Here is a 72,089-nt window from a genome sequence, read left to right on the forward strand (position 1 = left end):
GATCTAGGAAACAAGGGACAAGACAGAGCGCCTCCATAGTGTAAAAGTGTAATTTATTTGTACAACACGCAAATAAAAATGTACTTACAGGAAAGTCGGTGGTTAAAAGCATACAAATGGTGATGAAGTATGAAATCTCTAGCAGCGGAAGTCTGAAGGAGTACAGCACATCAGCATCCTCTGCCCCCTTGAGTTCTAAAGGTCTTTTGTATGCTTTTAACCACCGACTTTCCTGTAAGTACATTTTTATTTGCGTGTTGTACAAATAAATTACACTTTTACACTATGGAGGCGCTCTGTCTTGTACCTTGTTTCCTAAATGTAAGTGTATCATAAACAATTGTCTGTTTTGTGAACTTCTGTTTCATAGTTTGTTTTAATTCCCCATCTTAGTACTGCTCCAGCTTCAGCCACTTTGCCCACTTCCTGTCTGCATGCACTTGCACCCGCACCCTCTGCACACCATTGCTCTGGACCAGGCAGGAAACCTGCCCAATGTGTTTCAGCACAGCTGCATGTAGCCTTCACCAGGGGTGTTGACAACACAAGGGCACAATTGGGGGGCAGTTGTCAACGCATACCAGGAAGAGCCTAAACAAGGACCTTTATCAAAGGTTCACCCACTATTCATTTAATGAAAGCTGCACATTTAAAAAGATTACAAAACAACTTTTCAAATTAGATTTACATGTTAAAGATTATAGGAAATGTTAGCGACTGAGTTTAGATCTAATTTAAAAAGCGAGACTTACCAGTGAGAAATGTACACAGTCATTGATGAAATATTCCAATTATGGAAAATGTATTTTAATTGTCTTCAGGTTTGATTTTGGTTGTTATTATTCTATAACTGTCACTGAAGAAAGATATCCCTTAGCCCAAGATATTTTCAAGATGTAATGCACTCCTTTTTAAGGAAGGAGAAATAAACAAAATGCCACTCTGGATAAATCCATTCTCAATCCTTTAGGCTTTAGCAAACAGTCGTTCATTTTTAATTTTGCCAATTTGAACACATTTAAATGGAAATATATGCCAATGTATGCATATACAATTGCAGTGTAATTTCATTTTTTTCTCAAGGTGGAATGTCTTACTTATATCAATGTATGCTTCTCATGATTCGCTTCTTCAACGTCAGACCTATTCCATTTTTCCCCCGGCATGTTTATCACTGCAAAAGTAACAGCTTGCACTTGGAGGTATATGATGAGACATAGACATGTAAGCCAGCAGAAAAATTGCTTTGTTTCGGATTTTTCGTTATTTCAGGATTCAGGAACCTAAAGGGTCTGATATGAATTGGGGAGGGGACTCCACTTTTTTTTTTCCTGTAACGTTTACCAACATGATTTCATTCCAAATTACATTCAGAAAAAAATTCAGTTGCATCCGAAATTTTCATTATCAAAAATTCAGATACATTTGGATTAGTTATTTTTTCATTCTGATGCATCCAAATGTCCGAATTTCCAAAAATCGTCCGAATTTCAATTCAGAATGAAACAAATCACACATCTGTTATGAGGATGCTGCTGTTGGCAAAGAAGAAGAAGAAAAGCATTGGATTTAGATTTTTACTAAACCTTTGCTGCATTGAGACCAGGTGTTTTTGCTCTATGTACAAAATATTTACATCATAGTGTGTACTGTGAATGGCCAAATGTCTATTTACTAGCTGCTTATCAGATTCAATTTACCCTGAAGCTATAACCATGAATTACATTGGTGCAATGTTTTGAATTTGATATAGCAAATTGCAATGCATTAGGTTGTGAGATGAGTGATTAAAACATAGCTCCATTTAGCATTCAAACTCACAAGACTTAATTCCACAGACTTAAAGAATTTAATTTTGGAGGTGGTACTTTTTTATTGAAGCACAATTATTTTTGGTTTGATGGGGTTTATTATCTTCAGAGATGTAGCACTCTAATAGGTGCTAAATTTGTGCCCACCTTTGCCAACCAATATATTAGCATGCCACATCTTTGGAGATAGGAACTCCTTTGGGGATTACATTGAGTTTTTTCATAATACATTGGTGATCATTTTTTCATCTTATGTTGTACAGTGGCATTTAGTTAAGGAAGATTTTTCAACATATTTAAATGACACCTATTATTATTATTATTATACAGGATTTATATAGCACCAACAATTTGAGCAGTGCTTTACAATGAATGCAATCCAAATTTCACAGGAGAAAGCCACTCATATTAACTATTAAGACCTCATTTTGCAATTTATAGCAAATAATATTTTCAGAAAAAAAAGTCAGTCTGCAGTTTGTTTTATTTTTTTACAAACAAGCACGTTTTTCTGTTCATACTCTTCACTGTTAATAAAGAAGCATTTTTGCAAGTCTGTGTAATAAATATAGAAGTATGCAGAGTTTTAGTTTTCATGACAGCAGACATCCAAACATGGTAAAATAAAATTAGTGCTTTGTATGCATTTTATATATTTAACTAATTTGGAAAAACTACTATGAAAAAAAAGTAATTTGCAATTTCATGTTTTCATCAAATGTGGTAATTTCAAATCCAGTAAAGAAGTGAACAACATTCCCTCTTGCTAATCTATTGGTTTAAAGGTCTACACACATGTCCCCTAGGAGGCCACAAGTGGTGCAACAACTGGGGGGCCAACAGTGTGGTTCCCCCGGGCACAGAGTTGGGGGGGCATTGGCAGAAAACACAGTTAATCCATGAAATCTGTGATGTACTTCAGCGCCAGCGAAGTGATAGTGCGTGGACCTTTTCCCTGTGCTCAGAACTATGTCCCTCTTTCTTGCAGTTCTCGCCTCTACTTTATTTGTGATATGCATGGCCATATGAAAAGCCTGCCTTTTCTGATGCCTGAAAGGCTTAAAGAGGTATTCCAGGCTGTAAAGTCTCTGTATTGGAGGGAGGTGAGTATAATTAAATAGGGGCCACAGAGCCGAACCAGCTGCCAGTACCCAGCAGGAAGGAGGAATCAGGATGGAGACCGCAACTTAAGGATGCCAAGCGGAGGATCAGCAAATATGTGAAATGTTTAATGATCCTTCCGTGTACTGAGCAAACACTGGGGTGTTTGTAAATAATTGAGGACATAGTAAGCTTACTATGTCCCCAGTTATGAATGAACAGGAAGTGCTACCAAACATCTGCTCATTCATGACTGGGGGACATAGTAATCATTTTCTCAGTTTATGAATAGACAGGGGAACTCAGTACAGAGGCTTTCTGTCCATTCATAACTGGGGAGAGTACGATGCCTCCTCAGTTTGTGAATGAACAGGAAGCCTCTGTACTTAGTGCTGGGGCTGAAGAAAAAGAGACTGGGGATTCTGTGTCCTCAATCTACTTTTCTATTTCAAAAGGGAAATGGCAAGGGTCTGTTTAGGGTCTGTTTAGACCCCTAATATTTCTCCAAGGAACAGTAAAGTAAAAAAAAAATTGAAAGAAAAAATAATACAAAAAAAATATTAATAAAAAATAGCTACCCCCCCCCCCGCACACACACACAACATGTAGAGTTGATGGGCACAATACTTGCCCCCGGCACTGATAACCCACGCTACACCACTGGCCTTGTAGGAGGCAAAGGTGCACGTAGGGAAATACTGGGAATGTGCTGAGAACTGGAAAATTCATAGAGGAGTGCCCTTTGGCATTTTTACCTTTCAATTCTATGCAACTTCTCTAGTACCAAAGCAGTGAGCAAACCAAGCAAATAAACTCCAGAAGTGTTCAACATGAAACTTCAAAAAAGCTTGACTATATCAACTGCATGCAACTAAATGGCACAAATCAATCTTTACCAATCTGTATTTTATAGAGTTGCCATTTAAAACAATAATGTAATTCTTTATTTTAATAAACACACGAAGAACTCCCTACCCAAATCTCTCTGGCTATCTTTTTCTCTATCTGACTTTAGGTGATCCCTAAATACTCATCTCTTTGGTGAAGCCTATCCTGCCTCTACCTAAAAACAGAACTTTTACTTTCTCCATCAACTCATCTGATAGCTATTAACTTTTAAATTGTAAGCTCTTACAAGAGGGGCTCTGCAAACCCTATAGTCTTGAGTTTAGTATGTAAAGCGCTGCACAAACTGTTTGCACTATACTGTATAAATCCTGTATAATAATAATAGTAGTAATAATAAAACTAATTATAATAATAACAACCATTTTGTTTATTTACATTCTAAAAATGTGACCTGCCCATGTTTTTAAGGTGGCTTTAAAGAGACCCCCCTACCTCAGTGTAAAGTGACAATGTTTCTTTACAGACGCCCCCCACCCTTACCCAGCAAAGTATATAATTGGCTGCTGCCCCAGCCTCAGGCTTTGATTGGTTGCTGCCACAACCAGGGACTGGTGCCCGCCCCTAGCAATGGGACTGGAGTATCCTAATTAGTTGGCATGCACCTGAAGGACTTGGGCATGCCCACTGAGGACAGGGAACTAAGGAAGAGTGTGGGAGAGCCTGGGGAGAAAGGGGAACTATCCCTCGTGCTACATGAACCGGGAGCCTGAGAACAGGCCGGAGGCCTCCTGGGAGTGAAATCAGCCTGCAAGTGTGTAATGTCTGGGTAGAGTTTACAGATCCCAGGGTCACACGCTGTGCTGCTGAGTACCCTACTGCAGGAATCAAACTGCTACTAAGACAGAGACTCCCAGAGCTGTTGCAGAGTAGTGAGCTGTACCAGAGACTAACTATAGAAATCTCCAGTGGCCAGGAAATACAGGGCAGAGCCACCAGAAGAGAATCACCAACCCAGAGCGGTGAGCTTTCTTTCATCTGACTATACTCAGTAGCCACAGCCTTGTTCCATTCTTTGTCTATCCTGAGTGTGAGAGTGGTCATTTTAGAAAGGAAAATGTTTTGGAGGACTTCACCGGGCTACTGAAGTGCTGAGAGGCCTATTGACCACTCTAATGTGTTCTATTGGCTGATTTTTGTTACCACTTTACTGCTGTGAGGAGTACTGCCAAGGAGGGGACTGGAATCCTTATTCTCCCAGAGGATTACAAATCTCCCCAATGTGTGTATAGTGCCCAAACTCTAGCAGGACTAAGTATTTCTTGCACTGCCCAGGGGTTTAGACATGGCCCCCTGATTAATAAATAGGACATTATTTACATGATCACTTGTGTATTATTCTCTCATTTACCCCCTTCAGAAGAATTGCTTGTGTTCACAATCACTATTGTTATAATGCAGATTTTTACTGTTTTGTCTAACCCAATTTCCTTTTCTGGGTGTTTTCTATTTAATAAAGCCCAATTTAACTGTTAATTGGTGTGTTAGTGTCTGTTGGGCCCAGGTATTGGGGTGGGTCATCACCTATAGAGGCTGAAAGACCCAACCTATACAGTGTCTCCTTAGGAGGTGTTGCTATATTAGGTTGATCAGTATCGTAGTGGCCCACAGTACTGTTTCGGGCTAGCATTAATTGACAAAACAGGTTTGCAGTTAACAGTGCCTACCATTCATGCCCTTGCTTACTTTGTTAAACAAAGAACCAATTTAGTAATAAAGACTAACATATATAAACAAAGAAAGATGGAAGACATGGCAAAAGAATGAGGGTAATAGAGGAGGAAGTGGGGACAGGCAAGTGCAGGAGTCCAAGTCACAGTTTGTCAAGACAACACTGATATTGTTAAAAGAAAAGCTTTCTGTCCTGGAAGAGATAATTGCAGAATAAGCTGATTGTTGTGCCTATCCATCTATAATAGAACAAGTCCTACTACCTACAGAACAACAAGTCATGATCATATGGGACATCATGTAGGCCCGCAACCTGTAAAGCAACAGAAGACATTTCTATTCATGCTATGTATCGTTTTGTGTTTACTTTTTTAAACACAAGTAACTAAACTGTTCTTGAAATATTTTTAAAGAAGAGAACACCAATTAAAATATTTTATTTATAATATCTACTTAAGTACAATTAAGGGAGAATACTGAGATATAGCTATTGGTGGAGAAACAAAAACAGTGAGCAATGTATACACAATAACTAGCTGAATTGTTTTACCATACCTTCCAAACATAGCGGCAGAGAGAACTGTGTGTTGCTGTTGGCTATAGTCAAGTAACATTTAATTAGAATTACGATATGTTACAGTTAATTAAATTTACACTTTGTTAATTAAAAAAGCCAGGCACCTCTCTTTCCCAAGGGTATATTAACTAAAACGTGATTCTTTTCCTCATAATCCTATTGCTGTCTTTCTGATAATTCACTAAGCTCCGGCAGGCAGGGATTGTCTTTTTCGGTCTGGCTGCATGTATTTGTACAGCAATTAGTACTAGCATACTTTATATTTATTGTTTGTATTATGGCATCGAGGCTATATCATAGAAACGTAAATTAATTCTGGTCTATTCTGATGCTTTTGTTTTGTAGCAGGAAAACAACTCTTTCACCATTTACTGACAAAGTCTATACCTGTTATTAGGGATGCACCGATACCGATACTAGTATTGCTATAAGTGCCGATACCAAATATTTGCGCGAGTACCCGTACTCGCCCAAATGCTCCAATACCGGAACTTCTGGTTGAAGGGAGATCTCCTCTGACTGGCAGTGGCACGGGGGAACATGAAGCCGGCTTCCCAGCCAATCAGGAAGCTGAGCCATGGGAAATGACTTGCGGCCCGGCCTTCTGATTGGCCGGGAAGCCAGCTTCATGCTGTTTGGCCAGCTCCATGCTGATTGGCCGGGAAGCATGGAGCCGGCCAAATAGCATGGAGCTGGCTTTACAGCCAATCAGGAAGCTGGACCATGGGTAATGACCCACCTCCCAGCTTCCTGATTGGCCAGTAAACCGGGTCCATGCTGATTGGCTGGGATGCTGGCTTCCTGGCCAATCAGCATGCAGCTGGCCAAACAGCATGAAGCCAGCTTCCCGGCCAATCAGCATGGAGCTGGCCAAACAGCATGGAGCTGGCCAAACAGCATGGAGCTGGCTCCCAGACCAATGAGAAAGCGGGGCAGCAAGTAATTTCCCGTGGCCCAGCTTCCTGATTTGTTGGTTATGGTTACTCGGTACCGGCGAGTACCGAAATATAAATATGTGTACTCATACTCGATAACGAAAAACTGATGTTGGTGCATCCCTACCTGTTATTCACCTTTTTTCTGTGCACCAAGGTGATATAATAATAAAAATGATGGTAACAATATAAGATCAATAATAGTAGGGCTGCAACTAAAGATATTTTTCATAATCGATTAGTTGTCCCATTATTTATTCAGTTAATCGATTAATCACATAAATTTTTTTTTTTTAAAAATGTAAAACTTGCTCTCGTGATGGACAACAATCTCAATACAGACTAGAAGTCCATCACAGGAGGAAGCTTGGAGCAGTGGCTACTTTACAACACACACAGGGACCATGGGGAACAAAAGTAGCCACCATCCAGAAGAAAGGACAGTGTCAGCACCAATTCAGAGATGATTCTACAGCTGAGTGATACACAAATAAGAGATACTTTTGTTAATACCGTAGTTGGGGGACTTGAATGCATTTTTAACATTTAACTCCTGAGTTCAGTGTTGCTTTAATGAACACACCGAGTATTACAAACTGTAGAATAAAAAAAACTTAAACTTTTTACATTGTACTACACAACTGTACACATTTTGAAAAAGCAGAACAAAAAAAACCCCAAAAAACAATACACATAGTGAAAAGAGGTGGACTGTCACTATTACAGAAACTTTGCATTGGAATGTGAAAATGTTAGCATGACCTCATGCTCAGGGCTAAGGCTTGGTCTCTATTTACGTTTTGCATAAGTTATGTTGCCTGCAGCAGAGAAGAAGCATTCTGATGGTGAGGAGGTGCCTGAAATACACAAGTAGGATTTTGATAGTTTTGCCCAGGTATGATATTTCTCTTGGTTACCCTTCCACCAATTCAAAGGTTTTCCTTCCTTGGCAATGGGTCTCTGTGCAAAATAAGTCTTAACTTAATTTCTAATTTGAGTACCAATATCCTCCTCTTGCCCCTCTTTAGTCTCCCCTTCACTGCTGCCCCCAGACTCAAGGAGTGATTCTGAAGATGTTGAGGGCTCAGCAACTCTTGCAGATGAAGTGGTTGTTTGCTGACGCACCATCTCCCTTCTTTTAGCAAGCGCCTCTGTCTGCAATATTATCTGTACACTTATAATTTGCTCTGGTGTTTTAACAATGTCAGTCTTCTAAATTTTGGGTCCGGGGCAGAAGCAAGAATTAGTGTTTGGGACCTGTTCAGAAATGATTCCCTTCCATCTGGTTTAAAGCTGGTCTGTTGCAGTGGCTTGGAAGCTCTTCAGCGCATGTGATTCGAAAGAAGCACCCTCATTGGACCGCAACAGCCCCTTCACTGGTGCAGGCAGGAAGACAAAGTAATATAATCTTGGCCACTCATGAATACAGTAGTGCACTCAAAGGGCTTAAGAGCAGTTGAGAGTTCTTCATGAATACTCCACTGGTGTGGTTTTAAGTCCAGATAGTGTTTGCCCATTTTGGTAACTGATGGATCAGACAAAGTTGCTGTTACTGGTCACCTTTGTTCAATGAGTCTCTCCACCAAATAGTTAGTACTATTCCACCTTGTGCATACATCTTGAAGTAGCTTGTGCTCAGGTGTGGCCATTTGCTTTTGCTTCTCCTTCCACTTGCTGCTAGCTAGTTCACTTTTTTTTTAAATGTTCAGCTAGTCCTCTTGCAGCACTAACAGCTCTTAATTCCGTATTTCTTTAATGTGTCACCGATCACCAGCTGCAAGTTGTGGCCAGTGCACGGATGTCACGGCTCTTCAAGGAAACATGTTTTCTGGATCGCAGCTACGGAACTGGTTCCTGTTTCTCTTGTAAAGGGGGTGGTCAGTGGACTGTTCCCAAGTACACTAGGGAAGCGGTACACATCATATACCACGGCCTAATTAGTGTATATTTGGGCAGATGCTAGGTAGGATGGCAGTATTTTTATAATGTGACAGTGTGATGGGATTTGTAGTTTCCCAAGTGGGTTCACTACAACAGGGCAGTCTTTAGTGCTCCCGGGACTCCCTGTATCATACACACTAATGTTAGAGTACAGAGAGTAAGGATTCCCTCAACCTGTGTGTCAGGACAAGCACTTACATGCGGTTGCAGTCTGCAGAGGAATGATTTGGATCTTAGATACAGTCTCTTGTTCCCCAGTGACAGTAACTTATATTTATAGCAAGCATGAAAAGTTCTTCCTACAATAGTGATAACAACGAATAGTCCTAGTAGCAGGCACAGTTCTTTTTGATACAGAGAGACTCAACTTAGATAAAGTAGCAACTAAGGTATGAGAAGATTCCCCAGTGTACTTGCGGTTCTGGTGTTGGGTCCCAAGCAGGCTAGCTCCAGTAGGTGGGAGAGGGTTTGAGCCAGCTGCAGCGGTAACCAATGCTGCCGTGTCCCTGGATGTCAGTCTGCGGTCAGGAGATCCTTAGACAGGCTGTTTGAGGTCAGTAGCGCACACATGGTCCTCGCTCGACGTTCCACAACGATAGAACGCCGAGTGAGTTACTCACATGTGAATTTGAGGAGGAGTCGTGGTCAGTGGGAGGAGCCCGGTGTGACATCACGGAGGGGACGGCGTGCTGCTGGACTGAAGGGACGCGCTGGGTGAGTCTGTGACAGTGTCTACTGGTCTACCCATGCTTGTCTTTCAGAATGTTCGCAGCAGCCACAATATTTGTACCATTGTCATGCACAGGGCCACCATCAGAAATCATGGGGCTCATACAGCCTATATGGCTAGGGCTCCCCCCCCAAGCTGCCAATGTCATGCTGGTACTTATGGTCCCCCCCAGTCTCACACTATTATTATACATTTATATAGTTCTGACATGTACCACAGGGCTGTACAGAGAACACTGAACCAGTCACATTAGTGTCTGTACAGAGGAGTTTACACTCTGATGCAGAATGGCACCGGCTGTAAGGGGACTACAAATCCCAGCAATACATTATATAGCAATGCAGAACAGTATATGAATTGGACTCTGGACTTAGTAACGCACCGGACTCTGGACTTAGAAACGCACTGGACTCTGGACTTAGAAATGCACTGGACTCAGGACTTAATAACACATAGTCCCTTTCCCTGCATATGCTCCTTACCTGCTGCTGCTGGGGCACGGCCTCTCGCGTTGCCAGACCAACGCTGCTGGGGCCCTGCCTCTCCCACCACCGGACCAGCGCTGCTGGAGCCCAGCCTCCTCCAATTCCTCCCCTCTTACCTCTGCCATGCTGACCCTGGCAGCTTTGGGGGCCCGGGCCCCTACCGGGGTTGGCATGGCAGAGCATATTGGCCCCGGCCCCCTGATGGTGGCCCTGATCATGCACAATGGCAATTATCTTTTGAGCTGGAATTTCAAATTTTGCAGCCACCTCCTTCAACCATTCTAGCATATTTGTTGCTGTATGTCTGTCTTCCAGAGGCATGTAGTGAGGCAAATAGAAATCATCTTCCAGTCATCTGCTATGTAGTGGCATGTAATGCCAAGGTAAGCCTCTGTTGCTATACTTGTCCATATGTCCACAGTACATGCAATTCTGCTTTCATTAGCACTGATGGCATCCTTTACTTTTTGAAATGCCTCCTGGGTTTTTTTCCACTCTCTCCACTAGATTGGTGAAATTAGTTCTTGAGGGAAGCGTATATCCAGGGTTTATTACACTGTTAATGTTTTTAAATTCATGTACTTCAACCATGGAAAGTGGCCACATGTCGGTGACTATAATTTTTGGAATAGAATCTGTTATCACTGTTGCTTGTTGTGCACACAGGACTTCGCAGCACAAACTCTGTCATGGTGCTCTGCTTCTTTCTGAAATGAAAAAGATAATATGTAGTATGCAGAAAAAGCTACTTCTGTGTAACTCTGTGTATCATTTGGTTTAACTTACTGTCCTTATGTTTCGCCTTCCTCCGCAAAGCCAACGTGTTTCCTTTTCATGTGCTCATGTTTCACTGTGATGCTTCCTTGCCAACAAAGTAGAAGGAGTGCCTCCATAGTGCCTTCATAGTGTAAAATTGATTTATTGTAGATAAAACACACAGCTGAAAAGGTACTTACAAACCAGCTTGTATAAACAAGCATGAAACAATACAGTCCCGGGCCATCCTCCCCTCCTCGTGTTCGCTCCGCTCCAGACTCAAATGACCATCTCCCTGCACACAGTAAGAAACAGTAACCTAATCCCCAGCCCCAGCCAGTAAACCCCCGTTCATCGACATCTCACCCGATGAGCTGAGCAGTATCCACCATAACTTTCTTCCCTCGGACGATTGTGCTGTGGGCCTATGTGTTGGCGGCTGCCATATTCCCCCCGCCCTCTCCTCTCGTGTTCACTTCGGTCCGGACTGACAGACTCCGTCATGACTCAATCATGACACATCTCCCTGTGCCTCCCTGCACACAGTAACCACATCCCGAGCCCCGCCCGGTGAGCCCCCGGTTTCCCCACCATCTCACCTGATGCAATAAGCTAAGCAGTATCCAACTTTATTTCCTGGGACAATCATAGGGTGGGTCGGTCTGGCAGCCGCGTACCGCCCCCTTGAACACGATCATTGAGAGCTGGGTGAGGCGCGGATAAGAAGCTTGGGTGGAGCCGCAACTAATCGACTGACCAACTAATTGAAAATGAATATTGTTGTCGATTAGTTGCTTTAGCCCTTAATAATAGTAATAATCATAGGCGTGCGCAGCCTATTGCATTAGGGTGTGCACACAAAAGTACAGCACACACGCAGCCATGCTCCCTTACAGGTTCCTAGGCACCGAGGACTGCGGCTGTTATGTGAAGAATGTAAGTGGCAAGTGCTGCTGTGCTCTGTATCACTGAACCAGTCACAGAGAGATTTTTATGATCTCTCCACCAGCTCAGTGACTAAAAACATTGCATCTGCTGTTGCGGTTTTGTTGTTGTGCTCGGAGTGATTAGGGTTTGCCCAGGCACACTCGACACACCCTGTGCGCATGACTATGGCAATAATACAAATAATACTTTATAGACAAACAGTAAGGGACAAAATATATAATTTTTTTTAAACTCGGCAAGAGGGCATAGCTGAGAAGACCATGTAATCAGACACTTGCTTTGTCTCTTCCGCCGGGTATCTGCTCACACTAATCCTGTCAGTACATTAAACCTCACTTGGCAGTACTCTTGTAGCATCGATCTGTGGGTTTTCCATCCATCTCAGGCCATGACCAAGCGCAATTAGCATGATCCTGGCCCAGCAAGCCACCCTTCCCAAGATGGCACACAGCCCCAGAGACCTTCCAAGAAGAAGTACATGGAGGCAGTGCAGAGGCTGGAGAGATTTACCTGTATACTTTTAAAGGGCACTGCTGAGAAAACGGGACTAGACCAACAGACCCTGAGCCCCACTCAGCCACAGTTGTAACTGTGAATGGGGATACTGCATTTGATTACTGGGACACAGTGAATACTCCTGATACTGACTTTGAAAGCACTATCCCACTTGCAGGCATGGAGCAGGACACAGAACTCACATTGAGCGATAAATCTACAGTAGTAAGCACATGTTATGCCTTACTGTCTGGTCTCAATACTGAATTAAAATGTATAAAAGAAGAGATCTCCATGGCCAGACAACATATGCATAAAATCAGGAAGCTCCTCTCCAGAGAGATGTTCGTCACACTAAATCTATCAAATGAGGACATTATGCATGGCTAAAAGACATGGAGAAAACAGCAGAAAAACATGTCAGGCATTGCATAACAGAGAGCATGGAGGGAAAAAGTAAAAAAAAAGCAATATGGCATGGCCTTTGCCTGGGCATCCACCAAGACCTTTGCTGTATAAATGTCTGATCTATAAAGACTGAGATTCTGTATAGTGCTCAGTAAGGCCAAGCTCAAGGGAAATCTGGAGATTGATGGCTCCAAAATATTGTTTCCTGACTTTTCAGCTAAATTAGGTCAGAGACTTAAATACATTTATGTTAAAAAGTACCTGAAACTCCCTAATCTTTCCTACACATTGCTCTACCATGCCAAATTAAAGGACCTGGTCGAAGGAGAAACGCATTTCTCATGGTCCAGCTGCATTGTGGCTGGACCACAATGAGCATCACCTCAAAACCCATATTGTGACCTAGGGCTCAGGTTACCACTGCTTTTGTATGCCATAGTATCTGCTTATCCCGCTGACACTACTACAAGGTGTTTACTGAACTTTTTGTTTATCTCCTGCTCTTTAAACCTTCTTAATCATCCTTAAAAGACAACTATGGGGTAAGTGTTTTCCCCATAGTTCTCTTTAGGGTCACGTGAGGACATATACTAACCTCCTCCCATGACCCAAAGCTCCGTATATAGCGAGCCATCGCCCGCAATATACTGAGGACGCCGTAGCCAGGACGGATCCTGACAATACTGTCTGTATCCACCGAGCTGCGTGATTGACAGTTGGCTCTGCCTATCTAGAGGCAGAGCCAGCTGTGCCCGCCCCCTCCCCGTTCCTTCCTCCACTCTGCGCTGAAGGGTCGGAGAGGGGAGGAGGGAATCCCTGCAGGGAGCGGTGACTCACAGTCACCACTCTCTGCAGGGAGGTGATTGTAAAGTGAGCGAGCGATGGTATGTGTTCGTTCACTTCCCGAACAATAGAGCCAACCTGTGACAGCTTTTTTGTCACAGATCAAATCTAACTATGAGGATGAGTGGAAATCACTCACCTCATGGTTCTCCTTTAAGTACAATGCAAGGAGTCAAGCTACCCGCTGTTAAATTGTCCTGCATGGACTTTTGTAGGATTAACTGTTTGCACTGTTAGGGCCCTGTTTCCCTCATTTATAATCTGGTTGGCACTCAGACTCATAGCACTGTCATTAATCGTTTCAACCTCACTAATGTTACTCAGTGGATTTTGAAACTGTCACTGGAACCAGCATACCCTTTATCCCTGCTGGCTCTATTGGCTAAAACTGTCTTCCTTTTGGGAACACTTGGTCCAGGACTCATTGCACATTTTTTTTTCATTCCTCACTCTTTTACACCCAAATGGTTAACCAACACACTATACTCTACTGGATCATCAGCAGACTAGGATGTCCTAATAACATACAAGCAATGTTTACAACCATGCAACGATATGCACCATCCACAGTTTGCCTGCAGGAAATAAACTATTGTATAAAACAGAGCACTCAACTCAGACAATCTAAATTCAATACTGAATGCCACTTGGTCTACTCCTCCATCTCCAGTGCAGTTAGCATTTTAATCTCATCCCAGGTGACTTTTTACTGCAGCAAATTAAAGATAAATGAGCATGACATACAGTATATATTTTCTGTGCTTTAAATACACATTTTGATGGTTACTTGTGATGTTTTAGAGGGCTGCTTTGCAAGCAATTATCACCCCAATGCAATTATTTTTGCCAAAACATATGACAAAATCAAGTGTGTTTTCATCAAGGTGTACTGGGCCTGCTACTGTCCTTTTTTTTTTGTCAGAAGAAAAATATTGTTTTCTTGTCATTTGACCAGAGATGAGTGTATGATACATGATCTATATTTTCTGTCATATATGTACTGCTCCTTATATGTTTTTTTTTCCAATAAAAATCTACCATGCTTAAAAAAAACATAGTAGGTGAGTTTGAATAATGACCAAGGTCCATCCAGTTCAACATATGTGTGTGTGTGTGTCTGTATATACATGTATTTAACACTTCCCATGTCCTTGTATATTTAGTGGCTGAAGAAACGTATCTAGAAGTTTCTTGAACTTTTCTATGTTATCAGCGGATACCACTGCCTGTGGAAGAGAATTCCATATTTTTACTACTCGCAAAGTAAAAAAACCCTTGTGCATTCTAAGATTGAGCCCCTCTCTACTAACCTCTTGTTGTGTCTGTGTGTTCTCAATACTGTTCTTGGTGAAAACCACCAAGAACAGTAGCCCCTCTCTACTAACCTATTGTTGTGTCTGTGTGTTCTCAATACTATTCTTGGTGAAAACAACTTTTTCCAAATATTGTGGTCCCCATTGATGACTTTGAAGACAGCAATATGGTCCCCTCTTAATCGCCTTCTTTCTAAGAAGAATAGGTGTAATTGCTGGAGGCCTTCTATCCCTTTAATTAATTTTTTAGCCCTTCTTTGAACTCTCTCAAGCTTGAGGACATCCTTCCTGAGAGTTGGCGACCAAAATTTCACTGCATACTCAAGATGAGGCCAAACTAGTGATTTATAAAGTGGAAGCATTATTGTCTTATTCTTTCCTACAATCCCTCTTTTAATGGAGGACAGGATTTTTGTACTTTCCGTAAAGTCTTTTTCTTGAAGTCTATTGAAGGACACAGGAATGCAGTAATACTTGGATATATGGGACATTCAACAGCAATCCAGCTGAGGGGTGGGAAACAGCCACTGAAAAATCCTATGGATGTTAACATTTTACTAGAGGAATATTTGAGGGAATCAGTGTATGAACAAAGCAAGGTGAAAAACGGGAAACAAATAAGAAAATTGCTACTAACAAGGAAAGGTACCAACAAATAATCTGGTGTTCCAGAGCAGGACAGGTAGCACCACTAAAGGGAGACTGTTATCTGACAGAATGGGGGACCTCAACAAGAATGTGGAGGACAGCCAAGCAACAGCCATTAGGAAACACAAGTGGGAAAAAAAACAACAGTTAAAGTGGTCAACAAAAGAAGCATATTTGCAAGTCAAAGGCTGAAGTCTAGCATACCTAACCCTTGACAAAAGGGAAAGGAATGTCAGACAAATAAAGTAGTCAAAAGTAAGGATCACCAGCACTCAGAAGATGATGTTAAAATCTTAATATTCATTTATTCAAGCAAATGGTCACATATATCACATAGCCAATGTTTTGGGGCCACGCAAGGTCTCTTCATCTGATGAAGGGACCCTGCGTGGCCCAGAAACATTCTAGACACTGCAAGGAGTGCAGGGGGACACTTCGGTATACTAGGCAAATAAAGTATGACTTGATCAAAAACCAACCAGTGATAAGCTGGGGGTTGAAGTAGAATAATTAAAACACTTGACTTCAGGGAAAGGGAGATATATGTTTAACACAATAGACATATGGGGACCTTAAAACAAAAAGTATGAGGAGGAGACCTTTCAACTCACAATAATAGATGATACAGAAGTCTGATAGCCACATTACAACCTGTCTTATTATACTGTATATATGAATAAATATTTTGGTACAGAGAAGAAAAGGGGATCTTTCTTTAAATAAGTAGGTGTTAAAGGGTTTCTTGACTGATTGCCTTTAGTAAATCAACCCCATGGCTTCCCATCTAGGGGGATCTCTGCAGTCAGGTAACCGAGTCCTGTGTCTGTTCGTCTTTCAGGGAAGAGCAGAAGTAATAAGATGTATATTTCTTTGTGAGGAAGGAAACAAATTTGCATTCATTATCAGAACCCTCACTGTATAAGGAGAGAAAAATTCAGATGCAGAGATCTGGAAACAAGACTTTGAGTCCTGCATGAAAATAATGTGGACACTATAAAACTGCCAATGCTGTCCAGCATAAGAAGTCAGATATCAGTCAGTGGAAGATAGAGTATTCTTTCCTTCAGTTTAAGCTATTGTGCACTTTATTGAAATGCTCTGGGAGTCAGTTTAAATGTTTGATTCATACAGAGACCCTAGAGTAGATTTAGGGGTTTTTTCACTTAGCCGCCGAAGGCAGCTGAGTGAATAACCGAACCGAAGTGAACAGGGCTGAATGACGTTCAGCTATTCACTCCAGCTCAGTACGGCTGATTTCAGGCGTACATCGGCTGAAATCAGCTCTACATAAGCTGCCTTCGGTCAGCCGAACATGCTCTGCATAAAAAAAAAGTGAACTGAAAAAAAAAAGTTGAAAAATTATTTTTAAAATGTAAAAAATAGGAACATTAAAAAAAATCTATTTTAAAGAAAAAAAGAAAAACAATTGGGCGGAGCTAGCAGTGACAGCTAGCTCCGCCCAATTGTTTCCTATTGGCCGACACCTGCCACGGTCGACGTCACGGCTGGCTTCACCCAGTTGTTATTGTTTAATGACAGATCAGCGTCCCCAGGTCATTTGAGGATGCTGATCTGTCATTACAACTGGTGGAGCCAGCCGTGAGATCATCGCTTGCTCCGCCCAGCTGTCATTTGCGTGAAGAACGGTCGGCCCTATGGCCAACCTTTCTCCATGCTTCAGCTGTCACTACGGCTTAACTGAGCCGAAGCATATGGGTTCAGCTCAGTTGAGCCGCTCGGCTGCTGTACGGGCTATTGTGAATAGCCCGTACAGCAGCCCTTTGGTTCGACTGAACCAAAGGGCAAAGGCGGCCGAAGAGAGATGAAAAGGATCAGCCAAAGCTATGGCTGGATCCTTTGGCTCTTTCTGAATAACCCCCTTAGAAAATATTTCCAAGGAAAAAAAAAGGGGGTAATTGCCGCCCTCTTGAGAACCAGCAATACAAAGTAGGACCATTTTTTGTGCATTGCCCAAAATCTATATTCTGCAAATTAAGATGAGAGGCAAATCACTACTAAGAGACCATACAAAAAGGAAATATGTTAATGTAATTTCCATTAATCCCACAATCCCAAATAGGGAGAAAATGAAAAAGTACCTGCTATTTTTAAAGAGTAAAGAGGAGAGAGCACTTGGTATAACAGGGACTGGTAGAATCTAGGACACTAACTGTTTTTGGTAAGGCTCATATAAGCATTCCACAATGGAGAATCTAGGAAAACAAGTTGCACTACTGTGGAGTTGACAGTGTTGTAGCAAAGTCCCTAGATCTTTGGGAAGTTGAATATAACCAATTTCATATTCAAGGAAACATAGCAGAAAACTGATGTTTGTTAACCTGGTAAGTCAATAAGCTCCTCTTGAAAGAGACCCGTATTTAGAGAATACAGTTATCGTAATAACAATAAACTCTATCATTAAAAACAGAGTAGGAGTAAGAAAAAGTGTTAGTGTACACCAAGATAGACTTTAGGCAACATACGTGGACATAATTCTTAGTCCTAAATAATTCAAAGTTATGTACATTGGGGTACTGAAAATGAATGAAAATAAGAAAAGCAAATGAACTAGATACCTGGTTATAGGGTCTAAAGTAGAAGCTACAAGTTGAAGCCTGGGCATTTAAAGCGGACCTTAAACGCCTTTGACTAAAAATCACATGCTGATATGTAATCATCTTAAATTAATTAGTTAAACAAACATATTTTCATTCCACTTGTTTTTTTACAATTTCTTGTTTTCTACTTCCTGGTTCTCTTTGGCAAAAGTGATGCAATGTGCATTGCATCCTGGGAAGGTTACATCAACAGAGCACTGCTGGGAAATCTCATCTGTACTCTCATGGGATCCCAGGGAAAGGCATTTTCCTCCTCTGAGATGATGTGCATGTTCACATGTCCTAGTCACATGTCCTAGTCACATGTGCCAGAGTTTCAGGAAGTAAACGGAGATGGATTCACCCGCCCTAGTAAAAATGGCCACTGTAAGAGAAATGAGAGGAAAAGAAAAGTATGTGTTCTGCTGCCGACCACATAATCTAGCCACTGGCTGGCAGCAAGATGTAAACAAAGAATTTCGCTACCAACTAAATACATGTTCTCGACTTTCTTTGCCAGTTGCTTGAGAGTGCTGATTTCTTAAATGCCAGATACTGCGGAGTTTACTGTACGATTATTATTATAATACAGAATTTATTGATTTATATAGTGCCAACAGTTTGTGCAAAACTTCACACTTAACATGTGCATGGTCCTACGTACAACAATGTATAAACAGAAGTATTAAGCTATTTATTTCGAGAGGAATTCTGAGGATTTCTGCATGCAGATATAGCATAGGAGAACTAGAAAAAATGGTACATGCATGAATCTATAACCAGCCTTTATAGCAGGGTGCACATTGGTTGCAGGCTGGCTGGCAGGTTGAGGCTAGATATAGCATAGGACCTGCTACCTGCTTTTGCCAAAGTCCTACTGTGCCCCAACTGGTCTTATAATAACCACATTAACAAGAGTCATATTTGTCTTATGACAGGTGCCCAGCTGCTTCTTAATATAAACAGTCTTAATATTGTTTGTCATTGTAAATCATTTAGCCTTCCATATTAAAGACAAGCATTTTAGTCAAACCTTTGGAACTACTTTCTGCTTCGTTAAACATTTGACATAATTACCTACAACAGTGCTGTGCTAGTAATTACTGTTTGTTACGAGGCCAGGATTTGAAACAATATCAATTCTACAACAGAATAGTGTAGAAAAATGAAGATGTATAACATTTTCTTTGAAGGCTATCTGCTAAGCTCAAGGTTGCAAAACATCTGTGGGGGCAGCTTGGCCAAGAATGTTGTGGTGGTCAAATCTTTTATGCCCTGTGTGTACTTCGTGTGTGTATTCTCCTAGGCACATCCTTACTAATACAAATCTGTAGCTTTCTCTATTCTTCAGTTGTATGACAATGTTGTACACAAATATGTAGGGCCTGCACTTGGGAGAACTGGTTATAGCATCAGTGGCTTCAGATGCCACTATTTTTATCATAGTTCAACATTCTCAAACTATTCTTTTAACCCTGATGTCAAAGAGTTCACTGTGTGTACAACAAATTATCTAGCCACCCCATTTTGATGCAAGTTTAGATAGTCCTTACAGTGAATCACCATTTTCATTAACAGGGTTATTCACTCAGCTGCCTTCGGCTATTCACTCCGGCTCAGTATGGCTGATTTAGAAGTGCAGAGGGACTTCGACTCAGCCGATCCAACATCTGGATTAGCTGAGCTGAAGCTCCGGCAGCTCATAATTAAAAAAATAAAAACGATTGGACGTAGCTAGCAACTGTTTCCTATTGGCCGGCACCTGCTAGAGTCTTCTAGCAGGTGCCGGCCAATGAATAACAACTAGGCGGAGCCGGTTGTGACGTCATGGCCGGCTCCGCCCGGTTGTTATTGTTTAATGACAGATCAGCGTCTCCAGGTCATTTGGGGATGCTGATCTGTCAGTTCAACTGGGCATAGCCAGCCATGAGATCACGGCTGGCTCTACCCAGCTGTCATTTACGGGGTGGACGGCCGGCCTTCAGCAGGCCGTTCGCCCGGCTTCGGCTTTCACTTTGGCTCAGTCGAGCCGAAGCATATGCCTTCGCCTCGGCTGAGCCGCTCAGCCGCCTTTGGCGGCTGTACGGGCTATGTGAGTAGCCCATGCAGCAGCCCTTCAGTTCGAATGAACCGAAGGGCTCCGGCGGACGAAGAGAGCCGAAGAATCAGCTGAAGCTATGGCTGTATCCTTCGGCACCATAACCTCCAAAATGTTTGCAGCAAAATATATACAAAATAAAAATCCTACACAACATTTTTGTAATTACCTTTACATTTTAATCTTACCAGCTTTGAACCTGACAAAAAATATGAACTTGATTAAATTACATTTATTGAATTTAATTAGTTCCACCATTCCCCGGGCTTGTGCCTGAATGCATGAGCTATATATAGTAATCAATTGCTCACTAACATACAGAGACATACTGTATTAGTTACCAATAAAGTCCCACTTCCTTCTTTTGGAAAAAATACATCATACAATGTGCAATGAAGCCAAAGTGTGAAGTATTTCTAGTGATGTCCTCCAGTGTGTGAAGAGGGAACAATGTACTCCATTACAAAATAGGCCCTAAGTGATTATTTTCAAACATTTGACTCATTACATATTACAACAGCAAAGAGAGAAAAGCAAAGCTGGAATAGGTAAAACTCTCTATCTAAATCTCTACTTAGAACATGTACTCAAAACATCTCGTACCCAGAACATGTGCGCAAAGCATAAAATTGCCACGGTTGTTATGCTGAAGATTATTCTTCATTAAAAATACTGTCATTTAGTGGGACTATCAATGTCACGCTATAAGTGACAAAAGGTAGCAGAGCTTTTAATGTCATCTTTGTAGATTCATCATAAGTGCAGATATTTTTAACAATTCTGATGGACAAGTCATGCACCAGTTAGATCCTATATGCTGATTGTAGAAGTGTTATCATTTCTGACGCCTACATTGATGGAATCAGGTTGTCATGGTGATATCTGTATGATATTGTTAGTTCTGAAACCTCATAATTTCTTCCGTTTAAACCCATTAAAGTCACATTAAAGGCACATTCCCCCCAATGCTGCTTTAAGGATTTTCCTTAAGTGATGCCTCTTGATCCGATCATCTTCTTTCTTCCAGTAGTTTTCAGGTGTCCCTCCAGCACTGGTGCTGGTCTCTGATCCAGCGCTGATTCCTCATATCCCAGAGTGTCTGTCCGACATGCACGCTTACGGCTGCGTGCATTCACTTACAGTACGTTTCTCCTCTTCTCCCCACCGATGATCTCCACTGAGCATACGCCCGCACCACGGCTGCTCGAGAAGCTGGATTTTACAGCCGTGAGTTGTGGAGACAGAAGTAGTTTTTTACCTATTTAGCACTTTTGTGGAGCAGGCCCTTTTAAGACTTATCTAATGTTGTTTTTGACCAAGGCCTCTGCTAACAGAGACTTATAGGGTGTGAGTTCGTTGCTCAGGGAGATGCCTGGTGGACTGGCTGTTAGAGACTACATGTCCCAGGGTGCTGTGAGGAGGAAGGGGAGTGCAGTGGCGTAGCAAGGAGGGTGCGGGGGGTGTGGCCGGCACCCAGGTGACACCATTGGAGGGGTGACACCAAAATGACTGACAGTCATTTTGGTGTCCCCCACCTCTGAAAAGTCGGGCGCTCGGTCATGGACCGAACGCCTGACAGTATCAGGAGAGAGCGGAGGGGACTCGGCGGGATACCTTATCCCGCCGGGTGACTGTCCCCTCCTCTCTCTGCCGGTGTCCATCACCAAGATGGCCACCGGCAGGTATCAGAAGATTGCACCAGTGGACTACCTCTCATCTGGAAGATATCTAATGACAGTGCAGAACACCTCTGATGAGCATCTCCCTCCAGGATTGTTGAGAACACCAAACACTGAGGAGGGAATTTATGAAAACTGGAGCAGAAAAATCTGGAGCAGTTGCCAATCAGCTTCTTTTCACAGGAAAATGAAAGCTATAAGCTGATTGGTTGCCATGTACAACTGTTCCAGATTCTGTCTGCTCTAGTTTTGATAAATTCCCCTCTAAGTTGGGCCCCACTGTTGGCTAGACGAAGATTAAACCACTGGCCATTGGAACTGAGACAGGATTCTAGTCTAACTTTTATCCTGTGTAAGGGAACTGTTGTCAGTACACCTATTGCTGCTATACAGTCACCTTTATAACTGAAAACAAAAGGGAACAGAGCGCCATCTTGGCATCTTGGCTGACTGCGGCCGGTAGATGGTGATGTGACCGGAGGCTGCCGTGTTACATAGTCAGGGCGATACCATGTTGGGTTAAAAAGACAGTGTGGCCTCTTGTTTGTTGTTACAGCTTGATGAAAACATTTGCTTGTGAGTACATTTATCCCTTGTTTTATGTATCCTAATAAACGATTTTACACACGGAGGTGGCGCTATGTTCCCTTTTGTTTTCTATGTTCGTGGTGGAAGCCCCAGAGCCTTGGATGAGCAGCCCCTCAAGTCTGTGTGAAAAACTGTGATTAACTGTTAAAAACTTTGAGTATGCGACAGCAAGTGGATTCAGCTGGTTCAGCTGACAGCCATTAGCGCGAAGAGTTAAAGAAAACTGTTTACCTTTATAACTGAATCTAATTTACAGTCGGAAGTGTTTGACAATATAACATGCCTTGCTGTGTGTTTGTTTATACTGCCACTTATCTTATCATTGAAAGTAAATGACGTTAAACTAACTCAAGGTGTGCTGGTGTGCTGTGGATCTATTACAGAGGTTTCTTACAGAGGAAATACAGGGAGATCCGTTAGTTCTTTTACTGTAGGCTCACCCTTAGGAGCCAACGGTAGTATTATCCTGCATTCGGATATCGCTGACCGAGTAAGGGGGACGCTACACCTATTTGGTAACTTTTTAAAATTGTTTTTGCATATATCTACTCCTTGCTAGCAGTAGATATATGTAAAAAAAATAACTTTAATTCTACTTTAAAGTACTGTATATGTATAGCCCAAACTTGTTTTATTTAGTTTTGAACAGCATAAAGAAGAATTCGTACCTATGTTAGGTAGATTTATCATCTCCAGGAAATCCATCATTTTACAGTTATCACCAGGACAAGAGGTAAGTATTAATCATTTAATGAGGACATTTATTCCGGTGACAGCTAAGAGGGGTATTCGCCTCATTTTGCAGAGATTTATTTTCACGTCCTGCTGCATCTCTGGGACAGGAAGTAAATGAACATTTCCCCAATGGGACACATGGTAAAGGAAAATTTCCCCAATGGGACACATACCGCAAAAAATTTAACTGACAGCAGGTTTAACCCACTTTAAAACTAAAATAAAAAGTTTCAGCTATACATACTCTTTAAACCTCCCTATGACTCAAAAAAAAAAAAAAAAGACTGCTCCTACTCAAGTGACATGATTGGTATCCTTCAGATGACTTAGGAATATCAGTGACCTGATCATCATTAGTATAAGTCAGTAATGCTATTCTTTCATTTCCCTGCCAGCGCTGGGTGTAATGCCCTTCTTGATGGGTTTCAGTAATGAACAGATTTATGCATCCATTGCTTCATCCCTTGTCTAATGGGTGATAAATAGAGGACAGAGGGGAAAACCACTCTGTCTTTTCAGTAATGAAGACACTGAGTGACAGGGGCAATCACCCCTGTGCATGGAAGAAGAAGAATGAATATAGGATGTCCTATATTATATGCTTAAGTGAGCACATTTATTCTTTCTAGAAAGAGATGTCTTGTTTTCCATCATGAGTTTGTCATTCATTGCACCTGTTTATTCCAGTTGCAGGAATGCAGATGTGCTCAAGAATAGGCCTCCAAACATTTAACTACACTATATTACACTTTACTATATTAGGAAACGCAAGCATCACAATCAAATGACAATCCCACGTAATGCCTTTGGGACTTAAACAGACCCTGTCACCAACTTTGAACATTGCAGGTACAGTAAAAGCACAGAAAACTCAGATATTTAAATGCTTACTTGCAGCATTTTCTTATAACTGACTTGAATTGCAATGTGGCTCTAAACTGGCTAGGGAATTAATACTCCAGAAAGTTGCAATTCCCTGGCACATTGTTTATCAAACCCAAATTTTCTGAAAATTAATTTAATACACACAAACACAATATACTTATCAATTTTGATACAATATGAAAGGTTAGGTTGCAATGAGTAAATAGATGCTAAACATATCAAGCCTCAAAACGGTATGTGCCTGTGAAATAGCAAAAAACTTCAAAATTGTTCATAGGCGACACTTTAACAGGCCATCAGTTAAGAGTGAATGATGGAATGCTCTCACTCCAGCGTGTGTAGTTATACCTAAAATGTGTGGCACAATCGTATGTCCGTATGTGTGCATAGATAGGGGTTTTAAAATGTTTAATTTCTTTAAGTGCTCTATTAAACTTAAATATTTATACCTTTTTCCTTCTTATCTTAACTTACGTTTATTTTCATCACAAGGGGACTGGCAAACCCACTATGGAAGTGACAGGAGACATCAGGGGTTTCTTTGACCTCTAATATCACTCCTACCTACTTTGAAGCTAAAAGAGCACAGCGCTGACAGTGGGGAGAGCAGAGGATGATTCATGGACCGTCCTCCATTTCCCTGCTGACACCCATCGTGGATGTCCTGGGCTCCTAGGAGGGGAGGGGCTGCAGAGCCTGGAAAACATGGCCGTGCCAATGTCAGACATGAGGGACCGGGGGAGTTAGGTGGTGGCATGTTAGTGTCTGTTAAAGTTATCAGGCAGCTGTAATAACTTCCACTAGAAAGCTGAAAATAAATAAACTCCTGGCTTCCATACAAGACCGAACTGCTGCTGACGTATAACACTGTCACTACAGAAAAAAAACCCTCAGAAAAACCTAGCTGCAAATTAAGATGATTAATGCATACCCCTCCGATGGTGGTACTTTGGATCTTCAATTTCTTGAAGCTAAGCTGGCTGAAGAATCTTAGCCATGCAAAATACTTTCAGGGGTGTCGGATGCCAAGTCCCCCATTGCACACTATGATTCCATCTCCTGGCCACTATTTTATTACAGCATGCAGAAGAGGGCAGGTATCCGACACCCTTGGAAGCATATCGGTTGAGGAACAGCTGCAGTACCACCGATACTCCAGAAAGTATCAATTCCCTTGCACATTGTTTAGCCAATCCAAATTTTCAGTGAACATGCTCAATAGAGAGGATTTATCAGCTACTTTTGTTGGCAGCTTTTTTGGGGAGTTTATTTCACTGTAGCAACAGTGTCCTTTTAAAGTTTATATTGTATGTTTAAGATGATCTCATCACATTGCTCGTTTTATTACACACGGTGGTGATGGAGAAACTGCAAAAGAAAAACATCAAGTTCATTGCCCTACCTAGCAGGATTGTACCATGTTGCAGAGCTGTGTATTTCACTTGGCATATAAAACAGCCTTCATATATGTATTTCATCTGTGTATTCAGCTGTTTACCTGGAGTCTAGCTTTAAGAGTGGAGATTCAGGTTCTTACAAATGCCCATTTTTGACCAGTTCTCTTAAGGAACTGGTTTGGAAGCGATTCCAACAAGATCTAGAAAGACTGCTGCTTTGTGACAACAAGTAAATAAAGTAATTGAACAGCTAGTGCAACGAGCGTAATTTCCTTAAAACGTTGTTTTGTACAGTTCTTGGCGAGACTTCTGTTTGCTTCTTAGTAAACAAATAATAAATAAATAAGCTGTATATATATTAGGTAACTGAAACTTAATTAAATAACCCAATAAAATATGTACAGTATTCAAAACACTATTAAGGGCACCAGGCTTTCCTATAAGGGTTGCATCATTTTTACAACACTTTATTTTTTTTTTAAACAGACTTGAAGAATCAATGCACCGCTCTGCATAAAGGGTTCCACAAGGTTCCATGCAGCCATCCATATAATCATTTCTCATGAGAACCAGGCACTGGAATGTCACTTATGAGCCGCATTTATGGTTTGAATATATGATCTTTGCAATAATATTTATTAGCCTTGGCTTGATTTCCTTCCTTTTTATTCTCATTTCAGTGACAGGCCAAGCTAATGCAAGCTTTAAAGTGTCATTTAATTTGTGACCATGAAGTACTAATGTATGTGAGGCCATTTATGTATACTATATTCCTTTTCAGTCTTTCAGAGGGAAGTCTGCTTAAATCTGCAACATACTCACGGTTTCCAGTTGTTAATTCCGACAGTAAATCCTTCACCTATTTGCTGATTTTGCTTTCCATACATAATATTGAATGAAGGAAAAAAAGGCTTTGTCACACTATGTGCAATATCAAGTTAGCTATCCTAGGGCAAAATGTGCTCCATGCAAAAGTGCAAAAACAACATCCAGTACATATGCTGCTGGGAATAATAAGAAATAGGAAAAAAAAAGGTTTCTTTGACTTGAACCTTGGACTTTGAACTTCTTGCGTTGTTGTCACTTATGCTTAATAAAGATATTGGATATTAAAGGCCATCTCTAATCTAACCTATTTTGTACTATCAGATACATTTGGGAGAGGTTTTGTGTGAAATTTGAAATGCTGTCTCTGTACTCACAGATAATTTTCTTCTCTTCCTCTTTTATCTGACACCATTTACCTGGATAGGAAGTGAGGAATATGCCCCTCATGGGGAAACAGACAGAAAAAAGTGTAGTGGAGTGCACCTTTATTCACATTCAGGTACAGGTCCTTTTAACTTAACATCCCACAATCCTCTGGGCTCCCAGCTTCCCCTAAGTCTGTGCCAGCAGGAGATTCACTCAGCTCACAGTTTGTTGAATGAACAATCCCTATTTTGGACACGTGAGATTCTTTAGCTCTGTATTCTCTCAGTAAACTGAACCCAGAATACTCTGCTGCCATCTAGTGGCTATTTGCAGAACTGCTGTAGAAATCATTTTCATATGTTCACCCAAGCCTGTTTCCCTTATTGTTGATATTAATGCTCTGTATTGCAATCCACTGTCCATATGATCCCCTGTGCAATTTATGTTGATTGTCATTGTTAAATAAAGTAGAAATTGCACATCACCACTGATCTGATCATTTGGCTGATACTGTTGCACAACAAAAGCTCTTGAAGAGGTTTTCATTTACCAGAAAATTAGTTTCTATTGCTGATGGATTTTCCCTAATTTCCTGTGCTGAAATTTGTCAAATGGACAGAAAGTGGGGAGATTTTGCCTCACTTCCTGTCCTTTCTGAAATCAAATAGACAATAAGCAAGGAGAAATCTCCCTAGTGGATAGCAATACAAAATTTTAACATATGTTCTTAAAGAAAAAGTATCACCGCATATTAAAAGTTTGTATTAAATGCCCCAGAGGACAAAGTGTGTGGAGCACCATTTCCGTCCAAGTCCTGTAGCCCCTATTGTTGAGCTAGAGTTGTTGACAGCTTGTCCCCCACCTCCCCTGGTCACTGTTTGACCATGCAGCTCACAAGAAGATGGACAACTAATTAGGGCTGACTGGCATCACTTGTCAATGGCAGCAGGCACAAGCTGAAGATACTGTAAGTGCCGTTATTTAGCACAGCTCCATCCACCACACAAGTACTATTAAAAGATCTTTCAGTGCTGTTGGGGCCATACGATCTATCTGCTGGTGTTGTGTATGTTTACAAGCAGCTGGCAACACTGAGTGATCAATTGGGCTTCAGCTTGGGATAGAGCTACAGCCAGATCAGACAGATTGGAAATAGTTTTTTTATTCTTGAATGGGAGGACAAATCAAAATGGGACCAAATGCTCCATGAACTTGGGTGGTTTACTTAGGAATTTTGATATGGTGATACAGATCCAGCAGAGAATCTTGTCTCAACTGCACTTGTGCATGTCTGAAAATTTCATTTTATTTTCGTTTCTATTCGGATTGTTCTTTCTGAAATTCAGATCTGTTTGATATTTGGAATTCAGATCAATCTGAAGTTTTCAGTTTCAGTATTCGGATCTATTTTTATCTATTTAGTTGGAGTTAGGTTTTTTAAAATGTGAGAATAAAAAAAATAAAAAACAGCGTGGGGTCAGCCCAATTCATACCAAACCCTTTAGGTCTGGTGGGAATTTTAGGGGGGATCCCTTGTCAAAAAAATAAAGGGTCTGGTATGTTTTGAGGGGGACCCCATGCTGTTTATTTAAAAAAAAATCAAGTTTAACATTATTTCATGTTATTCGGACAAAATTCAGATGTATACAAATTTTCGTTATAAAAAATTTGGATACGTTCGAATTTGTTATTTGTTGCATTCAAATGAGAACGAATGCACATATCTATTGTCCACGGTGTTCTTAAGAGATATATAATGCAGGTAGGTGGTGTAACCTACAGGTATAATCCCCACACTGAAATATCAATATTCCGTTGATTTATTATGCACTGGACTTTTTACCCACTGGCAGCACTACCAGGGTCGCAGCAGTCGTAATTGCAACCAGGTCCTGGTGTTCCGCCAACTGGGGGGCCCAGAGAGGAGGAAGAGGGCGCGCAGTTCCCTCATGCTGCCGCCCCCGATAGTGCTGCTCCTTCCCCGCCACTCTGCCACCCGCAGCAGTAGAAGCAGCTGTGCAGGGATGGAGAGGCTGTTCAAGTGATCGGTCACCTGTCCAGCAGAATGTGCTGCAGGCCGCCGAGACAAAGAAGGTGCTGCAGGAGTCAGGTGAGGCTGGTGTGGGTGAAGGCTGGACCAAGAAGGAGGGGGCGGGGAAGAAGCTGGTGGTATTCAGCATTGCTGATTTTAATTATAATGCATTGCTGGGACTTGTAGTCCTGCATAGCTGGTGGTATTCTGCATTGATGTGTAATGATTGTACAGCAAGGCAGAATAGCACCAACTATGCAGTACTACAAGTCCCAGCAATACATTATATTATTAAGTAGGGATGCACCAGTGCCAATACTGGGCATTGTAACGAGTACGCATACTCGTGAAAATGCCCATACTAAGCGCAGATACCGGCACTAAATTTTTTAACTGAAGCGGCTGCCTGAGGTCACGCGCTTGCTGGGGACCTTGGTAGCCTTCCTGTTAATCACACAATGCCTGTTTATAGTGCCTTCCCATGGCCATGAGGGTTTGGGGGGGCCCTTCATGGTTTCTTGCACTGGGGCCCTGAAGTTTCTAGTTACGTCTCTGCTTTTACCTACTTTAGGTCTGTACCCTATACTAGATTTACTACTAAAATTCATATTTAAAGGCCAATTGAACCTAAACAATTTAAATCAGAACATTACATTTCAGGTACTTCAAAACAAAGGTGTTCAAAGTTTTACAGTTCAGGGGCATGCCTGACCTCTGCAGAGAGACCACTGCTTCCCCACAGAGATCATGGGGCCCACTCTATAGCTGCTGGCAGGGGACAGGCTTTTTTATTTTATTTTTAGGCTATGGCTACTTTTTAAAGAAAATGAACTGCCTTAGGCTGGCCATACACCTATAGATTTTTGATCAGAAATTTTCGTTGCTGCCAAGAATCCTCATCGATTCTAGCTCAATTAGCCCATCACAGAGAAATGTCGATTTTGATAATCGTTCGCTAGCAATACTAACTCACCGAATTTTGCCGATCGACAGAATACATTTTGGTTTGTGCAGTGTTCTTGCTGCGATTTTTTCTCGTACAAAAACGCCACTAAGCCATCGATTTTGGTACAATTCGAAAAAAGTTTTCCAGCCTCACCCTTTGAGAAAATTCGAGCAGGATTACAGTAAAGTGTCCCATCAACTGTTCGATTTTCAAAGACCATGCGTGGAAGATTTCCAAACGAAAATCGGAGAGTGTATGGCCACCTTTAGATTTTGAACACTTTTTGTTTTGATATACCTAAAATGAATTGATTATTTATAGTTTAAAATCAATTGGGCTTTAACCACTTCCCGGCCGGCCGTTGTAAAAAACGGCCGGCCAGGAGCTCTCTAGATCTGAGCGGGCGTCTTTAGACGTCCGCTCAGCCATGGCCCCTCGCGGGAAATGCCCGTTATTTGAAAACAGGCAGCGGATCGATTGTATTAGGTCCCGTGATGTGCGCCCCCTCCCGCTGTCAAGCTGGTCTCGGGCTCCGCTGTGCCCGGTGCGAGCCCGGGACCAGCATACTGCCTCTGTCACAGGGGATCAGAGGGAGGTCGGTACACAACCTCCCTCCAGTCCCCTCTCGGCTGTCAGAATGCAGAACTGATGTATATTACATCACTTCCGCATTCTTGTGTCACTCTCCGCTTCAGATGCTGGAGAGAAGCTGATGAAGCAGATCTCTGCTTCATCAGCTTCTTCAGGGGGGTCCTAGGTGACATTAGGGGTCTCGGAGACCCCTGATGTCTCCATAAAGAGGACCTGTCACATATTTTGCTATTACATAAGGGGGGTTTCTTAGCCCCCTATGTGATAGCAATAAAGTTAAGTAAAAAAAAATAGGAAAAAAATAATAATTTAAGTTCCCCCCCCCAAAAAATGTAAAGTTACAAATAAAAAATAATAAAATTTTTTTTTTTTAAATTCCCCCCGTACATACACGCATGCAAACAGGCGTCGGGTGCGCATACATGCGGAAACGTCAAGTTCGCCCATTGCGCCGCACATGTTACATATCATCATCATATATCAAACTGATGAGCTGTAAAAGCTTTTAAAGCGTCGCCTATTGTCAATTTTGGGTATGGTAGTTGTTTGCGATTTCGCGGGTGCACGCAATTTTAAAGCATGACATGTTTGGTGTCTATTTACCCGACGTGACCCCGTCTTTTATATTTTACCAACAATAAGGGTAATAATCATTGTTTCCTAACATAATGGGGAAAACACGTTTTTTTCCCAAAAAATTTCAATAATCTTTCCTTAATATAGTAAAAAATAAAAACCCCAGTGGTGATTAAATACCACCAAAAGAAAGCTCTATCTGTCCACAAAAAATGGTATAAAATTAATTTAATAATAAATGTCAGTCAAAATACTGCAGCGCTGAACACTGAAAAATGGCCTGGCCAGGAAGGGTGTCTAAACACCTGGTCTTGAAGTGGTTAATATGAACCTTCATTACCAAATTAAATTATTATTACTATTATTAGTAGTAGTAGTATAAATACACAAAAAAAGATTTAAAAAATGATTTTTCTTGCCAAGATCAAAATAAAATTCTAATCCCCAGCTCCTAGCCTAGGCAGTCTAGGCCACATGATCTCTGGCTAGCCATCATTACAGCAGAGTCTGTTAATTTCAGTTACCAAGGAGATAAGGAGAACAAAAGAGTTGCATTACATTAAAGCTGGGCTCTGGGATAAGCAGTTGTATTTCTTCCAGATCTGTGCTATAATTCTGTATGAAACTTTGCTTTTGTGTGGGAGCTTTCTGTAAGAAAGACCTGTCACTGCTGTTCTCTCTCCTTGTGCAGGGTAATTGGTGTTATATCTGCTGCCGCCTCTAGTTTTTGGCAGGCAACCTGTAGTGGGTGGGCACTGTTGGGTCCCTTAGGCCTCGTTCACACTATCCTCAGTGTGCTCCGGCCTGATTGTGGCCGGAATGCACTGGATTGCATTGCGGACAGCTCAGTTTGTTGTGGGGCAGGAGGGAGCGTGGCAGTGCATTGAAGTGAATGGCACCTCAGCCACGCCCCCGGGCGCACGGGAACGCAAGGCACATCAAATGCAGCATTTTTTCTGACCGGACCAGACCACAGGCATTGATGTGCCTTGCGATCCAGTGCGGCCGATCACATTGCTGCCGGAGGGCGTGGCTGCGGTGCCCTTCACACCCCACAACAAACTGAGCTGGCCGCAATGCAATCCAGTACGTTCCGGCCACAATTGGGCCGGAGCGCACTGAGGATGGTGTGAACGAGGCCTTACACCGCTCAGTTCTCTGCACAGGCTATGTGCAGCACAATGATGTCACTGCTACTTTTAGGTTTTCAGGTTATAACTGGATTTGCAAAGGCTACTGAGGAATATTTTTAGAATAAATGTTTGTTCCTGGGGTTCAGCTTTACATGATTTATATATATTTGGATTTGGTCTGGTCACACCAAATGACCATGGGGTCTATTCACAAAGCTGCCGTAGGCAGCTGACATCGGCTCGGCTATTCTGCTCAGTACCTCTGTGGTACCGAGCAGAATAGAGAAACAGCTAAAAAAGTAGAAATAAATAAAATAGAAAACGTTTGGGCGGAGCTAGCAGTGACAGCTAGCTCCACCCAACTGTTTTCTATTGGCCGGGTGGTTCTGCTGCCATCAGAATAAAAACAAAAAAAAACCACCATAGGAATGCATAACTAGATGGGCGGCAGTGGGCGGGTGCAAAAGCCAATTTGCTATTGGCTTTTGCAAATTGAAATAGCCAATAGGAATGTAGCTATGCATTCCTATGCTGTTTTTTTTTTATTCTGACGGCAGCCAACGGCTCCGATGTCAGAAGAAAAAAAAAAAGACAACAGAACAGAGAAAGGTTTACTCTGCTCGATCGAACAGAGTAAAACTTTCCGTTCGGCCTGCTTCGTCTTTTACCTCGGCTCAGTCGAGCCGAAGCATATGCCTTCGGCTCGACTGAGCCCCTCCGCCAACTTCGGGAGCTGTACGGGCTATAGTGAATAGCCCGTATAGCAGCCCTTCGGTTCCACTGAACCGAAGGGGTCCTGGGGTCGAAGCTAGCCGAAGGATCAGCCGAAGCTACGGCTAGAACCTTCGGCAGCTTTGTGAATAGACCCCCTAATGTTTAAAACAAAACCCTCAGTAATTATCTCATAGGCTAGCCAGTGAAGTTCTTATTTCAGTGTTAGCCTTTCTTTGCACACTCTCAACAGATCGTATGGTCTCTTTAACCAGTTGACATCCGCGGTGTTAAACCCCCTTCCCATCCAGGCCATTTTTCAGTATTCAGCGCTGCGGTACTTTAACTGACATTTATTCCGTCATGCAGCGCTGTACTGAAATGAATTTTATACCCTTTTTTGGGGACAGATAGAGCTTTCTTTTGGTGGTATTTATTACGCGAACGAGCACATATAGGCGATCGGCGGGCTATGGACCCGTTGATCGCCTATATGTGAAACACCCGGTAACGGGTGTGTGCATTGATCGGGTCTTTTCTGCCCGTGCGTACCCGCTAGGGGGCGCGCGCGAGTAGAAAAAAATTGCCGTCTGGAGACGGCAACCCGCAGATGCAGCAGTGCCGTCCGTCCGTTTTTTTACTACGGGCGGACGGCAAGAGGTTAATGTGCAGGAATTAGAGGATGTAATATCATAAGGAACTTTTACTGTGTAGTCTTCAGAAGGAAGCTCAAATAGACACTTTTGACCTAAAGGTGCATGATTGATGCAGGTAAGCAATCCTTTCAATTTGCACTCTGTGTAAGACCCACTTTTTAAAGTGCCTCCCTTCCCTTTACTGAAATGCAGCAAACATTTAAAAAAAACAAACATGTAAAGGCATAAAAAGATAGATAATATACTCACCTATCCTCCAGCTTTAATGGTTAAGAAAATGAATTTATCTTCCTACCAACAAGATCAAAGCCTGCATCCAATCAGATTGTTAAGGTATTTTGACAGCCAGCGGGGCCGGCTAGCAAGATACTGAAGCTTGGCCCAGCGGGAGATTCTTCTATTCACACAGTTTAGTGTAGATGGAAGGAATCTGTTGCACTTTTTCCATTTGAGCATTGACTGATAGAAAAAAAATCTATAGAAAATCTATAGGCGTATGTTCAACTTAAGGCTAATGCATTTTTTCTGGTGCCCTTAAACATGAACATTATCACTACTTAGAGACAAGACAATTATCATTTCATGCCTATGGCAGCCTTTAGCATCAGCACAGGAATACAATAAATTATAACAGTTCTTGTAGCAGAGCCCAGTGTTGGCACTCATTGGTTTTGCTCACACTTGAATACACTTCTGATGATGCAAGCTGAATTTCCGGTACATTTGGTCCTAATCAATACGTCAGTGAGCATCAATAACAGCTTACACTATAAGGAGCTGTTATCTGTGATTGTGCTTAGCAGAAAAGTAGAAGCATTTAGGTTACCAAAAGTGTGACTCAAATACAAGGCATATGGGGTTCAGCTCTTTTCCATATCTCTCAGCTTTCTGAGATGAAAAGAGGGACACCTTCCAGCACAATGAGGGGAATTTATCAAAACTGGAGCAGATGTGCATGGCAACCAATCAGCTTCTCTCTTTCATTTTCAAATCTTAACTCAACAAACGGAAGATAGAAGCTGATCGGTTGTCATGTACATCTGCTCCAGTTTTTGTCTGCTCCAGTTTTGATAAATTCCCCCTAATGTATTTAGGAAATGGAAACACCCATCGGACAACCCAACAATGCGTACAAGACCAAGAATATATATGCCAAAAATGATTGGGTAATTTGACTTTTTAAAATAGCAAATCAGATAAATAAGAGAGGATAAAGGTTGTAGTGCAGAATAACAGCTTTTGTAGTATTCATTTTTTTTTTCAACAGATATTTGTACATCAGCCCAAAAAATGGACAACTGATGCAGAAAGTGGGACAGAGGAGTGATGTGGTTCCAAATGAGGGACAGTCCCTCCAATAAAGATGAATAAATGTCACCAGCACACAACCAGTATTGCAGTCCAAAGAGTTAGTTTATTGGAACGCCATGTCACCAAAACTAGCGCTTTCGGGGCCACGCAGGGTCCCCTTCATCAGGCTCAGCAAATCAGTCCCTCCAAATGAGAGACAGCTAGGAGGTATGCTTTCCCCAGCAAGGTAACCAAGAGCACAAATTGCTAGTATTTGATAACAGTGTATAAAGCAGCAGGGTGTAATGGCTTCAAACAAGCAATATGACTTGCAGGGTGATATAATTTTATGATGCTGTTAAAAAAAGAATTAAATAAAAAAAGACATAATGTGCAAATAGACTGTATCCCCAGTAGGGTGACAGCAGCTTATCAAAATTTTTTGTCATGTGTTTCACACCTTGTAATGATAGGGGCCAGATAATCTAATCTAACAATATGCCACTTTGAATAAATAACTTGGTATATTTAGGCTGCATCAGTGCTATATACAAGTGGCTCTGGATGTACAGAAAGCCACATAAAAATCAGCATCGCCCTGTTAACTAATAGGGAATAAACCCAGTGTTTTATGAACTTGTACTGGATGGGCTGATAAACCTTTTTAAAGAAAGCATACTTTACTGATCAAAACGATAAAATGTTTCACTTAAGGGTCTATTCACTAAGCTGCCGTAGGCAGCCGAGTGAATGACCGACACTGTTCGGCTATTCACTTCAGGCTGGTACGGCTGAAATCAGCCGTACATCGGCTTGCTTCGCATGGCTTCGGGTCGGCTGAACATGCTCAGCATGTTCGGCTGACCCGAAGTGCAGAAGGAGTTCGACTCAGCCAATCCAACATCTGGATCGGCTGAGCCGAACCTCAGGCAGGCTACTCACTGCTGTTCGGCCTATTCTTATAGATGCCGAACAGCAGTGAGTGAATACCGCTCAGCGGCATTCGGCTCGGCTGTTCTGCTAGGTCCCTCAGAGGCACCGAGCAGAACAGAAAAATAGTTTTAAAAGTTTTTTAAAAAGTAAATAGAAAACGGTTGTGCGGAGCTAGCAGTGACAGCTAGCTCCACCCAACAGTTTTCTATTGTACGGCGCTTCTGCTGCCGTAAAATAAAAAAGAAAAAAAACTCTGAGGGGCGCTCTGGGAGCCCCCCGCTCCCGGCCGCCAAGGAGAGAAACACTGCTGTTTCTTTTTTATTTTTTTTTATTCTGACACGGTGCCCATTGGAATGCATTGCTGGATTCCTATTGGCTATTTCACTTTGCAATAGCCAATAGTAAATTAGCATTGTACCCGCCCTCTGCTTATGAACCTGATGGAGAACTGCAGCCGAGGGAGGGTACAATGCTAGTTTACTATTGGCTATTGCAAAGTGAAATAGCCAATAGGAATCCAGCAATGCATTCCAATGGGCACCGTGTCAGAATAAAAAAAAATAAAAAAGAAACAGCAGTGTTTCTCTCCTTGGCGGCCGGGAGCAGGAGACTCCTGGAACGCCAGGGAGAGTTTGCTGTTTGGAGATCAGTGTCCCTGGGTAGCAGGTAACCAGGGACGCTGATCTCTCTGCAAGTGGCCGGAGCCAGCCGTAAGAGCACGGCTGGCTCCGCCCAGCTGTCGAAAGCAGGCATCTCTCTGCAAGTGGCCTTCAGCGCGGCTCAGCCGAGCCAAGGCATATGCGTTCGGTTCGACTGAGCCGCTCGGCCACGTTCGGGAGCTGTACGGGCTATAGTGAATAGCCGGTACAGCACCCCTTCGGTTCTACTGATCAGTAGAACCGAAGCAGGTAACCAGGGACGCTGATCTCTCTGCGAGTGGCTGGAGCCAGCTGTAAGATCACGGCTGGCTCCGCCCAGCTGTCAGAAGCAGGCTGTCGGCCAGCTTCAGCTTTCAGCGCGGCTCAGCCGAGCCAAGGCATATGCGTTCAGTTTGACTGAGCTGTACGGGCTATAGTGAATAGCCGGTACAGCACCCCTTCGGTTCTACTGATCAGTAGAACCGTAGCAGGTAACCAGGGACACTGATCTCTCTGCAAGTGGCCGGAGCCAGCCGTAAGATCGCGGCTGGCTCTGCCCAGCTGTCAGAAGCAGGCTGTCGGCCCGCTTCGGCTTTCAGCGCGGCTCAGCCGAGCCAAGGCATATGCGTTCGGTTCGACTGAGCCATTCGGCCATGTTCGGGAGCTGTACGGGCTATAGTGAATAGCCAGTACAGCACCTCTTCGGTTCTACTGAACCAAAGGGGTCCTGGGGCCGAAGCTAGCTGAAGGATTGTCCGAAGCTACGGCTAGATCCTTCAGCAGCTTCGTGAATAGACCCCTTAATGTAAAGGCAGGTCCAATGTACACATGGTTACAGGCTCAGATGATTAGGGTCGTATGCCTCTTTTTAAAGGGATGGTATAGAAAAAACGTTGTGCTTTGTGCCATAAACCCTACGCTCCTTATTTTTTTTACTTTTATGTCTTTTTTTGACTTTTATGTAATCTTCTGTGTCCAGGCCCAACAACAAACCAAAGTATGCATGTAACATACATAAATCACCCTTACAAAGTTCTCTCACATTGCACTCGCTAGAGATAAGCGAAATTAAGAGTTTTCATTTCCTAAAATCTCAGCAAATATCTTGTGGTTTCTATGAAATGTCACTATTTTGGCAAAATACATTGGAGTCAGTACAGAGGAAGAAATTATGGTGGTTTTTGGAGTTTTTTAAGGGTGCAAAAGACTGTAAATGGCTCCTGAGGATTGTTTCAACTCATTTTAACTATGCTGGACTTGTTCTTATGCTAAAATACTGACCTTCATTAGACTCATTGACGGGAATTTATCAAAACTGAAGCAGACAAAATCTGCAGTAGCTGTGTATGGCAACCAATAAGTTTCTCTTTTACATTTTCAAATCTTAACTGAACAAACTGAAGAGAGATGATTAATTGCCCTGTGCAACTGCTCCATATTTTCTTTGCTCCAGTTCTGATACAATCCCCACATTGTTTTTGCAGAAATGTAAACATAAAAGTAAATAAAAACAATGGAACCAACAGTATGCTAATAATGATTAAATGTAGAAAAAACATAAAGAACACTAAATCAATTACTCGATTCATCCCTAGTACTCACATTGCAAGCTGTCTCCTTTGCTATCTGTTGTTCCTAGTCAGTCTTTTGCTCAAAATGTCATTCAAAGTAACATGCCATACAATGTGCCAACCCTGCACAAGCTAGGACAATTAGAGCCTCTGGTATTTTGTGCCAAAGGGGATTGGTAGTGCTTTTTTCACTATGTGGTAGAGAATACTGGGCATAAATTAGCTGCCGTCTTTTTCCGCCCTTCATGGTGAATCAGCAAATACTGCGCATGCATGGACCGAAAGGAACCAAACCCAGCTATGAATTTAAATGCAGTAGCATTTTAGAAAAGGAGGTGGCTCTTTCCCACCCCCTGTAATGTCACCAGTAAATACTAACAAGACTCACGAGAGCAGAACCTATGCCGAGGATCTGTGATGCTGTCGTCCCGGCATAGGCGCTGTCCACATCATGTACGTCTAGAGAATGCTGAGAATGTAAGTCAAATTGCACAGGCAACAGTGACGTCATCAGGAAATAAAATAAGAGTATCTAACAAATGTAAAGGCTTTTGAGGATGGGCATAACAACAGCAAATAGTATGTACAATATGCTTTTACATTAGAATAGAGTACAGTGCTGACTTTCTTTTCATTTTAACGGAAAAAAAATAAAAATACATTAATTCTTTAGTAATACTAAAGTCGAAATGTACTTAAAGCTATTTTAAATGTTGATGAAATCACTTACAATGGGCGCTGCTCCTTGATATTTACAAGTTTTAGCCTCCTGCAGAATCAGCTGGTCCCCCGAGCACTGGTCCTGATATCCTGTTTTGAGGGTGGCTCCTTTTCCTTACAGTGTCCTATGGCTATACTGTAAGTGCTTGGTCAAAACTGTAAATAAATACTTTTCTGGGCAATGTATATTTGTTTGATCTAGATTCATTATTGAAAAAAAGTTTGAGAGTTTAATACTACTTTAATCTCTAGTAATATTTACAATTTGTGCTTGTGGTTACTTGAATGAGCAAGCACAGCTGAAACATTCAAAATATCCTGACCTTTAACTATTTTTCCTCTCATTTTCATAGGATGGTCTCCAGCTGTCTGTGTACCGTACATTGTTAGCATGGACCATCCTCTGCAAATGTACTAAACTGCTTTGCAGCAAGTGCTTTAATTTGTTTTTAAATCCCTTTAGTGGAACAGCTGTGTTTTATTCCTCTTAGCGAACATCTGGGCATCCTCTTCATCTGTACCACACAGCCCATATATTTCACTGTTTACAGATGTTCCAGGTAATACATTTATCATGCGTCATAAAGATTACTCAGTTCAGCAAGAACTTGACATTAACCTTTTCTCAGCTATATTATCCATGCAAAACTTACCGTGCTGTACAGTAAATGTGAAAGTCGTAAATGTGTTCCTCCCTCTAAGGGCTGATTAGCTGGTAGAAAACAAGCAAAACCTCCATATAATCGGGTCTAAAAACAGCCTATAAACTGTACAATATGTACAGTAAACAGACGCTTAGCTAAGGAGATAATACCGGAGCTATGTGATTATCAGACCAGTTTTGGCAACGCATTGGCTTCGCAGGTCAGAGCTACGTCTGTGTTCTCTTTACAGAAATGTTTTATGTACGGACTTTTCCTTTCCTTCTAATCTTTTCATTTATGAAGAGAAGACCATTTGTACAAACATTTACATAGTTTTAAGTCTGTGAATGAACTGTGGTAGTCACTTGCCCCTCCTACTAGATTGTATCACGAGCAGGGCCCCCCACCTCCTGTACTGAAATTGTATTGTTAATTGTATTGTCTCCCTCAGTTTTGGAAAGCGCTGCGCAAACTGTTGGTGCTATAAAAATCCTGTATTATAATAATAATAATAAATAGAGGGGATGAAAGGATTGGGTATTGAGGTTAAAAAGTACAGAGGGGGGTCAAGGTACTATGCCAATGGTTTAATGACACTCCATTTTAACCTTTGCAGACTTGGAAATAGTATGCTAAGTGGGAACTAGAATAACCACCATATAGTCAAATCCTGGACATCACTGCTAAAAACTGTTTTTTGGCAACAAGGTATTTTACCGAAGTTGAAATGGCATGATGAACCAGAGCAAAGCTTTGCTAAAGGTATGCCATGTGTTCTGTAAGGATTTAATGGCCAGTTTTCTATATTTTTTTTTCAAACACCTGTAACTATCCCTCATTTGAAACCACTTTTGCACAATCTGCACTTTAATGTGATCTATTTTGGAAACTATTTGGACTTCATGATGAGGATTAAAGGTGTGCTGGCGACATATTTCTTTTATGCATCATAGTTAACTAGTCGGCAGTTTCTACAGCACCCTTTACCTGCTGGCCCATTTCCAGAAAGTCATGCACTGAGATTATAAGAAGTTTTTTGGAACCAAATCCTTCATGTTACCAGTGAACAATATACATGTTATTAGGGATATTTTGCCTGAAAGGCTACATGCTGTGCATCATTTTTAAAATGTGGTCTTCTCCACTTGTTACAATTTTGCCTATGTGGTCTGTAGCTGCTGTCCATGAAATAATACACTCTAAAATTGTATTTTATAATAAAAAGTGCCTCGTCTCTCTCTCTTAGATTGCAGCCCGATCAAGGCGCTTACCTACTCTCCATCCACTGTCTGGCTATTGTCTCTGAAATATGGCACTCTAATTTTTACTTCAGCACAACAACTAATGCATCTCTTGAATGTGGAGCTGTGGATTTGTAGTATCTTTGCACTCTGTTTTGATATTTTACTAAAATGTTAAGACTATACAGTGAAATATTGCGAAAAAAGAAGACTACCAGCTATATTATGAAACTGTTTTGCAACTGTCTAGCAATTGGTACTAGGTTGAGGGCTTTATTTTTATTTTACCTGGAAGAGTAATCTTATAGCTTTAGGTCTGTCATGGCTTCTACTTCCACTGCTCAATTCTGGCCTATTTCTGCTAGAGAAAAAAACAGGTGCTGCAGCATGGGCCACCTAAAGAAGCCTTTTTTTCAATTTGAAATGAATCAGATTAGGATGTTGTTGCTGTGTTAAACCCAAGCAATAATGTATTTTTATTTCAATGTATGTATTTCATAACTTTTTGTTTCATATTTGAAATTATTCATGTATTTCAAGGATAAACTGATTTATGTATTTCAGGAGGCCAATATTTTAGTGCTCAGTACACTAGAGAACATGTAATCGTTGTTGTGCTTCTGCCTGCATGCAAACTCTGCGACTCTTGTAACTCCAGTCCCAAGACCCCTGGGTAGAGGAACAGGTGTGTTGGGGCACGGAGGGGCAACAGTGCCAGAAGACTTCACTGCTAGCAGAGAATGCAGAACTCTGTGGAGCAATTCTGGATGGTAGTTCTGGAAACGCACACCAGGGAATCAGAGAAGGACACGTCGTGGTCAAGCAAGCAGCCAGGTCAGCAATGTGCGGGTTGCAGGGTACCAAATCAGCAGGCAGATTCATGGTTAGAGGACAAGCCGATGTCAGAACAAGGCAGTACAGGACAGCAGGCAGAAGCGAAGCCAAAGGACAAGTCGAGGACAGGGTCACCAGAGTATCAGAAGAGGAGTAACAGGAAATCAGTGTCTGGAATCAGGTTTCAGGATCTCAGGTACACAGGCAGCTGATGATCAATCAGCATAGAGGGCTTGAATGTCACAGATCGAATAGCCCTTCTGGCACCACAATTCACAGTGCATGTGCCATAGGATGCACACACAGATGCGCTTGCATGTGCAGAGGTATGCGGTCAGGTCTGATTCTAATAACCACAATAGGTGCACGCACATGTGCAGATTCTTGCGCAGCCCCACTGGCAAGGACTTCTTGACAGCAATGTACGACTCATATAATGTCTTGTGACCCCTAATTCTTGCATGTTCCCCCATTTCAAACTGCCAGTTTGGGTATACACTCCTGTATCTGAGTCGATAAAGTGATATTTATGATTGACCTTGAAGTGGTTGAATCCTATCTCCTCTAGTTTGCTGGAGCAGTATGCCCTCCACAAATCAGAATAAAGAGTGGACCCTACTTTAATCTTCTTGGTTATATGATGTAGGAGGTTAATGAAGGATCTGCTGGGTACTTAAATGGGGAAGTATTCCTTCAAAGGAGAATTATGAGGTGAGTGCTTTTCACTCAGCCTCATAATCTGAGCCGACCTGTGACAATGAAACTGTCACAGGTCGGCTCAGTAGATTGTGAAGTGAGCGAACACATACCGGTGCTCGCTCACTTCTCGATCCTGTCACTGGAGAGAGCCGTGACAGTGGAGTGACTGGATTGTCCGTCCCCCCGTCCGATCCTCCTGCTCTGACTGGCTGAACGGACGGGGGTGGGTACAGCTGACTCTGCCTCTAGATTTGGGTAACGGGAGGATGCTAGATTGTGTCCTCCCGTTACCCTTCGGAGAACTATGGGGAAAAGCCCTAACCCCATAGTTCTCCTTTAACTCAAATGATCCCAAACACCCATGGTTGTTTGAGCACATGACCTGCATAATTTTTTCTCCTCATGAGCAGAGTCTCATCTATTTCTACGATAAAGTTTGGTGCTGCTAATTTCTTCTCAACTTTCTTACAGTATCATGATGCCCACTTCACAAAATTCCTCCAGTCCACTGCAGTCATGTGGCTCATCAGCACTTGCTTCTCAAATACCAGGAAGTGCACTTGTTTACTTTTCAGAAGGGGTTCCAGACAAAAGGTACATTTTATATGCACATTTAACATTTCTAAATGTTCCCTATAGCATAGCAAATCTTCACTTTTGGAGTTTAGTTCTGCTTTAAAACATGTATACAGTAGTTGTTCTGAGCTTTTATTCTGTATATCTCTGCATTTAGTAATCTATCCTGCCCATTGTGTGTTGAGTGTTTAAGCATATCCTTCGATTCACAAATACAATAGGAACTGTGCCAAAACCTGAGGACAGTAAAACAGAATGCTGAAACCAGAAATCACAATAAGTTTGTATGGTTGTCATGGCGAAATCTCAAACAAAAATAGTTCCAGTTATTGAAGCCTGTGAAAGAGGATATCAGGAGGAACTGAATCTTTCAATAATTTTTCAGTGTATATTTACAATGGAGAAGCAGGATGGTAGTCTTTAAAGCTGAACTCCAAAACAGCCCAGCCCTGGATGGCAGGACGGGAGACCTGATTTTTATCTGGTGCAGTTAAGCAATACTTTCATGTCTTGTTCCTCCCAAGCCTGTGACTAGACAGTGAAGGGGGAAACATCAGACTGATGTACTAATCTCTTTGTCACTTTACTCTCTCCCAGGGGCGTCCCGAGGCTGGGTGACAGCCGGAGCGGTAACCGAGTGTCACCCCACCGAGACGTCACGTGCGTGGTGACGTCATTTTGCGTGGTGACGTCATTTTGGTGTCTGTGAGTCATTTTGGTGTCACCCCTCCAATGGTGTCACCCGGGTTCGGGCCGCACCCCCCTTGTGACGCCACTGCTCTCTCCTACTGTTAGCATGTCCCTTGTTAAAACATGAGTACAACAGAACAACTGATTGGCTCCTTGTTCTGTTTCTCCTTATCCCATTCTGAGCCCTGATGTGCATGAACTACAAGAGGCTGATACCAAGACATAGTCTTAAGCACTTTCACTGCTTCCATTGAAAAAACAAAATCCATTTAATGAGGATTTAATTAATAAAAAGCTACATTTGTTTATGTCTTTTATATCTGCCTGGAGTTCTGCCCTTCTGACTGGCTATTATTAACTTAGGGTCACAGGTAATGAAAATATATTTTTTATTTTACACATATATATTATGACTTTCAACCTCTTTTTAGTAGGATTGCATTGAAATTTCAGCCGCCAAAAAATTTCAGCCAAAAATGGTACTTTGGGCAAAATGACAAAAGTATAATGATGGCTGAAAATGCGGCCGAAATTCAGTGCATCCCTAACTTCTCTCCTCTCTGCTGGATGCCGGTCTGTGCCCTCTCTGATGCCCGCTGCTCTCCCCTGCCTGTGTCACCAGGGGCAGCGGGGATCCAAGGGGACACAGACCGGCGTCCAGCAGGGAGGAGAGAAGCCAAGATGCAGAGTGGGGCGGTGCGGGAGGAGAGAACTGTCAGCTGTCATAGTAGGCCGAGCTCTCCTCCTGCACTGCCCCGATCAGCCTCCTGTGACAGGCGAGTCAGGATGGAGAGCAGAGTGCAAGCACTCAGCGATCAGTACAAAACACAGAAGTTTCCCAGCACACTTACCGGCTAGCCTGCAACAAAAAAAATTGCCGTGTCTAACAGTATGTGTTAAAAACAGAGGTTTTAGTTACACAAATTTTGCAAAATATGTGGAAGCCACACTACCTTGTCAAGGATCCTCTGTGTAGTGTAATTCAAAATTCATGCTGGGGCCCCTGGTGCGTCCACACACCAAATACAGCCAAGCAAAAATACATGACAACCGCACAATTTATAACTAGCCTTTGAAGCAGGACAGATTGGTAAATATTTGTAAATAACTGAGGACATCACTTCCAGTTCATTCATGATTGTGGACATTGTTACTCATACTATCTCCACAGTTTATGAATGGAAAGGGGCACTCAGTATATACAGTAGTTACTTCCTGTTCATTCATAACAGGGGCTGCAGAAAAAGTGATTTAGGACTGTTTCCTCAATCTCTTTTTCTATTTTAAAAGGTAAATATCAGGGGTCTGTTTAGACTCCAGATATTTCCCCAAAGCCCCCTACAGTAAAGTAAAAAATAAATAAAAATAAAATAATTAAAAAATAATGTAAGAAATTTTAAAAAGTTTGGGGAAAAAAAGCGTCATTTTCGGTTTTGGCCTGACACATTTTTTTGTTTTGGTTTCGGTTTTGGTCTAAAGATTCCATTTTGGTGCATCCCTTTTTTTAGTGTTAGCCATGTCACAGTCTCACAGTAAATGAAACACTCACTCACCCATGCACACTTGTCAAGTAAAATTTTTAGACATTTTATATAAGATTTATATATATACCTGTATATATATAACCATATGGGTCCTCAGCATACTTGTAAATATACACTGGTCTACAAGGAGAAAGCCTTGGAAATGAAAGTAGCTAAATTTTACCAGAATTGGGTCACTAATAAAGGAAAATCAAGTCCTGGGTATTGATTGGCTCCAGTTTCCAAGATACAGCTTCAGGTCAAAATTGCACCAAAATAATTAAAAAACGAGGGGGATGTGCGACTTATGCTCCATAACTTTTCTGCAAAATGGATATAACAATGAGAATGGTGCCACACCAATCATTATAAATTATAAACCAGATCTTTTTGGAGATCGTGGAAAAAGGAGATCCTGACATCACTCTGCAAGAGGTTCCACTGTTGTAATCTGGAGCCAGTAGCTCTGCCTTACTCTTAGGCAATTCCAAATGTCAGGGCAATTCCCTGTCCAGGTCATTTAGTTCACTCTGTTAGATGTGGTTCATGAGGAGCATACGGTGGGCTAAAGTTTGGGTCTGCTGACATCAACGGCCCCAGATCAGCTGCATCCTGCTCATCGTCTTTATCATCATCTGAGTCTAGAGAGTAGGATTCTGGTGGGTTTGGAATCGGAAAGTCGTCACCATGGGGTACAGGATGCAGTGTGGATGAAATGGATATTCCATGGTCCACTTCTTCTCTCTTTAGATCTCTTTTGCAATTGGGGGAACCATGCAAAAATAGCAGTCGCTACTATGATAGGTGGGTTCCCTCCAACCCATTGGGACTGCAAAAGGCATGGACTTTTTCTTCACGTTTAGCCAATGACGCAGATAAATTGCACATGTAATGCAACAATAATGAGGGGCCCAACTCTTGTCCTGATCCCCTATTTTGCATCCAAAATATAGGTGGTATGCCTTTTTTACCACTGCCATCATACGGCACCTCAAATGTAGCAGAAGTTATCTGCGTTGTTTACACAGTTTCGAGGCATCTTGGCTTCTGAGGGAAAATATTTTGCAACTGTTCCATGGAAATGTTAGGCAATGACACTTTCACAAGCCACCAGATGTAACTGTATGATGCGTAGATCTGACCAAGACAAATGCACCTTGCAATAAAAGAACAATAAATTACAGTTAGATCATAATCTTTAATCTCAAAGTAAAGATAAATGTATGAACTTCCATGTGGTACCAGTTATAAGGCATCATGATCATCAGACACCTCCCTCCCTTGTAGGCAAATATACTCGCTGGTGTATGAATCTTTATTTTGAAGTATCTTGAAAACCTTAGCAAACCAGAACCTTTATCAACTGTTTTCTAATTCATCTGATCAAAATATGTAAGAATTAAGACATTTTATCTCGGAGGTCGATCATTTCCCAAAATCTGTAGACCAGTGATATATAATAATATATTTAGTTTGGCTTTTCACTATATAACTATTATAGCTGTCCTCCAGGCAAAAAGCTAAATGCACAGCTGATATGCAAATGAAAGATCTGTGTTATCTGCAAAAAAGATTTCTAATTCACTGCAGCCATAGTCTTATCTGGGCACCCCCTATCAGACAGCACAGGTAGAATGGCAACCCCATTTTTTCCACAGCTGTTAAGTAATACAACTTGGTCAACAATTTTCCTCCAGCTTATGAATACACAGTGATGAAAAAGCAGCACCTTAATAAGATCCGCAGTCTGTTTCCTTTTCCTGTGAGCTTGTTTAAACCCCTGACCAATAGCACTCTGCAAAGCAGTAGACATCTCATTGGCCCAGTGTTGCACTTCCCACTCCCAGGCAGCGGAACAAAATAAGTTGATATCAGGACATATTATGTGATTATATATAAATTAAACTACTTTTTTATAATAAATGCAAAGCTGGCAGGCTGCATACTTTTTCATATACTGTAGATAACAATTGTACCAAACACACACATGCAAATATGTGTGAGAGCTATACTGTATATGGTCTTTCATTTTTCTTTACCACAGTAGTGTCAGACCTCAATAACCAATGTCAGAGCATTACTGTATATGACACTTCTGTATTGATACAAGTCTAAAGGTGCCCATACAACAGGAATGTCCAAACTCCGGCCCCCCAGCTGTGGCGAAACTACAACTCCCATGATGCATCTCTCTCCGGGAGTCATGTCTGTAGCTGTAAGAATCCCGCAATGCCTCATGGGATTTGTAGTTCCACCACAGCTGGAGGGCCGGAGTTTGGACACCCCTGCCATACAATCTTCAGTTTTCGTTTGGAAATCTTCCTCGAAATTCGACAGTTAATGGGACAACAACAAATTTGTGTAATAGAGATGAGGGAAGGAGAGTTCTCTGTAGTCCAAATCAGCAGAGCAGCCTAGGGTGACAATGCTGCTGCTCCTCCATAGATACAGTGCACACAGAATGAGTAAAAATAAAGGAAAAAAATCTTACAAATTATAGTACATCTAATGACCGGCAAGCTGCAAAATTACAGGTTTGCTTTATGGGGTTAGATATGCTTTAAAGCAGCGGTTCTCAACCTGTGTAACCTCAGGACCCACATTTGTCCTCGGTCACTAAGTTGCGACCCAAGTCTGGCAATGTCTGCACTGCAATGGAACGCACAGGATTAGGCCACCGCGCGGTAGGTGAGATTGCATGGTATAGTCCGTTAATCGCATGGTACTATGCGATTAATGCACTGTACTAGTGTGAACCTCAAAAACACTGACATACAGTACATATACAACCACAGACACAATCTCACACACTCACAGACATTCTCACACACACATGCACACTCCACACTTTTCTTTTTGTTTTGGTCCACCCAGTCTCCCTACCTTACCAGAACTGGAGTGGATCCTCAGCCTGGGGTCCAATGTGGGCTTCTGTGCTGTGACGGTGCCCCATCCATATGTGCATTGCTTGTACTGCTCCCTTGCGTGCCCTGTAGAGGTGCCGGGAGCCAGAATGTGATGTCATTCTGGTCCAGGTGCGTCTATAGCACGTGTGAGGGAGCTGTGAGCAACGCACGTATGGATGGGGCTCCCTAGCTGACATAGACCCATTGTATCCCACCACAAGCTCACACTCGGCGCTGGGCAGCATATTTTGAATGGCTGCTTGGCACAAGAAACTGAGAGTGCTACGCTAGGGGGAGGCTGAGAAACCTAAAAAAGTGGAAGGCATGCGGTGACCCACTGAACACAGGGTCGCGACCCACTTTTGGGTCACGACCCAGCAGTTGAGAACCAAGGCTTTAAAGGGAATATGTAATCAGATTTGATGGAACCAGCTATCAATTAACCCATTAATCACAGTAATACAGTATACTGTATAAAGTGTATGCTTTACTGGCCTGTATCTAGAACTGGGCAAGTGAGTTGGGAAGTAGCTGTTGCAATCAGAACCCTCTCACACAGGTGTGTTGCCTAAAAAAAAACAATTTCATAGCAGGCACCATCTAAAGAAACATTTACAGGGTTATTCACAGGGTGAAGAGTATTTTGGAGAAGGCAGGGGAATTGAACAATCTAGGACAACATAGCTGAACCGGAAAGTGGGCTGAATTGGAGAATTTTTCCAAATTGACCTAGATTGTTACTTCTCCTGCCTTCTCCAAACTCTTACCCTTTTGTGAATAATCCGGTTAGACTGGAATTAAGAAGAATGTTTCCCAAGACTGTACTGTGTTTTGCTAAACTTAATTTAGAATCCTAATTTTCCTAGCATTTATACTGCTGCTGCACCTTATTAATCAAAATCAGTTGGCATTTGTTTCTAGAACAAACGTATAAAACTTTGTCTCACTAAAGCAGGGGTACACAACCTTGGGGAGGTGAAGAGCTACTTAAGCAACATGGAAGAGTTCAAAGATCACCAGGGTGCAGATTTTCTTTTTTTAGGGAGATAGCCTAGCAAGACCCCATTAAACTGTAAGGAAGTGTTGAAGTGTTCCAGGGGTCTGTTGTGATCTACCTGGCCATGTTCAAATGGCTGCAATCAATGGGTAGATCACAATAAACCTATTGCCGACCCTTCACTAAAGGATATGTCACATGGCAGCCCCCAGTTATGAGACTTTTGTGCTTTGTTTCAGTCTAAAAGGGAAGAATAATTTCTTTAGTATGCCCAAGACATAACCAGACATATCATGTTTGCATATTTTACAAATGAATTTGAATAGTGCTATAACTTTATTGGTTATGCAAAGTTTGCATAAGGGAAGTATTATATTGCCTTCCTAGCTTTGTATAAGTAGTGCCTACATACTTTTATCAAAATAAAAACTTGCCCCACCCAAAACTGCTACTTAAGAGTATGTTTATAAAGAAGTGCATCTGACATTCGCCTAACATTCTCTTCAAGTGAATCTCATAATAATGTTTTAAATGAAAGTAATATGCCACTAGTGAATGTTTGGTGAAAGCCACATTCACTGCTTTATAAACATGCCCTTAGATTTTGTGTGGACAGAGTAAATTGACAGCTTCTTATTTTTCTAAAAGACCCTTTTTCTTAACCAGATCTGTCGTTATATGACTTACTGGTCCCAAGTCTTCTATCTATGGGACTGCAGAGGAGGAGGGTCCTTCTTTTGCCCATGTCACTGCTTGGGTGCAGTGGAATTTCAGTATTAGCTGTCCAGCAGTGGGTTCCTGCCAGGTTTCAGAAGACTGCAGGCTGACATCAGCATAAGGAGACCAGTCAGCGCAGGCACACACTACAGTGCTGGGTCACTAGTTTTCTCTTGTGAAAGAGGTAGCAGAGAGGGACACTTGATGGTGAATTCAGGTAGGAAAAAAGGTGTAAAAGTGTTTTTATGTGAATAGGTGGGAGAGGGGTTGGGGAAGGGAAAGGGGGGCACAGTATTTGCTTGGAGATGGACTTTAAGGGAACATGAAAGCACACCACTCACCACCAATGTAAAGGAATTTATATTAATAGGGGTGCAATCTAAGCTTCTAACTACCAGTGCAAAGTTGTCACAGAGTGAGGTGGATTATCTTTGTCACCAGCAGAAGGCCAAAGTCCATAACCAAGATCCAACTCTTTTTAAGAGCAAGTTGCAGATATTACATAACAAACCGCACCATAGTGCTGGCCTCAAGAGCAGGGGTGTATGTTGGTTTGGGGCCCCCCTAGGCAAGACGAAACTCAGCCACCCCTCAAATCTAAATTTGCCCTACCACTTCCTGTTTAAGACTTTTTGCATAACCTGTCAGTCGCTGGACACACCACACACATTGTATCCAGCTTTTGACAGGTTGCGCTATTAGTGCAGAAGGGTAGACGGGGGCTCAGGTGGGCTGTGCAGGATCTATGGTAAGCTGTGTGAAATCTGTGGAGGGCACTGCGGAGTCTCAGGTGGGCTGTGAAACATCCATGGTGGGCACTGCAGGGTCTCAGGCTGAAAAGCCCACTGAGATCCTTCAGAGCCCATCATAGATCCCGCACAGCCCACCTTAGACCCCACACAGTCCTCCACAGATCCTGCACAGCCCATCTGATACCCTGCAGAGCCCACCATATCCCCGGGAACAGCCCACCATAGATCCTGCAGAGCCCACCATAGACCCCACAGAGCTGAGCACAGATCCTGCACAGGCTACCTGAGACCCTGCAGAGCCCACTATAGAGCCTGCACAGCCCACCACAGATCCTGCACAGCCAACCTGAGACCCTGCAGGACCCACCACAAATCCCTCACAGCCCACAACAGATCCTGCGCAGACCACCTGAGACCATGCAGAGCCCACCACAGATCCTTAACAGCCCACATAAGACCCTGCAGAACCCACCATAAACCCTGCAGACCCCCCCACAGATTCTGCACAGCCCACCTGAGACCCTGCACAGCCCACCGTAGACCCTGCACAGCCCACCGTAGACCCTGCACAGCCCACCACAGATCCTGCACAGCTCACTTAAGACCCTGCAGAGCCCACCATAGATCCGGCACAGACGGGCTCTGCAGGTTCTCCTTCCTGTACACGTGCGCTCCTCTTACCTGCAGCTCACCAGCCTGCCTCCAAGACATCCACCGCCAGCCCCAAGGCACCAGCTTCTGGGCCCCAGCCTCCTCCACCACCACTGCCGGACCAGCGGTGCTGGGTCCCGGCCTTGCCCCCTCCTCCAGCAGGAGCTCTATGATTAGGCAGCTGCCTAGTTTCCTTGATTAGGCAGCCAAAGCTGCCTGATACTGTGCAGCCTGACTCGCCTCACTGTTTTGGGGCAGCATTTTTTGCCGCCCTCCTGGAAAGTGCCGCCCAATGCCTCGTTTGCCTTTCAGCCGATACGTCCCGGTTCAGGAGTACTCAAATGGTAGATGATTTGTGCAGACCAAAATGCTGTGCTTAAGAGCAGAAACTGATTCAGGACAGGCAGGAGATTAGGGTAAGGGCAAATAAACACAGTTGGCAATAGGTTGAAGGTCAAGTCAGTAGCAGGAAAATAGAGAAACTGAGATGTCATAATTAGAAGGAACCATAAGTACAGGTATTCAAGGAAGATATAAGAGAAGACCGATTCCAAGTGCAAGCCAAGTCAATATGATTAAGAAGATCAAAGAGTTCAGTGAGGCTGGCAGTAAACAAACCCCTTTCATCAGACACTCAGTGCTTAGCTGCCAATATAAGTACTACTGATTCAGTCCAGATGTGCAGCTGCAGTGTAGTCATGCTGCAGTACTAAATATTGTCCAGCTGATAACAAATGTGAGCATCTAGACACAACAGATTTTACCGCTTCAGAAAGACTGAAAGCTACACAGCTAAAAAATAATAAACTCAGGCTGGACTTCAAACATGTCTGGCTTTGTATATCCTTACGTTGGCGATGGGAAGATTAATAGTTTACAATAGAAAGACACCATTGTTTTATGCTTCCAGATTAGGAAATGACAAGGACTCCGCATTTCTGGCAAGATCAACAGGTATTTTCTGTTCTTATTAAAATGTTAATTGCCTAAAAAATGTAATCTAATGCAGCCACCACATCTAAGGACTGTTAAGCTGAAATATGTTAAATATTTCTTCTTAGCTTTAGTTATTCTTTAATTCACATGCAGACAAAACGTTTAAAGATACTCTATCTCCAAATTAAAATTGCAGGTAAAAGCATGTGTTCAAAATGCTTACTTATAGCGTTTTTCCTTTCAATAAACAATGTTTTATTTACTTGCAATGTGCCTTTGAACTTGCTTGGAAATTTGACTACATCAGAAAGATTTTGACCCAAAGCTCAGAATACCATGAGCTACAACTCGCGGTATACTGAGATCGCCGCAGCCGGGATGGATCCCGACATTACTGTTGAGATTCACCCAGCTGCGTGATTGGCAGCTGGCCCTGCCTATCTAGAGGCACAGCCAGCTGTACCCGCCCCCTCCCCCGTCCGTGCAGCCAGTCAGTGCTGGAGGATCGGACAGGGGAAGAGGGGAATCCCTGCAGGGAGCCGAGAGTGACAGTCACGGCTCTCTGCAGGGACATGATTGAGAAGTGAGCGAGCGACGGTATGTGTTCGCTCCCTTCCAGATCTATTGAGCCGACCTGTGACAGTTTCATTGTCACACGTTGGCTCGAACTATGAGGCTGAGTGATTTTCACTCACCTCATATTTCTCCTTTAATTCCCTAGCACAGCCACATGTATCTCTCCCTTTTGCTATGTCATAGCTTTCTCCTCCTAATTACTGTCTGTGCTGGCCCAGCTTCTCCACTCTTCCCTTCACCTCGGTACATAACCTTTTGTATAGAAACAGGAGAAGAAGTGAAAGGGATAACTATAGAGTGTCATTTGAGTGACAGCACGGAGTCTGCTGGGCTGATGACATTACATCCAAGGTAGCAGCACCCAGCAGCACTCTCAAGACTTTTGAATGTCTACACAAGGCAAGCATAAAATGCATGAGATGTTTATATAGCCTTATGGTAGGATTGTTGAAATGAAAGGTCTGGGGACAGGGCCTCTTTAATTCCTACAAATGATAGTTTCTAGTACATTTAACATTGACATCTGAAATGAGTACTGAATTCACTTTTGACCTATTCCACAGTACTTTGATGTAAGATTTGTCGGCTCTGCTGCAGTGAAAAACTTGGCTGATACCCTGGAAAAATCTTTCTGAGTCCATCCAGAACGGGCTGCATTGTTAAGCAGAGGCTACTCAGTGATACATTTCAAGAGCAGACATTACATTACGTTTGGTTTATAAAGCTGGCCTATTACCAGCTGCTGCAGCATTCCCAAATAGGATTTTTCAAGGTAATCAATTATACCAAGCCAGTGGTCAAAGTGCCTTTGAGCAGCAAAGATAATGAGCGATTTCAACAAACCATAAATCTGTAATATTTTAGGACAACAGCTATTTTAGCTCAGCACACTAGTAGCTTCTTTCATCTAAGTAAAGTTCATGGTTGAACTGCATGGTGGTAGAGAAAGTCTGCATGTCATGTGTACTTTCATTTTACTATGTATACAGTATGTTGAATTGACTAGAACTAACTTAATGTACATAGGTTAAAAAACACCAAGGGCATTGACATTAATAAGGAATTTCCACCCTGATATCAATATAGAGTCTCTTTGCTTATTACTGTTATGTTGTAAAGGATTAGTAAACCTAAAGCCAAAAGGATTATACATTTTTTAATGTTTATTAGAGGTATAGCAGCATTTATAAATACTGTATATAAACAAATTCCTATGCTAATAGAGAGATTATAGCTGAAAGTGAAATATATATATTTAGAATATACAGTAGCTGTTGAAGTGACACTAAACTCAGGAGTTAAATCTTAAAAATGCATTAAAATGCCTTAACTATTATCAAAACTGTATCTTATTAGTGTATCACTCAGCTGTAGATTTGAGGATCTACAGCTGAGTGATACACAAATAAGATACATTTTTGTTAATAGTTCAGGTACATGAATGTATTTTTAAGGTTTATCTCCTGAGTTTAGTGTCACTTTAGGAAACTTTGTTAACTTGAACTCTGTTACATTAATTGTAATTTGAATACTGCTACCTTGGACTATGTTTCTATATGTAAGATGCATATTTTGAAAAGGTTTCACCTTCCAAAATACATAGGGGTCTATTCATCAGTGTTTTCACTCAAGGTTTACACAATTTTCACCCAAAGATTCACACATTTTCACCTAAATTTCTATTTAGAAAATGTGTGACTGGGTGAGTTGTGTGAAAACATTGATAAATAGAGCTCTTTTCAGCTGCTCTTGTTATGTAGTAAATTTTGTCAGCCAGCATAGCTAGGTCAGTGACCTAATTTTCTTACACTGAAGTTAAGCAATACAGCTTGGTCACCAACCAGGCCCAGAATGCTGATTGTGTAGTGAACAGCGGCAGCATGCTAATGAGTTCACCCCTCTGCTCTCCTCTCCTGTAAGCATGTTCAAGAAGAGAGAATGACAACTCATTGCAATGCAGTAAATGAATGTTTATCTGCCTCTCTTTCCCAGTGTGAGTGTTTTATAGATCACATGAGCCTGATATCAGGACAGATTCAGGCACTTATGGTCATTGAGGGTGATTTATCAAAACTGGAGCAGACAAAATTTGGAGCAGCTGTACATCACAACCAATCAGCTTATCTCTTTCATTTTCAAATCTTAACTGTACAAACTGAAGAGAGAAGCTGATTGGTTGCCTTGGGAAACTGCCCCAGATTTTGTCTGCTCCAATTTTGATAAATGCCCTTCATTGTGTGTAAGAAGAACTTTTTTTAATGAAAACATAACTGGCATTTTATGTCTGCCTGGAGCGCATTTTGGCCAATTCAGCAGGAATCTGCCGAAATGCGCTACGTTGGTGACACTATTCCTGCAGCAGAAGTCAGTCATTAGTTCGCCTTCTGCCAAAGAAACATGTTGGAAATTCTTCGGCCGAATAGAGCTTGCAGCCAATCAGCTGCCATCAGACAGCCAGCTCTTGATGATTTAAGAAGAAAGATGGTGGCATAGGAGCAGACGTGTAGATCTAGGCTCAGTGATCCCACAGTGAAGCCCGTGAACCCCATACTTAGTGTTGAATCCCACTGAAGTCAATAGGCCTTTTTCAAGGCTAGATCTAAAGGAGATTCTACAATGAGACTGTATAGTGCATAGTCAGCAATGCGGACCTGCATTCCCCTTGAGAACGTCCTAAGTGGAGAAACACTTCAGGGCGGGCCTTTCTTTTTCTTTTTTTTTAAATTCAAAAACGTCTTTATTAAAGCATATAAAGTAGGCACATAAGGATGGGCAATCAAACAGAAAAGAATCACGGTCAAAATTTGACCACATAACATATAACTATACATTGTTGTGCATTGCGTCCAGATCAGCGTGAGAATTACATAACAGTATCATATCATGTACCGGCACAGGAACTGCTACACTGTCTTCAATTATTACATTACACCTGTATATCAGGTCGATATTCCTCTAATTGGAAGAGTATGTGCATCATCCTCGGTACTAGCAATCTGGTCGCAGATCATCGTGTCTGGAGAGGAGGGTGTAAGTTAACAAAACTTGTGCAAAAAGTTGTAAGTAGCAAACTTACCTATGGGGAACAGAGTCGGTTTCACAGAGATGGAGACCTAGAGGGAAAAGTGAAGGGTAGGAATAGAGGGGAGCATAAGAGAGGAAAGGATGGGGGGGTATAGAGGCTGTACATTTAGCAGGGTGACTTCAGGTTCATAGATAAGTTTGAGCTAAGCAGTACCCAGGGGTAGGGAGGAAGGATATGTGGACAGAGGCTGGGCTACCCTTCCGACCCGACGGCAGGGGAAGATGAGCTCGGGAGCACCCTCGCGGATTCGCATTCAGATTCGTTCCGGGGGTTGACAGCATTTCCCTTGCGTAGGTATCGGAGTGCTGGAAAGCTAGCCAAGCGTTCCAAGCGGACCTGCATTTCTCCTCCGTGTTGTTAAGGGATGAGGAGAGGTCTTCCATGCGGTATATTTCATCTACTTTTGTCATCCACATACGAAGGGAGGGTTGATTCTTATGTTTCCAGAGGATAGGGATGCAGGCCCGAGCCGCATTCAGCAATGGTACGGTAAGGGATCGTTTGTAACGTTTGAGAGAGCAATCCAAAAGGTGTAGCAGGCATGTGGCTGGGTTTTCTTTTAACTGCACCATGGTTAGCTTTTCAATAGTCTCGAGCACCTGACTCCAGAAGGGGGATATCTTCGGGCAAATCAAAAAAATGTGAAAAAGGGTCCCCGGGGCCAGGCCGCAACGCCAACACAAGGGTGAGACCTGAGGGAACATGGAATGCAGAAGTGTCGGGACCCTGTACCACCGGGAAACTATCTTATAGCTAAGTTCTTGGGTCTTACAGGCAATTGAGGATTTGTGGGCCATTGAGAGGGCGGGCCTTTCTGACTTCACAGCTAATGCGGAAGTGAGCACGAGAGCTCGTGGGATATCGGCCGGCTGTTTTTTTACATGTGAGTCTCTACTTTGTTTTATCAAATAAACTTTTTATACTGCACCATGAGGAGTTATCTTTGATTTTTTCATGTGGAACAACATCTCTTAACATATGGGAGAAAAAGCTGGGGACCTTTTGATCCAATACCGACTTCAGGCTACCTACAAAGTTTAAAACAATGTTTATGTGGTGAGTGCGCATTGCCCCCAGGGGGATTCGTGTGTGGCACTGGGAGGATTACTAAGCACAAGCACTTTCACATCTTTGGATTTCCAAAACGGACTTTGATTTTTTATTGACTTTATCACTTTCATCACTTTATAAATCTTTTTATTGGTTATACATGAAGTCACTAATTTTCACTAAGTAAGTTTTTATCTGGATGGTTATTTATCCAGTCTTATGTCACACCAATTCGAATTTATTTACAGTATACAAGTTACTGTTAGGTACACCTCTTCTGTATAATATTGTTTGCACAATATTTGTATATTTGTTAACATGCATATATGATTTTGCATAGGATTTGAGTTCATATTAATATTTTTTAGTTGCACCAGGGTATCTAGCGCCGCACAATTGCTATTCACATTAGATTGCAAAAGCCTCTCTGTATGTGTTTTTATCCCCCCGCTAAGAAACATGAGAGCATCTTGGAGCATCAGGCAGGAGTCCTGGTACTTAAAGTGACATTAAACCCTCAGATTTTTTAACATAAACCAATACTGTAATGTGTGCCTTACTGTAATCCATGTTTGTTTCCCTTCTCTTTGCTGCTCTTCCTTTTAAATCCTCATGTCTTATCATGCTGGGCAGAACTTCCCTTTTCAGCTCAGGGCCTCTTCCTGTAGTGCTGGCTCAAATTACAAGCCTATACAAACGGATACTCAGACACCGTGTATCCATTCCTGAGACAAAGCAGTCTGCTGCAAAACAGAAGTTCTGCAGAGCATGAGAACAGATACAGATTTAAAAGGAAGAGCAGCAAAGAGAAGGGAAACAACCATAGATTACAGTAAGGCACACATTACAGTATTGTTTTATGTTAAAAAATCTGTGGGTTTAATGTCACTTTAAGGTGGTAAGCTTCAACATGAGTCTTTTACCTCAGATAATATGTCCTCCCTGGGTCACAGAGCTCTCATTCCTACTACTCCTCTCATGTTCCCTAATGGAATAATCCTGGGAAAACATCAGAAGAGGGACACAGACAGTGATTATTTATGGCCCTGACACATGCTGGGGGTTGTTATTGCTGTGACTGACACCAACAATTGGGCCTATTTTACTCCCACAATCTCTGCGGTGTACCTCCCAGACCCTATTTTGTCTAAACCATAGCAAAAAAAGGAGGTAAGGTGGCACACTGTAAGCCATACACTTTGAAGCAACACCCACTTTATTGATCACACTCATGCCTGCAAGCATGCAGCTTGTGCTTAAAAGGGGTTACAGTCTCTGTTCTCATTACACAGTGAATGGGTATTATATTACATTGTAACTTTTTTTTCTGACTAAGCATTTCTCATTATCTTATGTCTGATTTTTTTATTAAATGGGATTCGAGATCTCCCACTTTACTCCCAGCACCAGCACAGCACCAGAAAAACACCCATCTGGAGCCACCCTTGGCACTGAAAGAGCTATACCTGATCAGTGTCCATGGTAAGAGAAACAGCCATAGCTGTGCAATAACTCCTGCAGTATACAATTTTGGTCACTAGATGGCAGTGTTCTGTTATATCTATGGTAGATACTCTGTTGTATTGAATAAGGTAGAAAATAAAGCTGTGGCTTCCTTCCTGTTTTAACAAAGCCATGTGCAGCATGCATATCAGACTGTCTGCTTGTGTTTCTCTGTGAGGCTGTGCAAGAAGTTCCAACAGTAAGGGGTAGAAAAAGTCGGTTCCTTTATTTAAAACCCTACTGCTCTGGTTGGTAAGTGATATGGAGCATAGTCTTTGTCACTTCTCAGCCTTTCCAGTAGAGAAAAAAACTAGACATTTTATTTTCCATAGAAAACATACCTTTCTCCTGGAGCCAACACAAAGTTAGCATGTGCCAGGTGTTTCCAGACTTCAGGTCAGTGCTGAATGGCGGAAATTCTTTCTGATGCTTTGCTGCAACAAGAGCTTGGGACCCTGCAATTTCAAAGAGCCAAAGCAGCATTCAGCTACTCAGACTTTGGTACAAAGATTACTGAGTTGTCATTTCTATAGAGTCAGGCTGCATGCATTTTCTATCCAGATGTAATGAGAAGACTAGCTGTACCCTGTTTCCATGGACTTTAGTTATACATTTACTGTTACTTTATACCTGGACTCAACCATATGATTTCCAGTTATTTAGTTCCCTAAAACAGAAACATATTAGGCAGCACTTTATAGAGTATCAAAAACCATACATATCAACCCTTGTCCCCATGATCTAAGTCAGCACACTCATACTTATAGAAGGGACAAAATTTGGCAGGCACTTAGCCTGTTTTTGGATTGTGGGAGAAAACCCACTCAAATGCAAAAGCACATGCGGACCTCATGCAGATAGTGTCCCAGTTGAGATACAAATTCAGAACCAACATCTGTAAGGGAAGATTGCCCAGCAGCCCCGTATTATTTCTTCTGTTTGGGTTTCTATGGATTGTAATCTAAAATAGATCTTCTTGTTGCATGCTTTCATGTCCTTTACGATAGTTACTGGACTTTTAGAATGTTATTGATTAATACACCTGTGCGTTTACTGGGATGTTTTGAAAACATGATCCATTAGCATTCTGAACTAAGAAAAAATAATATAGCTTTTATATAATAGAATTTGAGATTTTAGGAGATTCAGTTGTATATAGTTCTCACATATAATAGAATCTGCATCAATGTTCTAGGTTACCTATCCAACTATGTTTTATTTTGAATTGTAATATAGATGAGCTGTCCAGCCTCTTCCAATAGCCAATAATGACCGGTCTTATAACACTAAAATAGCTAAATATAGTTGGATAAAGGTTTTAATTGAAAAAAAACTTGGGGCATATTTCATACAGTATCTTTTATGTTTGATCTCAACATCAAAGTGTTTTCCCAATTGGAAAATGTGTTTGCTTGGTAAACAGCCATTTTAATGTAGGGACATGCCCATGTGAGCTCTAAATATCAGCCTACATTCATGCTTAGTGAATCTATTACTTTTACTGTGCTTATCGCATAGTCATAACATTTATTCCTTGTTCTAAAGGAAATAAGGCCAGGGTGGGGGTAGTATAAATAATTTGGAGACCCTGACTTCATAATATATCTTCTGGAAAGACGGAGGTTGCCGACAAGAGTGCTTCCTTATGTAAATAAAAGTGTTTGAACACAGCACAGCTTCCAGTGCCTAGCCTTCTTTCTGTGTGCTTGCCAAACTACTCTGACACAATAGTATAAGTATGTTAACCCCATCATTCAATGGTTTGGATATTTGTCCCATTACTGAATACTGATAACAACTAAAAAGATTATTTATAATGGACAACTGATGGGTTTTCAACTTTTTGTTTTGTTGGATTAATCTGAAAAGAATTAAAGCCAATCTATTGCTAATAATGAGATATAAGGAACTCTGCAAAAGTAGATAGTAAATATTCCTGTCTCAAAAATCTCTGCTGTAATCAATGAAGATCCTTCAGAATCTAACACTTTCAGGAGTGATCTGTGGTGACCAACAGGCTGGCAGGGGGCGCCACTGAGCACAGTGAGAGACCATTGAAGTGTTGAATTCTAACGTTTTTTATGCAGCAGTTTTCCTTGGTTACAGAAGTTGGTGGTGCAGGCAGTGGGAGAGATGAGACTTTAACATCTTCTTTTGCAGGGGGCATTTTGTTTGCATATTTTTTTATCAACAGGGGCACTTAAATGTGTTGCTGAGGCAATGTCAGCCACAGGGAACTGCTTGCCCCATTATAGTTTAGGCACCTCCCTATACCCGTTTACAATGATATCACCACTGTAAACTGCTCCAAATAATCTAAATAACAGGCAGAGCTGTATTTCCCATAATGTAGATTGCTGTTTACTTAAACATCTTGATGGTGGTAATGCAAAAGTGTAGCCAATTAAAAATGCCATGTAATGCAGCTGGACTTTCTTTCTTTTAAAAAAAATTATATTTACCTCTTACATGCTGGCACTTGTGGCACTAAGGTCTTGCTGGCACGAAGGTCTTGCGATGGTTGTAAAGTGTATGGCCACCTTAAAGCTTTGGGTGGGATTCCTAAGTCCACATCTTACCTGTTAGCCAGACTTCATTAAAGGAGAACTATGACATGAGTGATTTCCACTCACCTCATAGTTCTAAGCCGACCTGTGACAATGAGACTGTCACAGGTCGGCTCAGTAGATCGGGAGGTGAGAGAACACATACCGGGTTCCCTCACCTCTCGATCCTGTCACGGCTCTCTGCCGTGACAGGGGGAGGGGCTGGATTCCCCTCTCCCTGCTCCGATCTGCCAGCGCTGACTGGCGGAACGGACGGGGAAGGGGGCGGGTACAGCTGGCTCTGCCTCTAGATAGGCAGAGCCAGCTGTCACTCACGCAGCTGGGCGGATCCCATCATCTAAGTCGGGATCCGCTCCAGGTGCGGCGTCTCAGTATACCGCGAGCTGTAGCTCGCGGTATACTGAGCTTAGGGTAACGGGAGGACGCTAGTTTGTGTCCTCCCGTTACCCCAAGGAGAACTATGGGGAAAAACACTGACCCCATAGTTCTCCTTTAATTAGTCTCAGATGTCCAAGAGACTTTCTATGTGTGAGCTTACTTTCTCTCTGCTGTGAAAGCCTGTTGCTGTGTGAATAGGCTGACTGCTGGCAGAACACTACAAAGATACATGTGCTGCCTGTGTGCTTTAGGAAACCTACTAGGGGGTATCCTGTTAGTCAGCAACTGATATAAGTTTAGTTAGTGGCTCAGACGAACAGATGTTTTGTTTGTTTTATGCTATGGATTTGCTGACAAAGCATTCTTGCATTAAACTGTGTTTTTGTATTGCCCCGCTAAATAAAAGTGCATGACAAACCTGCTTGGACTATTTGTTGGTGTCCCTGTCTCATGCAAGGCTTACTACCGCCATTACCAGTTAAGTCCCCTTTACAACTGTTCAACTTAGTGTTGGGCAAAAAATGTATTTAAAGCTTCCTTTTTAGTATTGTAGTTCCTTTGGAAGGTCAATAGAATGTTCTTCTTTCTAGGGGCGAAAAATACTCAAGGTATTGTGGAAAATGGGGGAGCAGTGGTAGCAATTAAAAAAGAGAAAGAGAGGTACTCTAGCAATACATTCTGCTAACCTGTCTGGCTGTCCAAGTGGTGAAAGAGTAATTTATCATAACACACTAGCCATACTCACCCACTACATTGTCTGAAAGGCTACATTCACATACAGCATACAGTATGCATTTTAGTGTGATGTGTTAAAACAATCCTACTTATTTTGTCTTTGGTGTGGTTTCCAAGAAAGCACATATTGCTACAGGCAATCCCACCTACTTTGTCTTTGGTGTGGTTTCCAAGAAAGCACATTTTGTTACAAGCATCTTCCTGCTGCCCTACATTAGCTGTCAGTAGAGGAAACAGCAAGTGATTTAAAATACAAAGCTTTGGAATTTAAATACATTCCTTAACATAACTGGGAATTAGTAATATACATATAACTTGAATAGGGTGGCCACAGAAGGCTTTCCTAAAAGAAGTTATCATCCAGGGAAAATATTAAAAAATAAACCGCCATTGTAATAAATATTACAACAGTCCATCAGGGCTTATTTAAAGTAATAATATCATGTGTACACTGAAAAAAAAACAACTCACTCTTTGACTTGGCACTAGAATAAAAGATTAAGTCATTCGCACCAGTGGATATTCAGAAATCGAGTTCTATCTAGCCAAAATATAGCAGCATTTCAGTCATTAGGCAATCTTTTTCAAGAAGTGTAAATGGTTCTCTATTCTTGCTAAATACAAGGTTATTACTAAGTATACAATGCTGCTGTTACCTTTACATTTTAGTTTTAGCAGTTTTCTCCTACCCCAAGAGAGTTTACACACCTTTGTAAAGAAAACTATGCAGAGTGTGCAGGGGGCTAGATTTTAGGATATACCTTGGATTTTCTTGTTGAAAAAGTGAAACGTTAAAAACAAACACACAAAAAAGCTTTCACTTTGCCAACAGCCACAAGAAAAAACAGCTACTGGGAATGTGGAGGGCTATGTATGTGACTAGCACTGACTGTTATCCATGATGGGGCCACAGTCAAAGAAAACTTGTGCTCCATCTATGCATTGCAGGGTAACATATAAGCTGCTGTTATGTAGATTGTGGGATTAACGTGAACCAGTTGTTTTGCTCTGTATTGGCAAAGCATTGGCTCACTTCATGGTGTATTTCCACTTTTGCAGCCAAACTGAGATAACACCTATTTTATTTGTGTTACATGTCTCCAATCACATGGTATAACTTTAAAAAACAATTAAAGATGCAGCCTACCTTTTTTAGATGTACTTGTGCTAATTCCCAGGCTATCCTGTTCTTACTGTCTGGGGGGTTTCGGGAAGTTTTGTTTCAAATAATTAACCCTGTCTGCAATGTGCTGGCAGATTTAATTATCACTTGTAAACTAGATGAGCAGGACTGTCTGTCCTAACAAAGGGTTAAAGCCCTGAGGACTTTGCATATTAGAAGACGCTCAGTCTGTCTTTCTATTAGGACAGTCAAAGTTTGTTGTTACTGAAATTGAGAGAGGAGCATGCAAAGACCTGCTAATACAGGCATTTAAAAGGTAAGAAATATATACCGTATTTTGCGCTCCATAACACGCACCTGACTATAAGACGCACCTAGGGAGGGTAGGGTTCTGTGTAGTTCCTGACAGCTGAGAAAGGTGGCGCTGTGATTACAGAGCCACGGTCTCAGTGACCTCACAGAGCAGACGAAGAGCGGATGTTCTTCGTCTGCTCTACAGGCTCTATATCGAGTTCCTATGCTGTGGTCACGGGTCCCCGGAGGAGCGGGGGACCCCGAAAACCGTTTCGGGGGTGGGGGCGGACAGGATCGCTGCTGCTCCTTCCATACAAGTGATCTAATCAAATCCCTTATATGAAAACGAGTGGCTGCTCCACACTATACATTTAGCTTTGCTTGTCCAGAGCAGGGCTAAATGTACAAAAAACTACTCGCCCGGCGCCCGAAACTGCATGTCCCGGGCGGCGGGCGATAGTGATTCCACACCCCTAGGTACACTGTCAGCCCCGCCGCCTCAGCTCTCACACATTCGCTCCATAAGACGCGCAGACATTTTTGCCCGCCTTTGGGGGGGGGGGGGGGGAGTGCGTCTTATGGAGCGAAAAATATGGTACATATTTTGAATGATTGTGAAATATGCTGTGTCAATAGGAACCATAACAAACATATAGTTGGGGTTTTGTCAATGTTGTCTGCCAAAGTGGAAATACACTTTAAGCTCAAGTTTTAGTGGCATCTATTATGGACAGCTCATTAAGGGGGTGATATAAAATGCAGTGAGATGGCCTAACCATCACCAGCTATACTGTTGCTTTTCTTTTATACCCCCCTCCCCCCTTCACAAATGTGCTTTACCTACATTGGGACTCTGACGTGAGCAAAGCTTCATTCAATCAAATATATGGGGGAAGCACAATTTAAGATGTGACATGGTTTACTGCCTATTCAGGACTTTTCACTACAACATTATACAGAAAAAACAGTGACCTCTGGACACTGCATTTTACTAAAAACATATAATGCAGGTACAGTGTAAAATTAATGTAGCACTGGCCTGCAGTTGGTCAAGAGGATATAACGCTTTCCTTCGTAAACTGGCCACTAACAGGCTTTGGGAAGAAAAGAATGCTAGCTAGAAAATTCCTTGGAGGCTTTAGCAACCAGTTTGAATCTTTGTTTAATTTTCAGCTCTATACTTTGGAAGCTGATTAGTTGCTTTTTTCTAGTTAGTACACAATTTATACATAAGCCCATAGAGGGCTTTTGGTAAGTGGGTCCTAATCTATTCAACTGAATTCCTGCACATTATTATTATTATTATTATACAGGAGTTATATAGCGCCAACAGTTTGCGCAGCACTTTACAATATAAAGGAAGACATTACAATCACAATACAATTCAAGACAAGATGGTAAGGAGGGCCCTGCCCCTGAGGGCTTACAATCTAAAATGCAGTATACATCTAATTTCTGGTCATGCTCCAGCGTATTCTTGAAACAGAGATCTATAGAAAACAAAGATAACTACTGGACAAGATTTCTGAATGTGCAATAGAAAATTTTAAACAGCAGACCCACAATCTGATGGTGGTGGGTGATATTTACACACAGCACAGGCCATTTTCCTGGAGGGAACCTTTTCATGTTCAAGACATAGGAAAAAACTGCAGAACAGTTGACGCTTGAGGAGAGATTGAATCTGTCAAAACATGCTTTTATTTCCTGCATATAGAAGTATGCCACATAGTAAACATCACAGGTGCTCTCCAACATTTTACCAAAATTAAACAGAAGGACTTGCATGGTTTAACCCTTTCAAAATGAAAGAGCCAGGTATTTCCTGAAGATATCTGAAGATGTGAACAGTAAATCATAATAAATAATGAACAGATACTGTTATCCCCTGTTTAATGGATACAGCATTATTGGGCAATGTCCATTAAAATGTTCTCTGCATTACATTAACTTCAGAAATGGTGACTGTGTAATGGTGGGAACGGGGTTGGGCGGTAGGGGATATGATGTGATCTTCCAGATTTTGCATGGAGATTTAAGAGCTTTAAGAAAGGACTTATATTTAAGAAGCAGTTTGATTACTATTAAAACATGTTTTAATATTTGATATTTTAAAATGCCTATAGTTCTACTTTAAGGGGGGGCATATATAAAGCATTCATTGGTGGTGACTAAATGACTGTAATTTGAAACATATTGACCTAGCAGAATCCTCCAAAATCAGCTGCTCTAGACTGGTGTCCATAGAATCAAACTTTATTACAATTCATTCAATATAAATCCAGAGTTCAACAGGCTGGAAAAATGCGTAAGAGGCGGTGGTAGACATGTGCGTGTCAGGGTACCATGCACAGGCGTCCTCACACCTCATGCAGGTACCCACGCAGGATGACCAAATTAATATGCCCACACAGGATAGGGTTCTATGCACACAGTTTATTTGCTACACAACAACAAAACTACAAACCCCACTCCTCACAGGTTTAGCAGTGATGTAATAAACCCACCGTTGTGACAAACACACACCTACAGCCAGGGGGAAGCAACAAGGAAGGGTAACAGGCCTGCAGATATATGGCAGGCCTCAGGATAAAAGAATAGTGGTCAGGTACAAGCCGGGTCATTAACAGGAGGGCAGCAGCACGGTACAGGAACAGGATCCAAGAGAGTGGTCAGGTACAAGCCGGGTCGTTAACAGGAGGGCAGCAGCACGGTACAGGAACAGGATCCAATAGAGTGGTCGGGTAACAAGCCAGGTCGGTGACAGGTCTGCAGATAGGAAGCAGAGTTTCAGGAAGCAGAGTTTCAGGTTTATGGGAATCAGTCAAGTGCAGGCGACGCAAATACTGAGCCAGCTTCCTGACTGCAGTTAGGGCCTAAATACCCTCCCAGGAAGCACCAGGTGATGGGATGATCCGTCACAGCTGGGGCACACCTGCAGGTGAGTACTGGAGCTGCAGGTTCCTTACAGTCCCTGGCTGCTGGACACCCGCAGGTGAGTACTGGAGCTGCAGGTTCCTTACAGTCCCTGGCTGCTGGACACCCGCAGGCGAGCACAGGAACTGCAGGACCTGGCTCCAGCACCACCTGGGGGTGCTCTGGATCCTGACAGTGCGATTCGTTTCTTCCTAATCGAAATTCGGACAAAATTTCGGAGATTCGAATGTATCCAAATTACAGGTATAACGAATGCAAACAAATCCGAATTTTGGATTCCGAATTTCCGATTCGTTTTTTTCTGACGAATTTTGGAAGAAATTTCGTTGCAGCAAAGTGATATTTGAGAACAACGGTGTTTCCCTCTTAAATGTCACTTTGCTGCAACGAACGAACGAAACGAAAACGAAATGAACATCCGTACGGATTTCCGCTAACAAATTTCATCCAAATCCGAATTCCAAAACGAATTGACTTTCGGACCCGAATTCTGAAAAAAAAAATAAAGGAAAATCCGTATCAAAACAAAACTAAACACATTTTTTGCTGGTGCACATGTCTAGGCGGTGGTATGGCGGAGTGCATTGGTTGTGTATTTGTTGGACTCTGGATTTTTATTGAATGAACCATAATAAAGTTTGATTCTATGGAAACTGGTCTAGTGTAGATGATTTTGGAGGATTCGTCTGGGAGGTGAGAGCGCACCTTTGGCCTGCACCCGGTGGATGTGGCACATGTGCAGTTGGAGATAGAATTGGAGCGGGGAGCTTTTGTTGTCTGGACATTAACCTTGAAGATTCACCTGCAGTGAATGTTTGGTGAATATCGGAGTTGTTGAGCAAGAGTTCAGCAGCACTCACAAAGATGAAACCATGAATTCTTTTTTTGGGGCCGTGCAGGGTCTCTATGTCGCTCTAAAGCAGTGACCCTGCGTGGCCCTGAAACTTTGGCTATGATGACGCATGTGACATAAAAGCAAAAAGAATTTACACTTTCATCTTTGTGAGTGCTGGTGATCTCCTGTTAAACAACTTTGAACAACACGCTGCCATCCGTGTCATAATTGCAAGCACCACGAACAACAAAAAGGTCCATATGCTGTATGGAGTGCAGGTGATTCACTACAACATTTCATGGTGATTGTCATATTCGCTGCTTTATAAATATGCCCCTTATTTAAAGAAATCTATACCTGTTTTGTTTAAAGATTCTAAACTAATGTTTTACTTTTTTTAGCTATTTATATAAATTATGCAATTTACAAATTAATATTTAATAAGTAAAGGAAAGTACACATGACACAGCATTTGCTGATTATTTTGAGTTCTCCAGAGAGAAAGCACAGTAGAAGCTGTTTGCCTTTAGAATCTCTCTTTCTATGTTTTCAACTGACGTTCTGATCACAGTAGACAGGAAGTTGTATGTTCACATTTCACATTCAGCTACTGAGCTCTGTAAGCAACAAATGTTTTTAGTAAAGAGGTTATGAACAGCCAGGGATTGTCTGTAAAATAGCCTGAAGCTCCACCTTCTGGCTGGAATTGTAAATGGAAATAAGTATATTTAATATCACACTCCACTGTCTGCTCGTCACAGACGAGTGGACGAGTGGATTTTTCGAGCCCTGCTTATATATTTCACTCACAAAAAGGAAAAAAAAAGTATTTTACAATTTTTTCTTATACTCGTGATCATAAAAAAAAAAAAAAATTACATTAAAATATACCTTTTTAAAGAGGTTCCATAACTTTTCTCATTCAGTGCAGTTTTTGCAAAGCATCAGCTGTACAGGAGGAGGTAGCAGCAGGGCTTGCCAATGAGCAGGGTTAAGGGGGGGGGGCCTTTACACTAAATAGGCACTTACACTTTTACACTTTTAGAGCGCTACTATTTGTACATCTAAACATTTCAAGGATAACTGAAAGTAAATGCAGTTTTCCTGCATTTTTTGTTTTTCTAGACCAGCCTTTCTCAACCAGGGTGCCATGGCACCCTGGTGCGCCTTCTGGCCTCCTTAGGGGTGCCTCAAAATTTTGTGGTAGTGGGACTGTGATGTGAAGGGGAAATGAAGACTGAGGTCAAGAGGGCTCCTGGTGTAAAGGGGGCACTCTGATGTGGAAGGGGGGACTCGATGTGAGAAACCCGCTTTTTATGTGTTTTTTAGTGTGGGGTCCCGCTTAAAGTCCATGACATTTTAGACTGGGGTGCCTTAAGATTTTGCACACTTTTAAAGGGTGCCTTGAGTAGGGATGAGCCGAACACCCCCGTGTTCGGTTCTAATTCGAACTTTCGAACATGGAAAAAGTTCTAATTCGAACTTAGAACTCAATGCAAGTCTATGGGGGTAGAACTCAGAAAATTAAATGTCCCCATTTTGAAGCCTTATATGCAATTAATTGGCCATAAAAAGTGTATGGGGATCCGGGTACTGCCCTGGGGGACATGTATCAATGAAAAAAACACTTTTAAAAAATACAATTTTTAAAGGAGTAGTGATTTAACATCACGTAAAATGAAACTTTAAAAATGAAAAATCCCTTTATATATGGTGCCTGGGGGGGTCCCCTTTCACTGACCGTAAAGTGGCGCATCTGTATGATGTATAGAACCTGCTGAAGCAAAAATGACATTTATATACATTTTATTGATATTTATATAGAACTCTAATATATACAGAAGTCTGATATATATATATCCCCAAGGCACCATATTTAAAGGAATTTTCCATACGAACTCTAGAACAGGGTATGTTCGAGTTGAACCTATGTTCGACTCGAACATGCAGCCCATCCCTAGCTTTGAGTGAAAAAAGGTTGAGAAATGCTGTTCTAGATACTGTTTGGCAGAAAACTTAAAAGGTTTGTTTGTGGCACAGGAATGTCTTTGTATCTTTGTGTCAAAGCACTAAAAAATGCATGTAATATTCAATAATGTGTATGTAAAACCTAACAGTGAACTTCTCTTACTCGATCCATTTTGATCTGTTATCTCAGAGTCTGTTTAGCCCTCTTAGTTGTTATCTTGGACTATAGAATAATTAGCCTTCATGTGGTAGAGACCTGACAGCGGGAGAGTGATGTAAAAAATTGCAACTAGATTTTTTTTATTCTACAGGGCCTCTGCTTTCAGAACATATAGCATTGTTCGGGGGTCTGAAGCTGTTTTCTAGCCATTTATATTTTATCATGTGTGCGCAAATAACAAGAAAATGCCCCGGGCAGCAAGTGGTTAAACATTACCTTTCTATTTAAAACTGCAGCCACTGAAATTCTCTAAAACTTTTTAAAAAATTACAGAATACCTCCAGAAATGTAATTTTCTGCTTTTGTGATTGGCTGACTGATTTTGACAGAGAACTGCACTAAGATACAAGTAAAATTTGAGGCATCCCTTGCCATAGAAATTTAATTTTTGGTGACAATGAGGAGATACTCCCAGAGGGTTCTTTGAACTAAAGCGATGCACACACTGCACCTTACACAGAAAGTCCACTCAGATTATTATATTAAACAGACACTCCCATTCAGGAATCAGTCTGGAAAGGACATGCTGCAACAAACTACTATTTCTTCAGAATAGAAACAAGGCAATCTGCAACAAAGTTTGTTAAGATCCTTGCAATGTACATTCATCACCCAGAGCGGATCGAATTTTTCTCAACAAAAGCGGAGTTACTTTTTAAGGGTATTTCTACTTTTGCAGTCAAATTTGAGAAACCCCCCTATATGTTTCAAATGTGTTCCCATTCCCACAGCACAGCTACAAAAAATGAGAAAAAAAGGATTTCTTACCTGGTAACTCTTACTTTGGAGCAGAATTATACATAGGAGTCTACATTCAGCTTTTAGTAGTTAAAATAGATGCCTGTAATATGAGTAGGGACTGACTGAAAGGCAGTTTTCTTTTTTGTTTAAGTGCATTAACATACATTGGGGAATTTATCAAAACTAGAGCAAACAGAATCTGGAGCAGTTGCCCATACTAACCAATCAGCTTCTCTCTTCAGTTTGTTCATTAAGGCTGGGCACACACCTTACAACCATCGCAAGACTTTTGTCTTGCGATGGTTGTAAGGTACTTTAAAAAAACGTACGAACTGCCTATCTTGGACAGGCAGATCGTACTTGCGATGATCACAAGTAGCGCCCCCCTGAGGGGCGGGCTTCCAATGACCGCAATGCCGAACGGCCAGTGTACGCTTGCGCACACCGGCCCGTCCGGCTTTTATTGTCGGAACATGCTACACACCCGCCGAGGGTTTTCGAACATGTTCGTAAGTTTAAAGTCGTGCGACCTTACAGTAGTAGAGGTCGCACGGCTTCCACACACCTTACGATAATCGTACGACCGCGGGATTTCTTGCGATTATCGTAAGTTGTGTGGGCACCCTTAGGCTGGAAGCTGATTGGTTGCCATTGGCAAATGCTCCAGATTCTCTCTGCTCAAGTTTCGATAAATTCTCCTTTATCATTTCAGGTCTTTAGCCCTCTATTAGGACAGACAATCCTGCTTATCTAGTTTACAAGTGATAATGAAATCTGCCAGTGTAGTACAGACAGAGTTAACTATTTGAAACAAAATTTCCTCCAACCCCCCTAGATAGTGAGAAATAAGCAGGATCATCGAAACATCATCGAAAAAAGGTAAGCTGCAATTGTAAATATTTTTATTTAAGTTATGCTGTGTGAACGGAAACATGTAACAAATATAACAAAGGTCTTATTCCTATTTGGTTGCAGAAGTGGAAATACACTTCAAGAGCATTACTGGCAGATCAACAGTTTTTTGTCTGTAATTGCAGGGTCTATAAAGGAACAAAACACAATAAAATCTACAGACATTGTAGAGATGTTCTTCACATTTTTCTTATTTTGCCTTAACATACACTTTAAGCAGGGTAGGCACAGGCAACAAATTACTTGATCAATTTGCTTTTTATTTAGGTTTCAACATAAATACAGAACTATAGAACAAAACAAAACAAACAACAACAAAAAAAATTATAGAATAGAGCAATACATTGACCTCTCATGACTACCTTATGTGCCTCCCATAAGGTACTAGGAAGGTCCACAGTACGGCAACAAATTACTTTTCCCAAAACATTCTGTAATACAAGACTGTCTAACGTGTTCATAACAAAAAAAGTTAAAGCTGAACGCTAGGCAGATATAAAAGAGAAATGATTACAGCTCTGTAATCATTATTATATGATAACATGTATTTTCTTTTAAATGAAAGCAGTGTGACAGGAAGAAATAGCACAAGGAGCCATTTATTTCATGCGCTGAGAGATGCATGTGGATTGGAAGAGAGGGCAGAGTGATAGAGAGATGATCTCATCACCATGCTGTTTCTCATCGCACTGTCCAACCTCAGGCTGGTCCAGTACGACCTGGACTCAGAGTAAGTGGCGTAAGTGATACCCGCTATCAAATTGCAGACATCTAGTGACATAAAAAGGTACTACCGGTAAAACCTTTAATGAATACTGCATCAAAAGCAGATTTTGATATTTTTATATTTTAAGGGGCTAGTCACATTTAAGTTGTTATTTTTGACTGAAGTTCGGCTTTAAAAAGTTATATTTAGAAATCCAAATAGTGATACTGGTAGAGTTTGTTTAAACCAGTATGTAAAATCTGGAGTCCATAGTTAAAAATATTTTGATTCAATAGCATTTTCTTTTTTAAATTACGTAAATCTTAACTGCATTTCTGTTTACATTTGTTGTTATTTTAGTCTAGCCTGTTAATCAGTGACTGTTGCAAATAATTATGTCTCTGTGGTTATATTTGCTGTGTGCAAAGTTTTTCTGCAGAATCTGTCTGGGGATGAAATATGTGTAGGCTTCCAGTCCAGCACTGCAACCCATATTCATAAACAAATCCCATAGATCATGTTATAAAGTATACACAGATTACATACAATGAAGATTCAGCTCTTATACAATATTTTATGTGGGAAAAGAATCATCAGTGTAGTTTATTTTGCCATATTTAATCCAAAGAGCAAAGGTGGCATGCAAATACACTTTAGCAACCAATCAAATGGTTTTTAATTAAAAAAAAACAACATATAGTGCTGATCTGCAATAATGCCCAGCCAAAAATAGGGACACAGGCATAAAAATGCTG

Source organism: Nanorana parkeri, unplaced genomic scaffold, assembly GCF_000935625.1.
Source record: "Nanorana parkeri isolate BGI_ZX_2015 unplaced genomic scaffold, ASM93562v1 scaffold107, whole genome shotgun sequence".
Classification (NCBI taxonomy): Eukaryota; Metazoa; Chordata; class Amphibia; order Anura; family Dicroglossidae; genus Nanorana; species Nanorana parkeri.